General features: G+C 47.6%; 2 protein-coding genes and 1 long non-coding RNA gene across 4 annotated transcripts; 1 reads left to right on the forward strand and 2 right to left on the reverse strand.

Moving 5' to 3' along the window:
* Window positions 1-4,070: 4,070 nt before the first annotated feature.
* Window positions 4,071-10,306, reverse strand: LOC123105882 (uncharacterized). 2 transcript variants are annotated; one of them, XM_044528049.1, is made up of 3 exons: window positions 6,026-10,306; window positions 5,380-5,445; window positions 4,071-5,015 (listed from the first exon to the last, which is right to left on the reverse strand). In XM_044528049.1, exons 1-2 carry the CDS (start codon window positions 7,545-7,547, stop codon window positions 5,396-5,398), a joined length of 1,572 nt encoding a protein of 523 aa, XP_044383984.1. In that variant the 5' UTR covers window positions 7,548-10,306; the 3' UTR covers window positions 4,071-5,015; window positions 5,380-5,395. The 2 variants fall into 2 exon arrangements, 1 of the variants encoding a protein (XP_044383984.1); XR_006451058.1 differs by having other exon boundaries at window positions 5,380-10,306.
* Window positions 10,307-10,894: 588 nt separating this feature from the next.
* LOC123101780 (lysM domain-containing GPI-anchored protein LYP4-like) lies at window positions 10,895-11,773 on the forward strand. Its single transcript, XM_044523072.1, has one exon. It carries the CDS (start codon window positions 10,895-10,897, stop codon window positions 11,771-11,773), a length of 879 nt encoding a protein of 292 aa, XP_044379007.1.
* A 3,967-nt stretch (window positions 11,774-15,740) lies between these two features.
* On the reverse strand, window positions 15,741-18,128 carry LOC123108342 (uncharacterized). Its single transcript, XR_006451871.1, has 3 exons — window positions 17,587-18,128; window positions 16,990-17,055; window positions 15,741-16,507 (listed from the first exon to the last, which is right to left on the reverse strand). It is a non-coding gene; the product is annotated as an uncharacterized lncRNA (long non-coding RNA).
* Between the last annotated feature and the right edge of the window lie 33,959 nt (window positions 18,129-52,087).

Below are 52,087 nucleotides of genomic sequence, written 5' to 3' on the forward strand. Positions count from 1 at the left end.
GACTATGAGGATGATGATCGTATGACTTATTATTAATAACGATTAGAAGTTGTATGATGATGCTTGATTAATTAGTAGGACTTGTTATTATATATGATGATGTATGATGCGAGCATGCATGAGTTATTATATATATATATATATATATATATATATATATATATATATATATATATATATATATATATCTGCGGGTGAAATGAACATAGCAGTAGCGTAGGTAAACCAAGGATGAAGATATAAGAGAGGACACTTCTCTCTATTAGCTAGCTAATAACAACCTAAAAATAACCCCCTAAACCCCTAAAACAGCCACTTTTTTTAAAAAAAAAGAAAAACCTCAGCTCCAGCCAGATGCTGACGCGTGGAAGCCTATTGGTCCCGGTTTATGTCATCAACCGGGACCAAAGGCCCCCCTGCCTGGGCTGCCGACACTGCCCACGTGGAGGCCCATCAGTCCCGGTTCTGGGTTGAACCGGGACTAAAGGGTCGGGGCATTAGTACCGACACTTTAGTCCCGGTTCAGGAACCGGGACTAAAGGCCCTTACGAACCGGGACTATAGGCCCTTTTTCTACCAGTGCACACGTCATCAATGATCTAGTTAGGTCAAGATAGCCGATGATGAACTTGTTCTCAAGAAGAATGACAAAGCACAAGGACAAGAGAATGGACAATGTGTTGGCAAGAACTCACACCACAACATAAGTTCCCTTATAGGTTCAGTTGGACATTAAGCAACATACATATGTTCTTCAATCATATGGCAAACATGATTTGAGATGATCACATATGATATGTTGACCCCAACATTGCTCGATTCTTTGCTCACAGAGCTCAAGATACATTTGCTATGGGAGTTGACCTAAACATCCTGTGGGTTGTTACTTTTTCGAATGGCAATGAGAAAGTTGATCAGGAAAGAGGAACACACTAGTCCTTATTGGTGTTCGATGCCACTTGCCAGCATCCTCCGCGACTTGTCCACCACAATATCTCTCGCCACACAAACTCCCAAGCCACCCGCCATCTGAGCACCTCTCTTCATTAATTGGATGCTACTGGTTGTGGAAGAAGGTGACATCGAATAGGATATACATCAACTCAAGCATGGGTGGGATTGTGCAATATTCATCATGTCAATAGATAGGTCTATCGGCCATTGATGGACAGAATGTGATGAAGATTCGCCACACGGGGACTGGCTTGAGAGGGTGCCTTGGGAGGTATGTACCCTGGAAGGGTCAGCAAGCTGAGGTTTAAGTTGGTGTAACTCCTTTTGGGCAACATTAAATTTGGCGATCTAGATAAGGAGCTTTAGGACTTGATAATATTCTATGAAGTAATGAAGGCCACCAAATATTAGTACCTTTTCATACTCCTCTATATAATGCACATCTTATGTTATTTATGTGAGGCGTGAAAGTACAATAATTTTTTTGCTTTTTTCCGTTCCGGTATCTCATATCTTTTTCGCGGAAAGGCTCAAGGCCATGTATTAGATAAAAACCAACACTTAGAAGAACATCCTTAAAAGAATATGAAATCATAAGAAAGTCCTTGATAAAATCATAATTGTCTCCCTTTCGCATCCACTGGCAGCACGCTGTTAGCAAAGCTTGTGGCCTCCTCTAAGCCTTCATATTACTAGAGCAACCTTGTTGAAACCTAGGAACTTGAAGAAGCAGCGGTGGATAAGTTGCGGATGTAGACTATACGACGCCGACGACCACAGTGTGACCAGATTGTCATCATGGAGAAACTAGCACAAAGGAGGCCCAGGAGATAATCCCAACTCTAGCCAGACAGAGGAGGAGGGCACAAACCTTGCAAGCTCCCCAACAAAGTTGCATTGGCTCAGCTTCATTGGATGGAAAAGGAACCAGGGAACAAAATCACGTCATGACTCCACCCCTTAGTAGGATGTCGCTAGTCACCTAGACAATCAAAAACTTCTTCGTTTAGTTGGTAGAACCCACGCCAAAAAGATGAGTCCCATGATCTGGCCCAAATTGAAGCTCCACACGCCCTTCATCAATGCCAAACAACATCACTGAAGAAAGGACATGACAGGGAGGTCTTATTCCTCATTGCCCATCGCGACATTGCTTCACCACCGCAGGCCACACACCTAGACTTAACCCTAACTGTTGCTAGGGCGACTAGAGATTACATACCATCCCAGACCAAGGTGAGCCCCCCACCGGAAGGCACTCGGAGGCAAGGGAAACTAGTGGCGGCGAAAGCCCTTAGGAGGAAAGTCGCCCCTTCTTTCTTGGAAGTCGGGAGGTGTGCCGTTCCGTAGCTGCCTTTATCATTCTGTTTGCTTAAGTTGTATCTCATCCAGGGACAAATACTTCTCACTATAGTCCGAATGTTATTTTAAATTGGCGTATATTTCAAATTGTGATTATCTAACTCATGTCAACAGAATCCTCACTGTAGTCCGAATGCTATTTTGAATTGCAAATGAGTATCTCAATGATGTTTTCTGAGAGTATGAATACTGCATTGGGCTAACTTATTGTCGAGCCAAGTTCAAAAGAGCTAACTACAGCCAGTTTGTGTGGTTCCACATGTATCTCTCTTTTTGCATTTTGCCCGGACAATCACAGAAAGGACACACCGCGAAAAAAAAAGGTGTAACAGTAACAGTTCTAGTATTTCATACTACTCGGAAACTGGTCTTATGTGGTCAAAACAATAAATCAGAACTTGTGAAGAACATTCAGGGGTCGCAGTTTTTCTTTTATGTTAAAGCCACCTGGCGCACATTATTGATTTGGAATATAATACTACCTCTGTATCTATATATAAGTTGCATTGTTCATACTCCCTCCGTACCATAATATAAGACGTTTTTTTTTTCGGGAAAAACTTCCAATCTATTCATGTTCAATCATGGTAGTACAACGAATACTAGAAATAATAAAAACTACATCCAGATCCGTAGACCACCTAGCGACGACTACAAGCACTGAAGCGAGCCGAAGGCGCGCCGCTGCCATCGCCCCTCCTTCATCGGAGCCGGGCAAACCTTATTGTAGTAGACAGTCGGGAAGTCGTCGTGCTAAGGCCCCATAGAACCAACGCACCAGAACAGCAACCGCCGCAGATGAAGAGTGTAGATTAAAAGGATCCAACCTGAAGACACACGAACGAAGACGAACGACGAACAGATCCGAGCAAATCCACTAAGGACAGATCAGCCGGAGACACAACTCCACACGCCCACCGATGATGCTGGACGCATCACCGAAACGGGGACTAGGCGTGAGACCTCTATTCCATCTTTAGGGAGTCGCCGCCGTCTCGCCTTCCTGAACAGGACACAAACCATAACAAAGATCGAAAAAAGATCTAAAAACAGAGCCCTCCCACCGGCCAGGGACGAGATCCACTCCGCCTCCATGACCCTAAAGCCACCGGAGACGGGACGGACCAGCGCCAGCGCTGGTGGGAGGCAGAGTACCCTAGCTTTTTGGAGGGGCGGCTGGCTAGGTCAAAGGAGCGCGTGTGTTGTAAGGTGGAAGCCTGCCCATCCGCAGCAGTCTGCTAGTAGCTGGTGACGACCCAGCCACGTAGTAGTACGTCGCAGGGTTCAGATACGGCATGCAGACGCAGATAGTGTCAAAAAACGTCTTACATTATGGGACGGAGGAAGAACTCAGAAACTTCCGGTGCTATTCACCACATGCCCTGCTCTGTACCTCTACGGCAACATTCCAACCCCGATTGAAATGCATTCATGAATGGCGAAGGTTGAACAAGTGCATTACTCTGCTTATCAGTCACAGGAACGAGGAATCGATGCACACAGTTTTGCAAACAAGAAAAAGATATACGCATCAAGGCACGGATGATGGCGGTTCTTTTCAAGACAAAGAAGAGAAACATTTCTCTGGTCCACATAAAAAATAGTGATTCAGCGAAAAGCAAGGGGCTGAAAGTAACTAGTATTTCAGTAGGACAAACCATGTACAAGAAGGCAAATGTATGGATGCTGCCTGCAAATTAAAGTAACTATTTCTGTAGGACAAACTTGCTGAAAAATCATCGCCGTCTTAGCCAATACCCTTTTCTGCTGCTGAATCGGTATATTCTTTCAACCGAGCCAGCCCCACAATTCATCCCTCCACCTGTTAGCTCTCAGCCATTGCTCACATTACATGGGTGTTGTGTTACATCCAAATCATTACTTGAGACCTCCACATCTTCCAAGCATGTGCCCAAGAATTGAAACTAAGTTAATGGGGGGACGAACATTTTTACATCCACAAATCACAATAGCTGGCTCTAATTATAACCAAAAAATGTTCATAGGTTGTATGAAATTTAATAAAATGGAACTATGTTGGTCAGCACTTATATTAGCTGACATCTACAACATAGAAGCAGTCACTAGTATGATGATTGGTACATACCTGGAGAAACTCTTCATATAGGAAATTTAGTATGTACTATGTACACAGTAAACTTTTCATCAAAATTTCTTTCTTAAGAGAACTCCTTGTCAGTTCCTTAATAGCATAACTATGGATATATAATGTATTCTCTAGTATTCATGCTGCATCATGGTTGCGGTTACAGCAACATCAATTCTAATCATTTTCAAAGCCAAATTAACAAACAAGTAACAAAAAGAGTTCAAATCTGAAAGAGATAGGCAGTTCCACTCATTACTCAATTGAAACAGTACACACTTGCTAGGACATGACATAACAATTGAAAGTTTGAAACCATCTGACATGTAGTCATCCGAGTTCCTACTAGTTAAATAACTAACCCGTGGGCACCTAAGCATATTTCAGTCTACGTTGTCGACACTACGAAGCAAACAATAGACCAGTACGGTACTAATGCAGCTTAGATACAACGAAACTGCCAGGTCTGTAATAACCATCATCGAGATGTCACTAATTCGAACATGTGGCATGCCACCAAGTCAAAAAAATAAACAATAAGATGCCTCCATAAATCAGCTTGCATGGCATCTGAAATCTCCAAAGCACAAGCCTGGAATAAGGATGACCTGTTAGTTGCAAGGAAAATATGACAAACGCTTCACTGCAAGAAACAAATGAATATCATTGAGCTTGGAATCATATTGCATAGCCATTTGGGATTTTAGACACACATTCATCTACGCTGTACAGATCGGATACCAAAATAAAATAAAATCAGAAGCATCATTCACTTGCCCAAAATAAAATAAAATCAGAAGCATCATCGTGAACTGATCTCTGCTAATGATTACAGCCAGTTCAGCTCTAATACTATATAAAGCATTTGGATTGTCTATATTTATTTATGTTGTTGATGTAGAAAAACAATAAAACCACATCACTTGTTCAACAAACATACTAGCACATTAGCATACCTAATGGGACAATCATCTAATGCATTGACATTTCAGCTCCACCATCTCGACCACCAACTCTGCTGCCTACAAGCAAAAGAAACCCAATAAACCGAAGAAAATTCATGGAAGAGGTAAACCGATGAGAAGGCAAAACTACCCTTTATGACAAAGGTAGGAATGGGGAAATGAAACCATATCTACTGCTAGGTGCGCAAGGTAGAGAGACAATCATCATTTACCTAGTAATGAATTATACATGTTAGGACTGTTTAGCTGTTCAGAGGAAATGTATTCAGATAGAATTACTATTCTGAAGAGGATTCGTTCCAGCAATGTCAAATGGGTAAAGAAACTAAAATAAGCTCGTTATTTTTATTTGAGAAACTTAAGTGACTGATGACAATACTAACCACTATTCAGGTTCAATGAACAAGCAATGTTTTCCCATGTATGATATTAAAGATGCCAATAACTATTATGAATATATGATTAATATCAAGATCAATCAAGATACATAGCACTCCACCTGTGAAATCAAATAACACATTACATATAAAATGGTTTGCCAATATAGTTTTAGCACAGTTCCTGCCCATTCGCCAGTTGCCAATAATTAGAAAGAACATGCTAAATACACCAAGAGCAGACAGCGACAAGGGATTACCTGTACCATAGAAATTTCTGTACGGATAGTAGGTCCTGGTTCTAATGTAATTGCTTTGGTGTTCAATAAGATATATAAACTGCGTGGACTCAAGCTGGAGCATGTATTCACCGTAAAACGTTGATAGCAAAATCGCATTGCTGTCCTCATCATACCCCTGCATCATAACCGCCTTTGACTTCCCGGTCAGTTCAAATGAAAAGAGCCCATCTAGCTGAATGGTTTTCGGCAGTTCCCATCCAACAACATCATCACGGTTAGATTTTCTCTCCCATAATTGGATGATACCGCTCTGACAATCTCCGCTCTGACAATCTGGCTCGGGAAAAACAGCAAGGCCCAGACCGCTGTGCTGTGTCCGTACAACGAGAAAGGACCAGTGGTAGCCTACTACATTAACGTCTGCCGGCTTCTGGATCACCACAAGGCTCTGGCTTTCAAAATCAAACTCGAGGATGCCACCTTCAGAAACCAGCCAGCAAAATGAAATTCTAACCAGGACGCTGGGTTTTGCAACACATACACATGTCGAACGTGTGGTCTCTAGTGAGACAACATCCCCCCACACACCGGACTCCGATTGATACAGGCAAGCAAAGTTGTGTGTGCCGTCAGAATCACTGCCTACCAAGGCCAATCTAAATGGGGTGAAGCGGCAGTCACCGTGCACATGCCCGTCTTCGACGGCGGCGGTGCACATCACCGCCGCGTTCTGGACGAGCCTCCCCTTTTTCCTGCAGAACCCTGGTGGAAACGCAAGGCGGCGCTGGTGACCGGTGAGGGGGTCCCACACGACGGCCTCGCGGCGCTTCTGGCAGATGAGAAGGGCCAGGCCATGTCGGCAGCCGAGAAACGCCCAGCCCTCGCCGCGAATCCATGGCGCCGAGAAGCGCGCGGGTGGGATGCGGTCCCACCGGCCCATCGTCGTGGGCTTGAAGATGGGCCGCTTGTCTCTGCAGAATGCCTCGTCGAAGAAGCCGAGTAGCGGCGGTGGCTTGCTCCGGCCGTGGTGCTCGCGGACGCGGCGGAGGAAGCCGGGGCTGCAGAGGATGCGGCGCCAGCGCGTGCACACGAGGGATGCGCGCGGAAGGGAGGAGGGCTGCGGAGGGAGGCGGAGGAGGATCTCCTCGAGCATCTCTTCGAGGATGACGCCGCCGTCCAGCGCGGGGGCCGGCGACGATGCGGCGGCGGAGGGGCTGCTCATTCCGGCAAGGCTAGGGTTCGGGAGTGTGGCCGCAGTCGGCGTCGAGTGGAGACTCGAGTGAAGGGGTAGGGGGTGGGTATAAAATGGGGACTGATGGGCGCCGGCGCACCGGCCCATCGCGCCCCAGCCGCCCGATATAGCGGCCGCCAGATCATCTGCAGCGGCATTTTTTCCGCCGCTTGTGGGACTGCCGGACGTCAATATCTCCCGAACGTTCGGGGTGGGTGGTGAGCGATCCGAACGAATCGTTCGTGCAGCAGGGAAGTACCACCGAACGTTTTCGTTCGTTGCGATCTTCCCCCAGCCCGAACCATCCATCGAATCCCACGTCAGCTGGCCTTTTGCTAGGCCTGCTGGCCCAAACGATTCCCTTTGCAAAAAATATTTTAAAAAGTAAAAAAAACACAAAGACAACCCAACTGGAAAACTGACAAAAAAACTGTACAATAAAAATGCCACAAAAATCTAGACATCAATTGCTATAATTGTTGAGGCTACCACAGTACCTATAGAAAAAGAAAAATGCCATGATAGATGGCAACTAGCAAAAATTTCATGACGTACAAAAAAAGTTGCCGTGCTACAGGAAATAAATTGCCATGGTTGTATGAAAAATTGAAATTTGTTCAAATATAAATTGCCGTGGGCGTAAAGAAACAGCCATGGCCAGCACAACAAAAAATGCCATGTTGCATAGAAAAAGATTGCCGTGACCATAAAACTAAATTTGCCATGGTCGCATAAAAAGGTAATTTTGACAAGAAGCAAAAAGAAAGAAAATTTTCAATGGTCAGAAAAAAAAAGCATTGATGGCAAATCCAAATCTATAAGTTTGCCAAATGGTGGCCAAAAAGTGGTGTAAATTTGCCGTTGATTTAAATTTACCGTGATGCACATTACCCCATGCATTAACATGTTTAAAAAATGTGAATATTATCATGAGTGCACCATTTTGGCACTGCCATGAGACATGGACATTAAATTTGCCATGATTTATAAGTTCAAAATTGACATGGCAAAACACTAGATTTCCAATGATCAATGTTTTTTTTGCCATTGGTAACTAATGAAATTTGCCATGAATCGTAAACTTAATTTGCCATGGTCATTTACTAAAAATTGCCATCTCCTTGGGAATTAAAAAAATAAAATTTTCCATGGAGATACATCAAACTAAAAATTGCCATGATCAATAAAATAAATTTGCCATGGGTAATGAATGAGAAACTAAAACTTCGTGTATAATGATCTATGAATTGAATTTGCCATGGTCAAATAATAAAATTTACCCTGATCAATGAAATAAACTTGCCATGGTTCCTTAACTAAATTTGCCATGATTGGTTAACTAAATTTGCCATGATTCGTTAATTAAATTTGCCATGATTCATTAACTAAATTTGTGACGGTTGTTTGCTAAATAATTGCCATCGTCTTGGCAATAAAAGTAAATTTGCCATGTCAATAGAAATGAAATTTCTGTAGTAAGTACAAAGTAAAAATTGCCATGTTCATAGAAGAAACATGTTATGAAGATAAAAAGATCATACAATTATTGTATGAATATCCAAAAAAAAATTTCGAAATTTGCAACGATGTATGAGGCACACTTCTCATAAAAAAATAAGTTGTCGTGCTACGGAAAAAATTGCCATGGTTTGTACGAAAAACTGAAATTTGTCCAAATATAAGTTGCCGTGGTCGCAGGAATTTGCGATGATCTACGCACACACAAAAAAATGGAACAAAAAATTTGCCATGATATATAAACTAAATTTTCCATGGTTAATTACTAAACTTACCATGAACCAATGAAAAATATAGTTGCCATGGTTAATGAGAAACTACTTGCCAGCATCTATGAACTAAATTTGCCATGGTAAATTACTAAAATTTAACATGAGCAACGGAAAAAATAAAATTGTCATGGTTAAATAATGATATTTGCCGTGGTTCGTAATCTAAATGTGAATGGTTATTTGCTAAAAATTGCCATCGTCTTGGCAATAAAAAGTGAATTTGCCATGGCAAATAAAAAGTTAAAATTGCCATGCTACAAAAGATATATCTGCCATGTTCTTAAAAGGGGCATATATACTGACCCAATCAGCCAAACATGCAGAGGTGGACTCGATGTATCACTCCGACAGTTAACTGAAACATGCTATTACTGAAACAAACAAAGATGGACTCAAATTGATCGAGCAAATTTGCTTGACTCAACAAGCAACACTACATGAGGTGTATTAGCAGTAAGTATGGATATCCAAAAATTCCTTGGCACTCTCTACTAAACTTCTATTGAAAGGCAGTGCAAAACAAATGAAACAAGCATGGTAATACTGACTCAAACAGAGGTGGAATCATCGATCAATCAGACTTGTGGCTTCAACAAAAATATCATAGCGATGAGATGGATGGATGCATCTTGTACCTAGAATGCCCTAGATGGAGGGGTCAAAGGCTCACGACGTCGTTGATCTACTCGGAGCAGAAGCGGGAGAGGCTGCCATCGGAACAGAAGCGGGAGTGCCTGCCACCGCCGCTCGATGTCCTCCATAGTCGTCGGCTTCCCTCAGCGACCGCGCCCAGCCGTCGCCCCAACCATTCGCAGCTGTCGCGGACCCTGGCGCTCCTGTTCGCACTGGTGCTCCCGATCGCGGCCGATGCGGGCCAACGGAGCACCTCCATGCGCGGCGCGACGGGGACAGCCGCGACGGCGAGGTGTCCGTTATGTGTGCGGCTGGGGCGGCGCTTAGTGCTCCTGCTCGCGCGACGACACGGCGGGGGCAGCCACGACGGCGAGCTGCCCATCGATGCACGGTCGGGGCGGCCCCTGGTGCTCCTGCTTGCGCGGCCAACGCGGGGCGACGGAGCACCTCCACAAGGGCAGCCGTGACGGACAGGTGCCCGTCGAAGTGCGGCCAGGGCGGCTCCTGGTGCTCCTGCTCGGTCGGCCGACGCGGGCGGAGCAAGTCCACGCGCGGCGCGACGCAGGGCAGCTGCTGCAGGGTGCGCCGCCCTTGTTCCCGTATCCACGGTCGCCTGGCCTCGTCGCCGGCAATGACGTCGTGAGTGGGGGTGGGGGGAGGGGGGGAGTGGACGAGACAGAGTGGCGAAGGGGTGGATGTGTTAGACTGTACTGCTCTTGTATATCGCATGTGTATACGTATAGCCGATGGCATACAGTGTAGAGCGTGCGTGTGATCGTGACGCCCTCCTGCAGTGTTAGTGGCGCACGATCTCTAGTAGTGGAGCACCCATGATCTCCCTGGGCTGCCGTCCTAAGTGTATATATGGCACTGCCTAGAGCATAATCGATAGTGGTGATCAGTTCTCCCTAATCTTCTCAGTTTACATGATATACAAGAGCAGTACAGTCTAACAGGATGGATAAGAGATGTGTGGCAGGAGGCGTTCGCGACAATGCCCTGTTTCTCCGAACGGAAAAAGACGCTGACGTGGATAATGTCCTTGCTCTAAGATTCGTGCTAAGGATCTAATGATAGAAAACACGTTCGGACTGAAATTCTTAAATCCTGACGTTCGGGATTTATAGATACCGAAAATTAAACCTGGTGGTGGATATTTATCCACTCGTTGCCCTTACCCAGCCACCACCACCAGGCGAACCGCCTGGCTAGCGGATCGCCTACTCAGTGGCGATGAAGCGCGGCCACGGCTCCGGCAGGCTGGCCGGCGACAGCGACGGCGCGTTCCCCAACCTGCCACCATCTGGAAGCCGTGAGCATCCAAGTCAACAGTCCCACACTCCCACCTCATTCCATCGCCGCCTCCTTCTCCTGCTCCTCCTCGCCGCGGTCGCCTGCACAGGGCCGCCCGGCGCCGCGTCCAAGCCCGCGCTGCTCGAGCCCTGCGCCTCTGCCACGGCCTGCCCCACACTGTTCTCCTCCGCCCTCCACGCCGACCTCAAACTCGCCGAGCTGGCCGTGCTCTTCGCCGTCGACCCGCTCGCCATCCTGGCCGCCAACGCCATCGACTTTGCTGCCCCGGGGCTAGCCGGCCGCATCCTCCCGGTCGGCCTCGCGTTGCGCGTGCCGGTCCCCTGCGCTTGCTCCGGCCGCGTCCGCAGGGCCACCTCCGTCCGCTACCGCCTGGGGGACACGCTCTCGCGCGTCTACGATGGCCTCACCGCCCCAGACTGGATCAGGGACTCCAACGGCGGCGTCCTTGACGCTGAAGGCGCCGTCGACGCCGGGACCGCGCTGCTCGTGTTGCTGCACTGCGCGTGCTTCGGCAGGGTGGGCAACGGGGATACCGTGCCGGCAATCGCGAAGAGGTACCAGACCACGACCACCGACGTGATGAGCGGGTGCGGCTCCGACGGGCTAGCCGGCGACGGCGACGGCGCGTTCTTGGACAAGCTCAGGTGGCGAGGCAGAGGCCGGCGCGCGGCGAGGCCGCGACCAGCGGCGGTGAGGAGGCAGAGGCCGGTTGCCGCATCGAGCAGCACCAAGGTGAGCCGGCCGCGCCTGCGGGATCCGGCCGGAGAGGCGAGCTCGGGTGGCGCGGTGGAGCCCTGACCGCGCCCGCTCGCCGGCCGCACTCGCCCGTCCGGAGCCGGCGCAGGCCGCGACGGCGGATGGGGCTGGTGGAGCATGGAGGAGATTCTTGCATGCGGGCGGCGGACACTGCACGTGGTGGGCCTAGTAGTTAGAAAAAGGAAGGAGAGAGAGAATATAGGCTGGCAGTGGGCCTTTTTCGGCCAAAAACTAATGCCGGCGCCCCCAACTGCCCCCCGATTTTTCTGGGATTGCCTTGCGAGCGCCGGCCCTAGTTTTTGTTAAATCCGGCGCAAAACGAGCCTGTGGAAGTGCGACTGGGACATTTTTTTAACGCCGGTGCTAAAAAAAGCTCCTAGGGGCGCGCCTGGAGATGCTCTCAGATCTAAACCCCGCTTCGTCCTCCTCGCAGTCATTCCCCACACCCACCCTCCCCTGCCCTCTGGGATAAAAATTGCAACGGCCTCGAGCTCCGCCGACACCTCACTGTACCTCCGTGAGAAAAACGGAGCTTGAAGCTCCACCGCGGCATCCTCGTCGCCGGTTGCCATATGCATCTCCTCGTGCCCGGCTCCACACATGTAGCAGCTGCCTCCTCTGGTTGCAGCTCCGCGTAGCGATGGCTGGAGCTCGGTGGCGATGCAGCATCGTCATGCCATCAACGGCCATGCCGGCTTGAAGCTGTTTTTCCATGGCCATTGAAGCTTTTTTTTTTCAAGGTTGAAGCTTTTCACAGACTGGTTGAAGCTTTTCCTGCGCCGCTCGAAGGTGTTTTTCGCGGTTAAGCTTTTGTCCATAAATTTTGCTGCGAACGGCACGAGAAAAGCAACAAACACTTGTCGTTTTTGCTACAACCAGGAAGACGATGAAGTGTGGCCGGCGAAAACGGGTTGCCAATTTGTTGCAACCGACAGCGGGAAAGCTACCATCGGCGAGCGAATTTGCTGCAACCGGTGTGAGGTGGTGCGACGAACGGCGACACGGGTGACCACGGTGACTAGGATTTTGCTACCACCGGTGCGCACTTTTGCTACCACCCTGGTGACCGTGTGCTAACAGTGCGGCGACGAGAAACTGCGACCTCGATGACAGATGATGGAACAGCGTGATCCATCGCATAGATGCTACAACCGTCGGTTAAAAAAAGCTTCAACCTTGGTGGAAAAAGCTTCAACCATCAGGGACGTGAGATGCTTCCAGCAGGAAACGAATGGAAGCCGCGAATGGGGTGAGGGGGCGCGCGCATGGGGGAGGGTGCCGCGGTCGCGGCCGGAGGCGTGTGTGCTGGTGGCGCGGGCGGGGGCTGGTTCCTGGTGCTGCAGGTGCCATGGTGTCTGTGTTCGTGGGGAAGAAAGAGATGAGGTGTTCGTGGGGAAGCAGGAGATGAGGAAAAAAACGATTGGGAAAAGAGTGGTCCCGTAACTTTTTTCTGGGGGTGCTCCCGTCGTATGATTGAGCGATCGCCAGACCCGCCTGCGTCCGGTGCAACGCTTTGGCCGGCGTCCCGGCAGTAAACGTTTCCCAACTAAAATAGATGTATTCGATTTGATTTTTACACAAACTCAACTAAAATAGATATAATTGGAACTAAAAATATGTGTATTTCTACGACAAGTAATTTGGGACAGAGGGAGTATGAGTTTATAAGCTGTATTGCTTTCCGTGCAAGTCAACCACTCAAATGTTTGGCCAAAATTATAGAATAAGCTGACAACATCTGCCATACTTAATAGATAAAATATGAAACTAATTTTCATGATGTGTCAAGTGACATAAATTTCGTATAGTGGATATTGATATATTTTGCTAAAAACACGGTCAACACATGCACTTGCTTGACTTTTGGAAAAACAAATGCACCTTATATAAAAGAACGGAGGGAGTAATAGATAACACAAAATCACGGTGTCAAGCAAAACACGGCATTATAAAGAAAAATACATCATCTTTCCCACGTGTCAAATCAAATAACAAAAAAGAAAATCTCAAAAACACAACACAGCTAAGCACGATCAACCCCTTTTTGGTTTATCTCATTTGTCAAAGAGGCCTCTTTGTCAAAAACAAAACCTGTTTGCATACCGATGACGAACTACCAGATTAAATTGTTTATTTACTAGGATAATTTCAAGAGGCTAATTTACAAAATGGATGATTATTGAGAGCAAATTACATGGCCTCAACCTATTCATATTTATCGAGAATAGTTTAGCCTTGCCATGCTTGATGAAGAAAACCGCTTTAACTCTTGTGCTTGACTTCTTTTTGTTAGGCATTGTTCCATAGAAATTTATCCTGAGCGGGGCCAGCAACATGAGCCTTTGAGCATGATACCCCGTTAAAAACACCAGGGAACATAAAATGTAAAATATCTCTTTTATAGTATTCCCTCCGTCCGGAATTAGTTGTCGCTCAAATAGATGTATCTAGCACTATTTCAGTGTTAGATATATCCGTTTGAGTGACAATTAATTTCGATGGGAAAATATTTATTAAGAACATAAATCAGCATTATTTTCAAATCAGATTGTTGGTCTTATCTGTCAATGAACTAGACAAGATGAAAGACATCGGAAGTTGTTTTTTAGGACACATGCCTCGTTCTTACCAAGGAAGGTATCTAACTTGACAAGATGAAGGTCTCGGAAATAATAATCATTTATCAATGGTGTAATTGTAGTTTTTTTACAGTAATTTTGGGTATTTATTATTTGCACTATGAGAGGCTACTACTATAATTTAGTTTGAGTCTCCAAAATGCACAAACAAGGGGTTAGAGTGGCACAATAAGATAATTAAGGCACAATCACCCGGCCACAACATTAAGATCAAAGGGTTCATGTGTTTCTCCTATGTACAATAGCATCAAAAATCAGGGATATATTTATGTCACTGAAACATCCCAACATCAATTAATGCAACCATGGTGTATCCTTCTAAGTCCATAAAGGCAAAAAGGAATATGTTGCCGGTCTTCACGCAAACTCATGAAAGAATTTAAACAAGATATAGAAACAACAACCATTTGAATTCAATACTTCAACAAGGTGTTTACCCATTTCCTCATAAACTAATGGAACTACACACAACACACGATATGATGATAGATACAATCCATACGGATCAAGAATTCACCAAGAAATCCCAAAGAATCAAGCACAAATAGCAAGATTTAAAGGGGGTTGAGTTTAGAGAATCTCATTCTACTTGAAAGTGTAGGCCATGCACATGGAACTCATGGAGATGGTGAAGATGGCGTCTATGATTCTTCAACTCGCTGCTATAACTTTACCTTTGAAGCCATCCCTCTCCTTCATGACATTGCTACTTCTTAAATTTGGTAGTCTAAGCTACTGCCAAAACAAAAGGTGTTCACTTTGTTGCTTTTGCTTGATCGTCTGAAGTCTGAACATCGGGAATATGATAGGTGTAACAGTTCTTGCATTTCGTGAAACTGATCTTATGTGGTCGAAACAATACTAATCCCCCCGTCCCATAATATAAGATATTATTGCAACAAACAATACTGCTCCTTCCGTTCCATAATATAAGATGCTTATATTATGGGACGGAGGGGGTACATCAGAACTTATGAAGAACATTCGGGGTCGCAGTTTGTTTTTTACGTTAAAGCCATCTGGTGCACTTCATTGATTTGGAATATACTCCCTTCGTCTCATATTAATTGCCGCTCAAACGGCAATATCTAACACTAAAATATGTCTAGATACATCTGTTTCAATAACAATTAATATGGCACGGAGGGAGTAGTAGTTACATTGGTCATAAGCAAAGGCAGGAGAGAACTCGGAAACTTTCGGTGCTATTCACCGCATGCCCTGCTTTGTAGCTCTACAGCAACATTCCAACACCAATTGAAATGCATTCCTGAATTGCTGAGGTTGAACAAGTGCGCAAACCTTGTTCCTTGCTCTGCTTATCAGTCACAAGAATGAGGAATCGATGCACACGGTTTCGCAAAGAAGATAAAGATCTACTCATCATGGCACGGATGATGGCTGATTCTTTTCAAGGCAAATAAGTTAAACATTTCTCTGATCAACATGAAAAATAGTGAGTCAGTGAAAAGCAAGGAGCTGAAAGAAACTAGTATTTCAGTAGGACAAACAAAGACAGAAGGCCAATGTATGGGTGCCGCCTGCAAGTTAAAATATAGAGGTGGGCAAACAAATCTGAGAAGATACACCCCATTCACACTAAACTTTTCATTAAAAAAAAATCTTTCTTAAGAGAACTCTATACCAGTTCCTTGAGACCATAACTATGGATATATTCTTTAGTGTTCATGCTGCATCATGCTTGCTGTTACAGCAACATTAGTTCTAATCATTTCATAACTAAAACTATAAAAACTAGTAAAGGAAGGAGTTCAAATCTGAAAGATATTGGCAGTTCCACTCATTACTCCATTGAAACAGTACACACTTGCTAGGACATGACATAAGAACTGAAGCGGTCTGACATGCAGCCACTGAGTTCCTACTAGTTAAATAGCTAATCTGCAGGGCTTGCAGCATATTTCAGTCTACCAGCTCGACAATTCAGAGCAAACAATAAAACATGAAACAACAGTCAGTACTAATGCAGCTTAGATACAATGAAATTGTCAGGTCTGTGGTGACCATCTCTGAGATGTCACTAATTTGAGCATGTGGCCCGCCACCCAGTCAAAAGAACAATAAGGTGGCTCCACGAAGCAGCTTGCATTGCATCTGAATTCCCCAAAGCACAAGCCTGGAATAAGGATATCATGTTAGTTGCAGGGAAATATGAAAAACACTTCACTCGAGAAACAATCAATAGCATTTGTCATGTACTAACAAGTGAACAAGACCCTGAATGGAAAATGAGGAAACAAACAGCTAGGGCGATCAATTTATACCACCCAACAATATGTATGTAAGAGTGTTCGAGTGATGAAATTATTAACAGAATATGCAAGCAGTAGCAACATAGCGCTCTAACAAAATAAGGAAACGAACAGCTACAGCAATTAATATATACTGTATAGATTGGATAAACAAAAGCAAAGTAGAAGCAGAAGCATCATTCACTTGTCCAAAGACAGCATCATCAACTGATCTCTGATAATGATTACTACTATTTCAGGTCCAATACTATATAAAACATTTGAATCGTCCATATTTACGAATGTTGATATATTAAAACAGCAAAATCGACATAACCTGTTCAACAAACATAGCACATTAGCATACCTAATGGGACAATCATCTAATTAATTGACATTTCAGCTCCACCATCTTGACCACCAACTCTGCTACCTGCAGGTAAAAGGATTCCAATAAACCGAAGAAAATTCGTGGAAGAGCTAAAATGATGAGAAGGCAAAAACTACCATTTATGACAAAGGTAGGAATAGGGAAATGGAACAGCATCTACTGCTAGGCACAAGGTAGAGCGACAATTATCATTTACCTAGTAATGAATTACATGTTAGGACTGTTTAGCTGTCCAGAGGTTTCAAACAGAATTACTATTCTGGAGAGGTTTCCTTCCAGTAATACCAAATGGGTAAAAAACAAAAGCTCAATACTATTCGGGTTCAATGAAACTAGTAATGTTTTTCCAATGTAGGATAATATAGATGCCAATAGCTATTATGAATTTATGATTGATACGAAGATATATAGTACTCCACATGTGGAAATCAAATAATACTTATGATATAAAATGTTTTCGCAATAGAGTTTTAGCGCAGTTGTTGCCCACTTGCTGCTTACCGGTTCATCAGGAAGCTCATGCTGAATGTACCAATACAAGCGGAGTTATGACAGACAGAGACAAGGAATTACCTGTAATGTAGAAATTTCTGTAGGGATAAAAGGTCCTGCTAGACATGCAATTTCTTCGTGCTTTAAAAAGATTTGTGAACTGTGTGGTCTCAAGCTGGAGCATGTAGTTGCCGAAAAAGGTAGATAAGAAAATCGCATTGGTGTCCTCATCGTACCCTTGCATCATCACCGCATTTTGCCCCATGGTCGGTCCTGGTGAAAAGAGCCCGTCTAGTTGAATGGTTTTCTGCAGCTCCCATCCAACTACACCATCGCAGTTAGATTTCCTCTCCCATAATTGGATGATGTTGCTTACAAAATCTGTCTATGACAAAACAGCAAGGCCCAGGCTACTATGCTCTGTCTGTACCACGTAAAAGGACCAGTAGTAGTCGGCAGCATGAGCGTCCGCCGGCTTCTGGATAACCGCAAGGCTCTGGTTTTGAAAATCAAACTCCAGGATGGCACCTCCAGACAGAAGCCAGCAAAAAGAATTCCTAATCAGGACGCTGGGCTTCGCAATACAAGTCGAAGTCGAATGTGTGGTCTCTACTGAAGCAATATCCCCCCCCCCCCCCCCCCCCCCCCCACACACACACACCTGATTCTGACTCATAGAGGCATGCAAAATGGCGTGTGCCGGTAGAATCACCGCGCACCAAGGCCAATCTAAATGGGGTGAACCGGCAGTCACCGTGCACATGCCCATCTTGGCCGCCGCCGGCGGCGCACATCACCGCAGCGTTCTGGACGGACTTCCACCCCGGTGGAAACCCGACGCGGCGCTGGTGGCCCGTGAGGGGATCCCACACGACGACCTCGCGGCGCGCCCGGCAGATGAGGAGGGCGAGGCCGTGGCGGCAGCCGAGAAACTCCCAGCCCTCGCCCAGGCTCCATGGCGCGGAGAAGCGCGCGGGTGGGATGCGGTCCCGCTCGCCCGTCGCCGTGGGGTTGAAGATGGGCGGCTTGTCTACGCGGAATTCCTTTTCGAAGAAGCCGAGCAGTGGCGGTGGGTTGTTCCGGCCGTGGTGCTCGCGGAAGCGGCGGCGGAAGCCGGGGTCGGCTAGGATGCGGCGCCAGCGCGTGCACACGAGGGATGCGCGTGGGAGGGAGGAGGGCTGCGGAGGGAGGCGGAGGAGGATCCCCTCGAGGATCTCTTTGAGGAGGACCCCGCCGTCCAGCGCGGGCGCCGGCGAGGGGCGGCTCATTCCGGCGAGGCTAGGGTTTGGGATTCTCTGGCTGCAGGCTGCGTCGAGTCGAGTGGAATGGAGGCGGGGGAGAATTTCTCTTATTTTTTTCTTTAGAAAGAAGAGGCGGAGCAGAATTTAATTTCAAAAGAGAAAGTAAAAAAATCTTTGTACTCCCAAGTTGTACTAAAGCTGCCTTAGAGTAATATACATTATCTTTTTTCATTAATACACAAAAATGCGTATCATTTCATTGATCGAAGGAAATAGAATTTAGTAGAGGGGTACAACACATGGCACGAACGAGGAAGGCGTGGATGCATCCGAAGCAGAGAAAGGGATCCTCGGTGCGAACAAAGGATACGACACAGCAAAATCCACCAATCCTGAAACTAGAGGGGCATAACGAACTAGCATGACGTCAACTACAAACCCAACACGGGAGACACCGCAAAGCAAGCAAGATAGCGCCCACAAGAAGGTGAACGACGTCGTGACGTCGCCGCCATCAGATCTGAAGAACCGGATCTAGGGTTTTCCTCGTGCTCGAAGAGGGGAACAAATAAAGGACATGGCAGAGCATTCAAGAAGGGAAACGACACCCACGAGTGTCTTCGCTGCCGGCAATGGCAAGCCGGTCAGAGCTTTCACCTGGGTCTGAGTCTGAGCAATTCCATGGCCGCAAGAACAGGGTCCGGAGATGAGGAATCCAGGTCACTGGTTGAGACCACCACCTTGGAAGGAAGGGGTGGGGATGTGCTTGCCGACGGAGGGTGGCATCGGGCGCGGACGGGAACGTGAGCTTTGTATCTGGCCCAAGGACGAAGCGTGGAGGTGGATGGGGTCGAGGAGGTCATGCACTCAAATGCTCAGTGGTGCGATGCAGGATACCATACAATCTACAAAAGTTGGCCCAGACCCTGTATACCTTCAAACAGGCTTTACTGAGCCACATACGGAAGTGCCCGAAAACCATGCGATAGACCAAGTGCATTCTAAATATATACAGAAGAGTTTCTCTGTTGTTGACAACCAAGTTCTCAAGGCTGGCGCTTATAGTTGGCAACGTACTGGAGCTGAACTGGTACTCTCTACTATGATGTACTGAACTTACTTTGATCAAATTGTCGGAACTTGGTTCGCTGATATCATTTTAAATATTGGAATTGAAGACAAGATTGTATAAATAGATTTGTCCCGGGAAATATTTATTGAGTACTACAAAATTTCTTAGGTTTTAAACATATACTACAGAGTACAGCAGATATTAAAGGTTAAAGACTAAACCAATGTAAAACACGTCACTTATTTGTAAATTACGTAGTACAAGTCATGGATTTCGTTTTCTTGCCTGGTGAACTTTGTGTTTATTTATTGTTGTTCTGCTCAGATTACAAAGATTACAAGGGAATGCTCAACTTCTTTCCCCTCAATGCAAAGGTACAGGTGTCAGTCAAATTCAGAACAAAATGCAGTGTTCACTGGTTTCCATTTTCCTTAGCCAAAAGTGCTTTTACTATTGGTCCCCTGAATTACCTCCCAACTAACATACACCATCCTATTTGAAAGCAACTTGAACCAACAACTGACATTCATATCAAAAAGTTGAAATGCCTATGTGTTTCTGTTACAGCCACAAGCATCAGGTGTCATCAAAACATCAGGATTTCGTCGCGGAGGAAATCGCCTTTGGTACCTCTGCAATTTAGAGATAATGGGGGCATATCCAGCAGATACGGTCCTTTCGCCGAAACTCCGTCCATGTAAACCAGAGCATCGCCTCGGGTGTCAGCCACGGATAATTTTTCTGCGCCACTTTCACTTGTGTCCTTAGCAATTTCTTGGTGGGTCTCAGTTTCAGATATCTGCACCACATCTCCAGGTGTAGTAGGAAATACAGATCTCCAAAGTTGTTGGGCCTGCATGTCCTTCTCCTGCTGAACTATCTTAACCCACTGCAGCAGCAAGCCGATCAGCTTGTGTTCAATATGGAGCCTTCGTCTGTTGATCTAATATGGGGCCAACAGGCAACAACACAGCATGTATGTGATCCAGGTCACTCTACTGATCTTCCGTTGCGGGGCCGAGGAAGTGGATTATCTTACTCCACAGAATTTAATGTAAAAAAGCATGGCGATTGCCATAATATGACTTTCGTTGCGCTAGTGTGAGACATGTTTGGAACTCTAATGGCATAGAACAGAATCCTTCAGATAAAACCCTCTTTCTGCCACTTCAGAATATTAGTGAATTTACGGCTTACATTTTCGCTCAATGTCTGCATGCTGTATGGTGGTGAGCTAACTTTTTTTGTTGGTTGTTTTGGTTATGGTTGTCACAGGGCTTTGCATATTCATATATCTATGCAAAATGGCAAGCAAAACTCGATAATGATTGCTCTTCTCTAAAATAACTTGATGTTGTAATACTATTATCAAACAATTTTAGCATCAAGCTGTGCTGCAAAATTCTCAACTTTTGCCTCAGACGGAACTACCTTGGTGGGATGGATCAGGCCAAGGCCACGTAGATGGCAAGCAGTCATTGCACTAGGCGGAGCTGCCTTGCGTACTGGTTCTAGTTATAACCAAAAGAATGTTGCTAGGTTGCAGAAATTTTAAATAAAATGAGACCATGTTGGTCAGCACTTATATTCCTGACACCTACAAAGCAGAAGCTATTACTAATAAGATGGTTGGTGTTAGAGTATATGTGGATTGCACTAGCTCTTTCCATCAGTTCGGACTTTTGGTTGCGTTGGCTAGTGCATGAAGCTTAACATGGTATCGGAGCTAAGGTCTTGTGTTCAAGTCCTGGTTTGCGCAATTTATCTAAAAATTGCCGTTGCCCCCCTTTGTGTCCATGTATTGGCCTCTTGAGTCATACGTGAGTTTCGCGCGCCGTCGCTCTCTTCCGGTTGCACGTGTTGACTTGTCTTTCCCGTCACACGTGAGAGGGGGTGTTACAGTATATGTGGATTTCACTAGCTCTTTCCACCAGTTCGGATTTTTGGTTGCGTTGGCTAGTGCATGAAGCTTAATAGTTGGTACATACCTTTAAGAAAAACTTCAGATGGAAAATTAGTACAGTATGTTATAGGAGTACATCTAAACTTTACATCAAAATTTCGTTTTTGAGAGAACTCCATATCAGTTCCTTAAGAGCATAACTATGGATATGTTCTCTAGTACTCATGCTGCATCATACTTATTGTTATAGCAACATCGGTTCTAATCATTTTACAAAGCCAAAAGAACCAAACTAGTAACCAAAAGTGTCCAAATCTGAAAGAGATAGGCAATTCAGCTTATCCACTCATTACTTCACTGAAACTAAGACATGACATAACTCGTAAAAATTGAAGCAGTCTGACATGCAGCCATCGAGTTCCTACTAGTTAAACAAGTTCGACATTTCAAAGAAAACAATACAACATTAACACATAGTACTCTGAGAAGTCGCTAATTCGAGCATGTGGCGCACCACCAAGTCAAAAGATCAATAAGGTGGAGGTGGCTCCATAAAGCAGCTTGTGTTGCATCTGAATTCCCCAAATCATGAGTAACTTTTTGAAAGATATATATGGAGGAGTGGTGGACATGGCATGGGAAACAAGCCCGTTTCATCTCTATGTTTGTCGTATTGTGTAAGAATTTTGTTGTATTTGTGTTGCATTTCATGTTGTGCATTTGATGAATTATGTAATAATTTGATATTGTGGATTGATAAAATTCTTTTAAGTTTGTTTACGAATTAATTTGGGATGATTTTGATTCAAACATATGCGGTTGTTAGCTGCTGTTGGCTGATGTTGTGCTGCTATCGCGCAGCTGGTGGCCTATTTTTACATCATGTGTTGGAGCAGCTATAATGCGGCTGCCCTATTTTACATCCTCTGTTCAAGTTGGACGTTTTTGATGATGTAAAAAGCATTTTTGGTTATGTATATTTTATTCTAACCACTTTTTGATGATGTAAAATAGATCATCAATTGGAGATACTCTTAAGATGTGGAAATGCAATTCACATGGGGAAAAACATTATATTACTATGCAATTAAGTTTTATTTTTTTAATATCAGTTTTATAGAAGCATGAGGTCAGGGATCCCAGTTACATTTTCAAGTAATTATTCATTGCCTATTTGACAAGAGAATATGAAGATGACAGTATAGAGGATGGACCATTTCAAGTGCTCCTATGGTAACTCCGCTCAACACATTGCAATACTAAAGGCCTTGGTAAGTATCCGGCAGATCAACAAAATCTAGATGTGGGTTCTCCAATACAAAGCTACAAGTTGTACCCTCAGCATCCCAATTAGTTACAGTTGCAGTCACGCTGTTTTATAAAGTATATTGAATCGAAGCTGTTTTCAAAACGAAAAAGGGAAAACGGTCAGACCATAAAAGCCATAAGAAGGACAAATAGAGGGGGAACCAGATAGCCGATGAGTTTGATTGTTCCAGTTAGAAAATGAAAGTCTAGGACAACTTTGCAATATGGTATTGGTTCCTGGACCCTCAGTTAGAACCTAAGCGACACGGGGGGCGATCTGTAGCCGCCGGCCCAAAGGCCTCCTCCCTCGTCCTTCTTCCTTGCCGCCACCGAAGGCCACGCCCATAGCCTGGCCAGTGATGTCGGCGGCGGGGCTTTCCCCCTCGCATGGTGGCTGCGTCTTCCCCTGGCGGCGGCGGCGCACGGAACTGCGGGGCACTGGCGGGTTCCCGGCGGCGAGTGTGACAGCAGCGTCAGCGCAGACGCGATAACGCGACAGAGGAGCCCCTGTGGCGGCGGCCCAGGTCGCGGATCTCGCCGTACCCAGATGGGCTTCGGCGGGCCGGGAGATCTGGTGAGCGCCTACAGGCGGGCATGGTGGGCCTGACGACGCCGGCCTAGGCACCATGGTGGTGCCTGGCCGGTCAAGCGGCGGCGGCCTGGATTCTCCACCCAGTCCTCGGCAGCGATGGCGGCGGTTCATGTACAAGTTGCTTGATGGAGGTCCTCTATTCAGATCCGGGTGAAAACCTGGCCAAGGCCGGCGGTGACGGCGCTGTTATGCGGCGTTTCCTTCTTGAAGGCATCGCCAAGGAGAAGTTCAAGACAGCTATCTGCTACCTCCGGGGGAAACCCTAGATCAGTAGATCGGATGATGGCGGCGCATTGGTGTCGTTTCCTCCTTGGGGGCGTCATTCTTGGAGGCGTACACCGGATCGAGGGACCAGTGGGCGGCTTTCTTGGTGGAGCGATGCTTCATCCTACACATTGATGACGGCGGATCTCGGCGGCGTGGCGCAGGGGACTCGGCGCCCGATGTACGAGGATGGACTCGCGCGGGAGGACGACGCTGTCTGGCGTCGTGGTGGCGTCGATGATAGAGAGACCTGGCACGGTAGATGCAACAATACAGCTCTGAAGAGGGATTGGTGGCAGGTGGCTGCGGCGGCCTCATACCCGGCAGGCGTCCTGGTTGAGGAGTGCGCCGGACTGATGGGTGTCCCATACCCGGCAGGCGTCCTGGTTGAGGAGTGCGCCGGACTGATGGGTGTCCCATACCCGGCAGGCGTCCTGGTTGGGATCTCAGGTCTTAGATGTTCGGTTCGGCTGCGAGGTCTGTTTGTAGGCCCAGACTATCAGCATCCCTACATCAACTGGATAGGAGTAGCGACACATATTGCCTAGACGGAGGCTTTAGTCTTACTGTTGTATGACTTTGTAAGGTCTTATGTGAATAATTAATAAAGTGGCTGCATGCATCGTCCACATGCAGAGGCCGGGGGTCCTCCTCCATTTCTAAAAAAAAGTTAGATCAGTTAGTGAACAATTTGAGGTGTATAAAGACATACTATGAGATTACTGCACTACATACAGAAGCTGCAAAAGAAAGAGAAGGCTTGGAATATCTTCTGAATGGTGTACAACTGTTGTAGCAGGAAAGAGTGTGATAATCGATGGACAAAAACACAACTGGTCGTCCATTGCCTTCTGTAATTCTGTTGGAGAAAGGACTTCAAATACCTTATTTATGATTGCTGATGTAAACCATGGCCGAACTAAAAAATATAGGGTATCCTTGATCCCTAGTGTCGGGAGTAAACACTCCGACAATAATCCCATGCAGATACTTGGCATGTTCCCCCCAAAGCCAGGCCCATCGCAAGGAAAGTGATACTTGTTCATGATTTTGTGATGTTGCAGAGGCTGAATATAATTGTTAACATACTAAACTTTATCCGGAAAAAAAAGTGATCTTCCTCCTCCGTACGATATTCCACATAAAGGTCAGCAACTTCCCCATCTTGGTGTGTGATCGTAATGTGGATAGATCCATTCTTGCCATGCACAAATATCAACCAAAAAAAAACCATTTTAGAAGGCTCTACCGAAAATAAAATTAAGAAGATAATAATTCGGTGATACTTTGCATCCATATGATCAATTCGATGTCCTCTAGTCTCCGGGAAAAGCACTTCAACGCCTCCGACGTAATCTAATTGAGACCCAACACACAGAATTCCCAACCAAAATAGAACAATCGGACGGTTATCATCCAGATATTATTATCGATGTTTTTTATTATTGAGTTGCAGCTTTATATTGTACTACTATATTATCAGTTGGAACTAAACGACGATAGCACCTTATGAGGAGGGCTAATAAAACTGGAACTGGAGGTGGCGTTGGACGTGGACGCAGACGTTGATGGTGCCGCTGGGTCGTCATCGATCAGTCACTGGATGGAGCAAGCGTTAGGGTTCTCATCGTTGAATGTGGTGGGCGCGTAGTTGGGCACGTAGTAAGGCCCGCCGCGCGACTGGTCGTAGTTGTAGTAGTCGTCCAGCGGCGGGTAGCCGTACCCGCCGTCCGGCTGCCGGGGTGGCGGCGCGTAGTAGGAGTAGTAGCCGCCCGGCGGGTAGTCGCTGGAGCTGCTAGTCGGCGGAGGGGAGTACGTCGGCGTGTAGTAGCTGGAGCTGGAGCGGCTGGTCGGCGGGGATGGCGGAGGATAGTTTGGAGGAGACGGCGGCGTGTATCTTCTGGTCGGCGGTGGTGGCGGCGGGTAGTTGGGAGGAGATGTCCGCGCGCGCGCTGCTGGAGCAGGGCTGGAAGGCGCCCGATCCTCGTCTGAGCCGCCGTAGGACACGATGGTGACGGGCTTGTTCCTCATCTTGCGACTGAGCCGCAACTGGAGCACCACCGCCATCTCGTAGGACGCCGGCACGCCCTCCACCTCCACATTCACCAGCCCCGTCTCGTACGACGCCGACACGCTCTCCACCCCTGCAACCAACCAAAAGCACGCACATGTATATTATATACAGATCGAACGCACCCGTAGGTAAGGTACTGTATATAGATACGTACAACCAAATTTCTTGAGGGCCTTTCGGATGTCCTTGGCGCAGCCATTGCAGTGCACGTCCATGGACAGGACTATTGGCGCCATTGTGTGCACGTCCTAGCCGCTGTATTTCCTGGTATTTGTATGCCTTCTTTAGGAAAGGATCAGGCGGACAATGGAAATAAACTTGGTCAATTCTGATTTACTGGCCATTAAGATTTATACATGCTTCCTTTTTCTCGCTCTTTGAAATGCTAATGACCATATATTAAGATTCTTACCTTTTACATAAATTTTAAAAATATAACATTCAATTAAACCTTTAAAGGTGTCGAATAATTTTTTGGGGGTGTTTACCAGTTTTGCCCTTGCTCGACTCCCGTTTCTCCTATAAACCTTGCGCCTACCCGCTATTCTAGAGGCATCCCGCAAGCACTGCATTTTTGACCGCCAGATCAATTTTACCATAGTGATTTTTTTGGCTGCTGGCGGCTGGTCAACCGTCCACAGTTTCCAACATTCATAGCCAGAGGCGGAGGATGGAAAAAAAATTAAGGTGTGGCGAAGTCTTAAGGAAGTACTAATTCTTTTGATTCAAATCGAAAGAGTCATACACATTACAACGGAAAACCAAATACAATGAAAATGTAGGCATGTTTCAATAGAAAAATAACCTAAAATATACAGATAATGAAGTTTTCAGTGGCATCTAGAAAACCCAGGCAATGGCAATGCCCTACCCTCATTATGAAAATTGAAAATCTTACTTAATTTTATCAAGATCAATACTTTTAAAGATATCTTGCTCGATATATCAAACAATCAAGTCATTAAGCCAACCATCGGTCATCTTGCTGCGCAACTCAGTCTTGATGCTTTTCATTGATAAGAAGGCCCTTTCAACTGTTGTCGTCGCTACCGGTAGTAGCAATGCCAACTCAACGAGGCAATAAACAGTAGGAAACATGACATGCCTTTTAAGTTCAACCAACATTTAGCTAGGCTTGCAATATCATGACAAGCTGTAAAGTTCACGTTCATAATCATAGAAATTATCATGATAAATCTCTGTGAGCTTAGCAAGCTTATTCAGGTTGAACCGAAAAGTCCCCATTTGATGAACCAAACCTCCTGCCCTCTAGGCCCCCAGTCTGTCGCCGCCATTGACTTCCCTGTTGCAGTCGCCTGCCGCCGCCATTGGCTTCCCCGTCGCGGTCGCCTGCCTCGTCCTGGCGACCTGGCCAGCCGCCGTTGGCTGCCCCGTCGCGGTCGCCCGCCACGTCCTGGTGACCTGGCCAGCTGTCGCCGCCGCTCTAGTTAGCGTTTATCGCGTCGGTCGTCGCGTGGAGTAAGAAGTGGGTGGAGACGTGCATGTGCGTCTTGATTGGGTCGTGTGTTCTCGACCTGGCTCGACGTCTTGATCGGTTGCTTTTTTTGGATTTGCCAACACTTTATTGATCCATAAAAGTGTTCAAAGAAATATAGGATGGGTCATGAGGATGGATAAGCCACATGTTTTTTTAGGGGTGGATAAGCCACAAGTGACGACCCTGATCAAGCATAGCATAGTGTTTGGCTCGACGCCTCGATTGTTTGCTTTTTTAGGGGAACCTCCATCGTTTGCTTTTTTTAGGGAACCTCGATCGTTTGCTGCTTCGTGCGTGGGCGCTCGATCAATTCCTGGCCCAACTAGCTGGATGCATCGGCGCATCTCTCCTTTTAGCGTAAAATGCGAGCGGTCAAAACCAACTAATGAGGCTGTAACATACTCCCTCCGTTCCTAAATATTTGTCTTTCTAAAGATTTCAACAAGTAACTATATATGGAGCAAAATTAGTGAATCTACACTCTAAAATATGTCTATATACATCCGTATATGGTAGTCCATTCGAAATATATAAAAAGACAAATATTTAAAAACGAAGGGAGTACATATGTATACATTTTTTTTCTCCTCAGAATCAAGGTGGCGGCTGCCATACCCTGCCCACCGGAGGCCTCCGCCAGTGTTCATAGCCGCTTTCGGAGAGGATGACTAGTGGGGTCGTGAGGCTGTGGGCAGTGGCGGAGCTACGTCACTAGTAGAAAACAGGGCTTTGGTCCAGGCCGGCTCAGCCCATTAGTCCCGGTTCAGTCCAGAACCGGGACCAATGTGGGCATTGGTCCCGGTTCATGAGCCCAGGGGGCCGGCCGGGCCACGTGGGCCATTGGTCCCGGTTCATCTGGACCTTTTGGTCCCGGTTGGTGGGATGAACCGGGACCAATGGGCCTCGCTCCTGGCCCACCACCATTGGTCCCGGTTGGTGGCTTGAACCGGGACCAAAGGCTCCCCTTTAGTCCCGGCTCATGCCACCAACCGGAACCAATGAGGTGCCTATATATACCCCTCGCTCGCGAGCAGAGCACCCCAGTGCTCTGTTTTTCTCTGGCCGAGGGGGAGAGGGCTTGGTGGTGCTCTAGCTCACCTCCTATGCACACAAGGTGTTCAGTGGAATGCCCGAGCCACACTACTTAAGCTTTCTCCTCTCCAAGCTCGACCTCCAAGCTCCATTTTTCATAATATTTGTCTAGGTTTAGCGGTCCGTCACGCCCCGTCCCCGTCTTCACCATCGTCGATCACCCGCGCCGAGCTCATCGCCGGCACCACCGTGGTGAGCCTCTTGTTTTATCTTCTTTCTGAAAGGAAAAATATTCTTACTTGCATGTTTACATAGATACTTGTATTATTTTCTTACTTTTATTATTGCATCTTATATAGTGCGATGGTTTTGGTATCCGCCCCCGTCGGCCCTCGTCCTGTCTATGATTCGGATGTGGTATATATATTATCTTTATAACTATTGGTTCATTTATTGTTTATGAAAATTATGCCGACCAACGTGACATAGATATTATTTATGTAGGATGTATGTGAATCGGAAATGCCAACCGACCCTATTGTCGAGAGGTTAAATTTAGTTGAAGAAGAAAACAATTTGTTGAAGGAAAAAAAATTGAGGAGGAGAAGATGATATTGGAGTTGCATGTTGCGGATGTCGTCGATGATCACAAGATCAAGATGGATGCAATGCGCTTGAAGATTAGAAAGATTAGAAAATATGCCATTGATACCGAGGCTTGGTATCATTATGCCGTTGGATCAATTGTTACCTTGGTTGCGATTATGATCGCATTTGTTTTCGCATTGAAATGTTTTACATAGTTTCAATGTATGGTTTAATTAATTAGATGCTCTGGAGAGCTATATGTTGTTAGATGAGAACTATGTATGCACTTTGGTTTTAATGTGATGATGAACTTCTATTAATTTGGACACTTAATTATATATAATGCACGCAGATGAACCGGCAATGGATGTACGGTGACAGACACACCCGCGAGTACATTAAGGGCGTGCATGAGTTTCTCGAAGAGGCTGAGGCAAACAAGCAGAATGGTTTTATATGTTGTCCATGCATTGAATGTGGGAATACGAGGTCTTACTCTAACCGGAAAGTCCTTCACTCCCACCTGCTTTACAAGGGTTTCATGCCATACTATAATGTTTGGACGAGGCACGAAGAAATAGGGGTTATGATGGAAGACGGCGAAGAAGAAGAGTACGATGACAACTATGTGCCCCCTGAATACGGTGATGCTGCAACGGGGGGAGCTGGCGGAAGGAGCTCATCAACCTTCCGAACTGGACGCCTCCGCCTCCTCCTCCTCCGGCGAGTCAGGGCACTCCGCCTCCTCCACCGCCTCCTCCTCCGGCGAGTGACGATCAGGGCCCTCGGCCGGCTCCTTCTCCGGCGCGTGGCGGCACTCCGCCTCCTTCTCCGCCTGCGCCGGCGCGCCCGAGCAGCCAGCCTCCTCCTTCTCCGCCTCGTCAGCAAGGGCGGAAGAGACCCGCCGCCGCTCCGGCAGCTGCTCCGGCGCGTCATAGTCCTTCTCCTCCGCCTCGTAAGAAAGTAAAGAAGACAACCGCTCCGTCTGCTCGGCCGACGTCTATCAGTACAACCAGAGGCGGGAGGACATACAGATTCGGTCCTTCTCTGAAGAGTCCACAGAAGTTACCATACGAGAGGACCCCGGAGGAGAACGCGAAGATCGCGCGAACCGAAGTGGATGACTGGTTTAAAGGGTTGAAAGCAAAGAGACATCCACCTCCAGAGGAGAAGGTAGATCCGGTGAAAGTGAAGCGCACTCTGGCTGCCCTGGCAAAACCACTCAAGTCTCCGCCGAAAGGCAACTATGAGCGCATTATTGCAAAGACATGGGCCGAAGCGGAGCGGTCGGGAAGTACAGTCAGTGATCAAAGGCTGAAAGAACGACGAGCAGCTGGGAAACAAATTGCCCAGCTCGGCGAACAAGCGAAGCAATCGTGCCCCCTGCTCAAGGTGCCTAGCGACATCGTCGATCCGAGGATGGTGCCCGGTTATTGCAATGTTGACGATTACCTGCCCGACGATGTACATTATGATCCCATGGAGGTGCAGATACACAGATACGAGTACGGGAAGCCTCTCGTCAAAGATGAAAAATCTTTAACAACGATGATGCGAAGATTACATGATTGGTACTTGAAAATCTGCAGAGAGTCTGGGGGGAGGAGTACTTTGTATGCGAGAGTTAAACCGGAGCATGACCTCATTGGAATTGAACGGTTGCCTATTCCATTTGAGGAGTTCTATCAGTTTTTCAATCAATTGGCCCTCGATAAAACAACGGTCACCTGCTACTGTCTGTAAGTACTACTACTTCTGTCATTAAGTCTCTCTATATAGCTCATCTCTTTCATTGCATGTATTTATAATTATCCTCACTATATTATGCAGATTGAAGATCGCCGAATTGAAGAAAAGACAAATCACTGATATTGGGTTCGTTAACACATATCTCATAGATGCAACTGAGGTTGAACATCATCCTGAAGATACCGAGGCCATCTTGCTACGATCATTCAAAAAAATGAAAACAAAGATATAATACTCTTTCCTTACAACTTCAAGTGAGTGTTACTGTCTTGTGCATATTCGGTTTCCCTTATATATTAGTCCAGATTATACTAATGTAATTGATGAGTTATGTGTCGTGGTTCTAAATCTGACAATGATGTAGGGGGTATGTATGGAGAGGCTAGATCTCAGCTATGGAGAAGTTGTAAACACACCAGGATGTACGAGTTCAGGCCCTTCGCGGAGGAAGTAACAACACTACGTCTCGGTGCCCGGAGGCGGTCGATTGGATTATGTGTGTATGAATTCCAAGGGTGCGAACCCTTGCTACTGAGGAGGGGGTGGCTTATATAGAGTTCGCCAGACCCCTCCGACCCTCAGTAATGCAGGGTTAAAATACATTAAGACTGGGCGTTACTGGTAACGTCCCTAATAAAGTGCTATAATGACCATAAAGACTACTTAATGGCCGACCGTTTGCTTACGGAGTGACTTTAGATCTCCTATCAGTCGAGTGGTTGGCTTTGCGGTCGAGTGGTAGCTTCCTGGTCGAGTGTTTTGAATTCGTCGAGTGGGATACCTTCAAGTCGATTGAAGGGTGACTTCTTCTAGGGATGTCCTTGGGTAGGGCTCTTAGGACAGGTCCATGCCCCTACCCTAGGCACATAGCTTCATCATTAGCCCCCGAATGGATCGAGGTTCAAGTGGGGAAGGAGTTGGGGGTCCTTCCGTCCGGTCCTTAGCGTTATATGAATGTCTTGTACTGGATCAATCGTCACGGATGACGTTGTCGACTTCTTTCGGTCACCTTGATCCATTCTTGGTCTCTCGTCGAGTGAATTTCCTTACTTGTGAAATACCGAGCGCCGGCACGAGCGGGATCTTCTGCTTGATGGGTTGTTCCGCAGCCCGCGGATTTCGCGGGATTTGAATTTCGGGAAGCGAGCGGGACGGGGGCGGCCGTAATAATCGGATGGGATAGGATGGAAGCTCCTCAATCCCCGCGCCACCTTTTTCGCCACATACCGCACGCGCGCCTGTTGCGGGATTTGACAGGATCGCCTGGGCCTACCGGTCAGCCACTCGAAAGTGGCTCCTTATAAGTTGCCGGCTCGGGGCTCCCCAACGGTGTGCTCTCGCCTTTCCTCCTCCCCCCCACAAGGTCTTCTTCCACCTCCGCTCTCACCCTATCGCCGTAGGTCCGTTCGAGCCTCGCCGGCGATGATGGTGAAAGACAAGATGTCGGCTTTGGAGCGCGTGAAGAAGGCGGCGGTGCAGGGGAAGGGGAAGAAGTCTGCTCGGGGCGGATCTTCCTCGAGGACTGCTCTGCCCAGGGATTGGATCCAGGGCGACTGGATGCCATCGGTGATTCGGCAGGAAGATCTTGACGACATGGTCGAGGGGGGAGTCATTCCCCATGAAGCTGCGCGTCTCCCGGGGAGAGAAGTCGAACCCCAACCTCGTGACGGTGAGTGCGTCCTCCTCGCCACCCATATCGATCGCGGATTTTCTCTACCTCCTCATCCTTTTTTCCGGAGCTTTTTGAACTTCTTCGGAGCGCAGCTCCACCATTTCACTCCCAATTCCATCGTGTATCTTGCGGCTTTCGTTTCCTTGTGCGAAAGTTTCTTGGGTTGCCGCCCTCATTGGCCACTCTTTAAACACATCTTCACTTGTCGTTCTCAATCGGTAAAGAAAGCCAAGTCGAGTGACAAACGGACGCAAGTGATCCAGCTGTGCGGGGGCCTGGCGATCCAGATGAGGGGAAAAAGTCCTTTTCCGTCTATCACTTTTCCCGAGTCGGTCCGTGGTTGGCAGTCGACCTGGTTTTATTGCCAAAACCAGGTGACCCCAGGGGAGTCGACTGGTCTTGCCCCTTTCTCTCTGGACCGAGCTCAAAAACCCACTTCTCTAAAAGTGCTGCCGGAGGAAAAGGCGCAAGTCAAGGTGCTGGTTGGTCGAGTGGTTCAGCTTGTTCGAGAGGGCGTGACGGGCATGGACTTTCTGGAGGTCTTCCTTCGGAGGCGCATCCAACCGCTTCAGGCTCGTGACCACCCTATGTGGCTGTACTCGGGTCTCGACGACACCACTCGGATTCACCCAGAGGAGGTCACTGATGAGATGCTGGAAGGGTGGCTGTCGAGCATCACAGGGAACAAAGACAACCCCCGAGGAGCCAGGAGGGTTCCCCCGCTTGACAGTACATACGATGTGGACCGGGTCTGTCCTTGTGTTCCCGACTGAGATCTTGCTTTCTTCATTTGCTCTCTTTGAATCGGTCGACTGACTTTCGACTTGTCTGCTATTCTCCAGGCAACTACAGAGATGTACTCGTTACCCAATGGAGCACAGGAGCAGGCCGAAGAAGGGGAGGCGAGCGGAGGCGAAAGCGGAGACGAACAGGGGGAGTGGGAATCTGACGGCGAAGGAGAGGGAGACGACGACGTCGACTCCAGCAAAGAGGAGGAGGAGGAGGAAGCTGAACCTCCCCGCTCGGAAAGGCGATACAAGCTTACACACGACCCTGCGCGGGAACGTGGTAAGGCGACTGCTCCCGTTGGGCAGTCGTCGAAGCGCCCTCGGACCTCTTCTCCAGCGCCGACTGAAAAAGCTCCCAAGCACCCCCGCGCAGCACCGTCTAAGCCACCCAAGGCTCTGCCCAAGATGAGGATGACTGTCCCCACCATTTTTGGGTAATGATAGAACTTGTTCTCCTTTGTCGACCGTGGACGGATCCTTGGTCGATCCACTGATCCGACTGACTGTCTTTCAAAATTTGCAGTGCTGCTACTTCTGAGATCTCCGCCAAGGACGATGATCAAGAAATGGAAGATGCTGTTACTTCCAATCCTGGTATGATTACTAATGTTCTGCCTTGAATCGACTGACGATTTCTTATAACTCTGGTCGATTGAATTTTTCTCGTAGCTCCTCCTCATGTTATTAACCTTCCTGACGACGAAGACGAAGCGCCGCTGAGAGTGAGGCGGAACAGGAAAGCGTCGGCTGGCGAGACCCCACAATCAACTCCGGCGCCTGAGGCCGTAGCTCGAGACGATGGCGATACTACCCGGGCTTCTGTGACTTTCGTCGATCCTCTGACGAGTGTGCGGCCCTCGACGTCGACCGTAAATCCTCCTTCGCTCTTCGCCACACACCACATCCCTGAGGACCAAGTGGGTGCAGCTAAGGAAGCTATATGCCAGGCAGGCATCATGATGGAGCAGGTCAAGGTGGTTTGAGAAGCCAGCCAAGCGGCTTATGATGCGAGTTCAGCTCTTCAGAGTAACGTCCAGGTTAGTCGATTCACTGCTTGTTCTGTTAGGGTATGCTGTCTGAAGAATCTCTTTTCCGAAGATCTTTAAATCTGTACACCCACTGGGTGTTTCTGTTAAGTTTTTTGGTCGAGTGGGGGCACGCTGAGTGCACCCACTGGGTGTAGTCCCCGAGACTACGGTGGACTGCTGGCAGTCGACTGTAGTCTTTATATTGTGTTGCTGTAATTTTACTTCTTCACTCGGTCTGGCCAGGCCATGTCGAATGAAACTGTATCCGGTCGACTGCGGGCAGTCAATTTTTTTTTTCAAAACCAGTGGGGCACGCTGAGTGCACCCACTGGGTGTAGTCCCCGAGACTACTGTTGAATGTTTTTGATTCAGTTGTAGTCTTAGAAATGCCATCATTGTCTCTTGGTTACTCGGAAGCAACTTATCTTGGACCTCTGTCGACTGATTTTTGCAGAAATCCTGTGAACTTGTGGCTCTCTACACTGAGTTGGAGAACAAACAGATCCAGCTCAACCTTGACTTGAAGCTCACTCAATAGAACCTGCAGAAGGCGCGAGACGAAGCAAAAGGTATGGCTGGTGAGGTTTCTCATTCTTGACGAGTGACTTTCCTTTCTTGCCCGTTCTTAATGTTGAGTTCACTCGACATTCTGTAGATAAACTGGAGGAAGCTCTGAAGAAGAAGGATCAAGATCTTGCCGAAGCACAGAAGGAGGCCTTGAGCAAAACGAAGCTTGCAAAAGAGAAACTGGCTTCGGTCGGAACTCTTGAACAGGAGAACTCCAGACTGAAAACTGCCCTCGAGACAGCTAATCAAGAGGTCAGCCGACTGAAGAACGACAAGATGGCTCTGCACGACCAGGCGGGTGAGCTGGCGGGGAAGGTAAACGATCTGGAGGCTTATCTCGGTGGACTCGCCAAGAAGCTGTTCGTCATGCTCGAAGGTAATTACTCCGACCCGGCTGTCTTGTAGTTACCAAGCCTGTGTAAGGCCACTGTCTTATTCTTGAATCGTGTTTGCAGAATTCTGCCAGAGCTTCGAAGAGGAAACCAGTCGAGTGGAGCCAGGCTTGGATCCCGCCAATTCTCTCGTGAAGGACGAGGCTGCTATGAACGTGCTCCGACTGGAGTCTCGTGTTACCAGCGTTGTTGACCATCTTGCTCGGCTGAAGGTTGTGATGTCACGGATCGACACATCACTATGGCCTGGAACGACGCTTCAGAACGACCTCGAGTCCCTGATGGTTCGACTGAATGAAGTCCCGGGTCGAGTGGTGGAATGGAAGAAATCTTCTGCTAGATGTGGTGCTGATGTCGCTCTGTCTCTGGTCCGTGTCCATTGCAAGGAGGCGCGAGAAGAAAAGCTGGCCGCCATCCAAGTTGCCAATACCAGGAAGCACAACTTTCAAGACTTCATGGAGACTTTCATCGCTGCTGCTACTCGTATTGCAGACGGGATCGACTTGGACGAGTTCGTCGCCCCTTCCAGTCCTCTGCTTGAGGAATGAAAAACTTTTATGCTTCGCTTTAAATTTGCCTCGGAATGCCGAGTGGATTTTGTAACCGTTAAACTCTGTCGAGCCGAGGGCTCGAGTACTTTGATCTGAGGTCTGGGACCTTTAGGCCTTATCTGAACTTGATTTCTCGTTGAATATCTTCATGGATTGATCCGTCGAGTGGAACTTGATCTTCACTCGGAATAACCTTGTATTTGTGGTGTAACTCCGAAGGAGAAGGTAGCAGTCGATTTGCGCCTCGTCGTCCTTGCGGATTGGGTTGTGTTCCGAACTTAGGCGAGCGTTGGGCCGCAGCTAAGCCTCCGAGTGGGAGGTTTTCTCTCCACTCGGTAGGATTTTTTCAAACTTAGGCGAGCACTGGGCCGCAGCTAAGCCCCCGAGTGGGAGGTTTGCTCTCCACTCTGTAGGATTTTTAAACACTTAGGCGAGCACTGGGCTGTAGCTAAGCCTCGGGGTGGGAGGTTTGCTCTCCACTCGGTAGGATTTTTAAACACTTAGGCGAGCACTGGGCTGCAGCTAAGCCCCCGAGTGGGAGGTTTGCTCTCCACTCGGTAGGATTTTTTAAGCACTTAGGCGAGCACTGGGCTGCAGCTAAGCCCCCGAGTGGGAGGTTTGCTCTCCACTCGATAGGGTTTTTAAACACTTAGGTGAGCACTGGGCTGCAGCTAAGCCCCCGAGTGGGAGGTTTGCTCTCCACTCGGTAGGAATTTTAAACACTTAGGCGAGCACTGGGCTGCAGCTAAGCCCCCGAGTGGGAGTCCGGCTCACCACTCGGTAGGGTTTTTAAACACTTAGGCGAGCACTGGGCTGCAGCTAAGCCCCCGAGTGGGAGGTTTGCTCTCCACTCGGTAGGAATTTTAAACACTTAGGCGAGCACTGGGTTGCAGCTAAGCCCCCGAGTGGGAGTCCGGCTCACCACTCAGTAGGATTTTTTTTCACAAACTTAGGCGAAACGGATTCGCAGCTAAGTCACCCACTGGGGGATTTCGTAGCAAACAAAAGTGACAGCAATTATTGGAACACTCTTGTCTTTGATAAAAATGAACTGCAGAAGTTTTTCTTATTACATCTTATCCGAGAGAGAACTCAAGTGTAAAAGGGGCGGAGCAGTTCCGCATTCCAAGCTCGCGGCTCGTCAATCTGGCGATCAACATTGTAGAGGTGATACGCTCCATTGTGGAGGACTCTGGTGACGATGAAGGGGCCTTCCCAAGTAGGAGCAAGCTTGTGTGGTTTCTGTTGATCCACTCGGAGGACCAAATCTCCTTCTTGGAAGGCTCGACTCTTCACATTCCTGGCGTGGAATTGACGTAAGTCTTGTTGATAAATGGTCGATCTGATCATGGCCATTTCCCTCTCTTCTTCTAAGAGGTCGACTGCGTCTTGCCGGGCTTGTTCTGCTTCATCTTCGGTATAAAGTTCGACTCGGGGTGCGTTGTGAAGAAGATCACTCGGCAGAACTACTTCGGCTCCATAAACCAGAAAGAATGGAGTTCTTCCAGTCGACCGGTTCGGGGTGGTCCTCAATCCCCACAGAACTGACGGGAGCTCGTCGACCCAAGCACCTGCCGCGTGCTTGAGATCACGCATCAGTCGAGGCTTTAGTCCTTTGAGAATCAGGCCATTTGCCCTTTCAGCTTGTCCATTCGACTGGGGATGGGCGACCGATGCGTAGTCGACTCGTGTGCCTTGTGAGGCACAAAAAGCTCTGAATTTGTCCGAATCAAAGTTTGATCCATTGTCAGTGATGATGCTATGCGGGACTCCATATCTGAATGTTAACTCCCTGATGAAGCTGATAGCAGTGCAGGTGTCAAGATTCTTGATAGGTCTAGCTTCGATCCATTTGGTAAACTTGTCGACCGCCACAAGCACATGAGTGAAGCCGCTCCTGCCTGTTCTCAATGGGACAACCATGTCCAGTCCCCAAACAGCGAAGGGCCAGACGAGTGGAATGGTCTTCAGGGCTGATGCAGGCTTGTGTGACATGTTGGAGTAGAACTGGCACCCTCCACACTTGTCGACTATCTCCTTCGCCATTTCATTTGCTCTTGGCCAGTAAAATCCCGCTCGGTATGCTTTAGCCACAATGGTCCGAGAAGATGCATGGTGACCACAGGTCCCCGAGTGGATATCATCAAGGATTATCTGACCTTCTTCTGGTGTTATGCACTTCTGACCGATTCCAGTCGCGCTTTCTCTATACAACTGTCCCTTTATGACTGTGAAGGCCTTGGATCGACGGACGATCTGTCGAGCCTCTTCCTCGTCCTCCGGGAGTTCTTTCCTCAGGATATACGCGATGTACGGTATCGTCCAGTCGGGAGTGATTGCCAAGACTTCCATGATTAGGTCGACCACAGCAGGAACTTCGACTTCAGTCGGATCTGTGGCACTTTTCGGCTGCGGGGCTTCTTCTGTAAAAGGATCTTCTTGGACTGACGGTGAGTGGATGTGCTCCAGGAACACGTTGCTGGGAATGGCTTCTCTCTTGGAGCCTATCTTTGCCAAATCGTCAGCCGCTTGATTTTTCAGTCGGGGGATGTGATGAAGCTCTAACCCCTCGAATTTCTTTTCTAACTTTCTCACTGCATTGCAATAACCAGTCATTGCCGGACTTCTGACGTCCCACTCCTTCATCACCTGATTTACCACCAAATCTGAGTCGCCATAGACCATGAGGCGACGGATGCCGAGTGAAATGACCATGCGCAACCCATACAAAAGTGCTTCATATTCTGCTTTATTATTGGAGGAATCAAAGTGAATCTGGAGAACGTATTTGAGCTTATCTCCTCGGGGGGAGACTAATACTACCCCAGCACCGGAACCATTTAGCATCTTAGATCCATTGAAGAACATGGTCCAGTGCTCCGAGTGAGCTTGAGTCGGAAGTTGCTGTTCAATCCACTCGGCGACGAAATCTGCGATTGCTTGGGACTTGATAGCCTTCTTTGCTTCAAATTTGATATCCAGGGGAAGGAGTTCAATCGCCCACTTTGCCACTCGACCAGTCGCATCTCTATTGTGTAGAATCTCTGACAGTGGGGCATCGCTGACGACTGTAGTGGAGTGGTCAGAGAAGTAATGAGCAACCTTCTTCGTGGTCATATAAATCCCATATACAGGCTTCTGGTAATGAGGATATCTTTGTTTTGAAGGGGTCAAAACTTCAGACACATAATATACTGGGCGCTGAACTCTGAAGGCGTTTCCTTCTTCTTCCCGCTCGACCGTAAGTACTGTACTGACAACTTGTCCCGTGGCCGCAATGTAAAGCAGCAGAGGCTCTTTACTGATTGGGGCAGCAAGCACCGGTTGGGTGGAGGGCAGAGCTTTGAGCTCTGCAAATGCTGCACCAGCTTCTGGAGTCCACTCGAACTTGTCAGACTTCTTCATCAGTCGGTAAAGGGGCAACGCCTTTTCACCGAGACGAGAAATGAATCGAGTTAGAGCGGCCAAGCAACCTGTGAGCTTCTGGACATCGTGCACACGCACAGGGCGCTTCATCCGGAGTATGGCACCGACTTTTTTAGGATTGGCGTCGATTCCCCGTTCGGAAACGAGAAAACCGAGTAACTTTCCACCTGGAACTCCGAATGTGCACTTTGATGGATTGAGCTTGATATCATACCTCCTGAGGTTTGCAAAGGTTTCAGCAAGGTCAGTCCGCAGGTCGGAACCTTTTTGTGACTTAACCACAATATCATCCATGTATGCCTCCGCATTCCGACTGATTTGGGTGAGTAAACACTTCTGAATCATCCTCATGAACGTGGCTCCGGCATTCTTGAGGCCGAATGGCATGGTGACATAACAAAAGCATCCGAATGGAGTGATGAAAGCTGTTTTGATCTCGTCGGGTCCATACAGACGGATCTGATGGTACCCGGAATAGGCGTCCATAAAAGACAATCGCTCGCACCCCGCGGTCGAGTCGACTATTTGGTCGATGCGAGGGAGAGGAAAATGATCTTTCGGGCAGGCCCGATTGATATGTTTAAAATCAATGCACATGCGAAGTGACTTGTCCTTCTTGGGGACCATGACAACATTGGCGAGCCACTCGGAGTGGTAAATCTCTCGGATGAACTCCGCTGCTAAGAGCTGAGCCACCTCCTCGCCAATAGCTTTCCTCTTCTGGACGGCGGACCGTCGAAGATGTTCTTTCACAGGCTTAAATTTTGGGTCGACTCGTAGACGGTGCTCAGCCAGCTCCCTGGGAACTCCAGGCATGTCAGAGGGCTTCCATGCGAAGATGTCCTAGTTCTCACAGAGGAACTGGATGAGCGCTTCTTCCTATTTGGAGTCGAGCGTCGTTGAGATGTGAGTCGGGGCAGCATTGGGGTCGGTCGGGTGAATGTGGGCTGGCTTTGTTTCTTCAGACGACTGAAAAGCTGATTCTGAAGCAGGCTTCTTGGCTCGTAGCAATTCACTCGGATCGGCAATCTTCTGGTACTCTTGCAGCTCGACCACTGCCATCTGAGCATCAGCGATCTTTGAGCCTTTCTGAAAACACTCTTCTTCTTTCTTTCGATTGCCTATAACAGTGATCACACCTCTGGGGCCAGGCATCTTCAGTTTGAGATACACATAACACGGTCGAGCCATGAAGCGTGCATAAGCTGGCCTACCCAAAATGGCATGATAAGCACTTTGAAAGTCCACAACCTCGAATGTCAACTTTTCCTTGCGGTAATTCTTTAAATCATCGAAAACCACATCAAGAGCAATCTGGCCGAGTGATTCGGCTTTCTTCCCAGGGATGACTCCGTGGAAGCTCATGTTACTAGTACTGAGCCTGGACATTGGAATGCCCATCCCTTTCAATGTTTCTGCATACAGTATGTTCAGGCCACTGCCACCATCCATCAGGACTTTGGTCAGTCGAGTGCCTTCGACAACTGGGTCGACCACCAAAGCTTGCCTCCCAGGGGTGGCAATGTGCGTAGGGTGATCAGACTGGTCGAATGTGATGGCAGTCTGAGACCATTTCAGGTAACTGGGTGTTGCCGGAGCAACCATATTCACCTCACGGTTAATGACTTTCAGTCGACTTTTGCTTTCGACATCAGCAAAAATCATCAGGGTGGAATTGACTTGAGGGTATCCATCGTCACTATCTTCTTTGTCCTCAACTCTGTCTGACTCTTTTCCCTTGTCTTTGGACTGCTTGCCCTGAAACTGCTGGATCAGGAGCCGGCACTGTCGAGTGGTATGTTTTGGGTAAATAAGATTACCCTCTTCATCTTTCTTGGTGTGGATGTGACATGGCAGATCCAAAACATCATTTCCATCTTGATCCTTAACTTTCTTGGGATTCCAGGGCCCCTTGGATTTTCTCTTGAATTTTCCCTGGGTTACGGCCAGGGCCTCCCCAGGGGCGGCTGGCTCGGCCTTCCGCTTCTGTTTCCGACTGGAATTTCCTCCGGCTTCTTGGGCGACTGCCTTGTGCTTGCCACTCCGGAGGCGATCTTCGTCTTCACCATTAGCGTATTTGGTGGCAATCTCCATCATCCGATTCAGAGACATCTCTCCAGTTCGACCGAACTTCAGATTCAATTCTCTGTACTTAACGCCTTCTTTAAAGGCACAAACTGCTTGATGATCTGGTACATTCTCAACTGTGTGATGCAATGTGATCCACCTCTGGATGTAATCCCTCAGAGTTTCATTCGGTTTCTGCACGCAAGACCGCAATTCTGTAAAACCTGCAGGTCGCTTGCATGTTCCTTCAAAGGTTGTGACAAACACTCGGGAGAGGTCCTCCCAAGTGTAGATGCTGCTGGGTGCTAACTGATTCAGCCACGCTCTGGCTGAGCCCTCCAACATGAGAGGCAAATGCTTCATAGCTACCTCATCATTGCCACCGCCAATCTGGACAGCCACTCGGTAATTCGAGCCAAGTGTCAGGCTTAGACTCACCGGTGAACTTGCTGACTCCAGTCGCCAACCTAAAGTTGGGAGGAATCACTGCGGCTCTGATGGCTCGACTGAAACACTCTGGCCCTGAAACATGTACTCTGCTGCTGGTAGGCGCATCTCTGTCGTGGCCTTCTCGGTGAGCTCTGTTCCTGTCAACCAGACCCTGAACGAGGATGGATCTCGCATCAAAGCCCGGGTCCCTGGGGTCGACTGGAACCCTCCGCCCAACACTATGAGGGCGTCTGTCATCCCGCTGCCGAGGCGCATATGACCCACTCCTCAGGGGAGGGGTTGGCACTCAACGCCGATCATCACGATCGAATCGGTGATCATACTGCTCATTTCTTCTGTACTGATCGTGCCGGTCTCCGCGCCCCTCACGCCTCGGGGGCGATCTTGGGCTGTGAGCCGACTGGACTGTATCCGTTGCAACGGATCGACTGTGGATCCTATTCCGCGACTGAGAAACAGCGGAATTCTGGTTTCCCGCTGCCCGGAGCAATGCTCTGATTTGCAACAAGCCCCTGCCAGCCTCCGACTGGGAGGGCTGAATCGGTTCTGCTATACGGGCTGCGGCTGCCAAATTCTGAACTGGGGTTCGATATACCTGCGTAGGCAGGAAGAGCTGACGTCGACTGGACTTGGGAGCTCGCTGACGCGCTTGCTCGTCGAGTATCCGCTGGAGATTCTCCAGTCGAGTGCGCTCGGCCAAGTTAGCCAAGCGTGCGTCCTCCAAGGCCCGGGCCTCGGGGGTTTCTCCGATGATAGGAGTGTGGAGTGCATCCATGTTCCGGCGGCGAAGCTCTTCTCGCTGCAATGACGCGAGAGGTTCGGGGAGATACTCATCGTGGGGATGCGACGGGTCGCCTCCACCCGCGCCTCCATCGGCGCGAGGGAAACCGGGAGGACTGTGTGTTCCATCGACCGCCAGAACCTCAGCTGCTGGGTTGCTGCTGTCGCACTCGGATGCGGTCTCCGCGGAGCCAGTCAACAGGTCGAACAGGCCGTAGAGGGATTCGTCGGGCTCGATTGCCGCGACTTGTGGGGCTGCCGACCGGCGAGCCACGGCATGCCTCACCCACCTTTGAAGTCTCGACCGACCGGAGCGCTTGCGCCGGGGGGAGACAGGGCGGGAAGATGACACGGGAGCCGACCGATACTGGGTCGACGGCTGCCGCAGGAGGACGCCACGAACACATGCGCGGAAGTGCGTCGCACCGCGGACGGGGAGCGCGTCGATGTCGAGTGGAGCCTTCTGAAGCCAAGCGGAGTCGTCGGTGATGAACGTGAGCGCGCCGAGACGGATCTCGCGGCCCTCCACCAAATCTCCACACGAAAACATGATCAAAGGGATCGGAAAAATCGCAACTTCTCCAACTAGGCGCTAAGACTCCTGCCCCACGGTGGGCGCTAACTGTCGTGGTTCTAACTCTGACAGTGATGTAGGGGGGTATGTATGGAGAGGCTAGATCTCAGCTATGGAGAAGTTGTAAATACACCAGGATGTACGAGTTCAGGCCCTTCGCGGAGGAAGTAACATCCCTACGTCTCGGTGCCCGGAGGCGGTCGATTGGATTATGTGTGTATGAATTTCAGGGGTGCGAACCCTTGCTACTGAGGAGGGGGTGGCTTATATAGAGTTCGCCAGACCCCTCCGTCCCTCAGTAATGCAGGATTAAAATACATTAAGACTGGGCGTTACTGGTAGCGTCCCTAATAAAGTGCTATAATGACCATAAAAACTACTTAATGGCCGACCGTTTGCTTACGGAGTGACTTTAGATCTCCTGTCAGTCGAGTGGTTGGCTTTGCGGTCGAGTGGTAGCTTCCTGGTCGAGTGTTTTGAATCCGTCGAGTGGGATACCTTCAAGTCGATTGAAGGGTGACTTCTTCTAAGGATGTCCTTGGGTAGGGCTCTTAGGACAGGTCCATGCCCCTACCCTAGGCACATAGCTTCATCATTATGCATGCGTGCGCAGGTACCACTATATTCTCCTAGAGATTAGGCTTGAGCGGGGAGTAGTAACTGTCTTGGACTCTAAACGAAAAGATCCCCAGGAGTATGCGGACATGACTGAAATCCTCAAGAAGTAAGTTAAATCGATCATTATCCACCATATCAGCAACTTTGTTCATTTCCTGATATCAAGTAATTGTTTTCTTTGTCCAGCAGGGTTTGGAGAAAATTCACCAGAAAAGTTTCGGGACTGCCGAAGGAGCTGGAATTTAGACACCCGAAAGTAAGTACTATAGTAGCATGTTCCGCGCATCTCCTAGCTAGTGATTCAAGCGCTAGTTTCATCAATACCATTTAGCATTCTTGCTTATAAGTTTGATTGACCTCTATTTCTTGTAAAGTGGTTGTGGCAGGAACAAGGGAATGATTTCTGTGGATACTACGTCTGCGAGTCCATCCGCCACACGACCTGTGAGCGGGGCGGGTACTCTGACGAACAATATGAAGTACGTAAATAACAACATTCACAATTTTATTTTATTACCATCATCTGTGTTGAGTTTCATTCATTCATATATATATTGACCCCCTTCTTCAAATTAAATGTTTCGGAAGCGGGATGAACTCCTAGCACCAGCTCACATGCGAGCAATTCAAGAGGAATTGGCGGCATTCTTTCTTGACCACGTGATCGCTGAAGACGGAGAATACTATGTGGACCATGAGTCCGTATGATTATATTTGTAAGAGATAATTATTGTATATATGTAGCCGGTAGTGTCGGATAGATATACGAGAACTTGTTGTTCGACGAATCTCTCGGAGAAGGAGAGGTGGTGGATATCACTTCTCTCTGTATGCATATATGTTCATGACGATCTTCTGTTTCCTTCATTTGCTTACTAGCTAACTAGCATGTCTAGTCCTCTCTATACGTATGTATAGTACGTAGCGTCGGCCAAGCACGGACATAAGAGAGGACACTTCTCTCTATTAATTATAGCTACCTAACACCAATATATGAAACACCTAAATTAACCCCCCAAAACCCCCCAACCCCTCCCTTCAAAAAAAAAAAAACAAAACCCCAGCCACGAAAATGCTGACGCGTGGATGTCTATTGGTCCCGGTTGGTGACACCAACCGGGACCAAAGGGTCTCCTGGCTGGGCTCCGCGCACAGGCCACGTGGAGGCCCATCTGTCCCGGTTCTGGATTGAACCGGGACTAAAGGGACAGGGCATTAGTACCGACCCTTTAGTCCCGTTCCAGAACCGGGACAAAAGGCCCTTACGAACCGGGACTACAAGCCCTTTTTCTACCAGTGCGTTGAAACAAAACAAAGCTATGGCCCGCTCAAGTTTGTACCAAAACAGTGAGCCTAGTGCTAAAAGTGGGCCCATGCGGATAGAAACTTAGGCTTGACCTTCAGCTTGGCCCGCCCAATTTATTCCCTGTAGCTCCGCCACTGGCTATGGGGACCAGGGAGCAGAGCGTGGGTTTCTCTGGAAGCAACGTGAACGATTGGCTGAGGTGGGCTGTTCTCGATTAGCTGAGAGCGACGTGAGGAAGTAGATTCCCGCAGGTGTACTGGGCAATCTTTACCATGCTGCGTTGGTGATCCCAATTGCAGTTTGAGCCCATATTTTAGTGTATTGGGTTCACTGGCTGGACCAGAGGAGTGGCAACGAGAGCCAGGACCAATCCTCGACGAGAGCCAAATTTCAGCACAAATTGACGTTCCTGGAAGCCATTAAACAAAAATCAGTACTCCAAAAATGCTAGTTTTGAAAAGATTTTGGAGTATGAATTTGTTTTTTTTTCACAATTTCCACGAATGTTATTTCATGCTCAAATTTGGCAGGCATACAAAACATTTGTCAAAGTTTATCAAAAAATCCGGAGTTTTTTTACTGTGTTTACTTTTTTTCGATTTTACTATTCACAAGAGTGCATTTGAGCTCGCGATCAGAATAGGACTTTCATTCCTAAGCTTCCATGGTTGCTAGTGTATAAGATGAACAAAAATCATACACAACATATATGGTAATAAATTATCCTATTTATTTTTCATATATATTGGGCTTAATTAATATAATTATATTATACCAAACTATCAAATTAAAATCAAGTGACTTAGTGTTGCCTCAAGATCAGTTTGTTTCTCGACCGAGCTACATAAAGTGATCATACTCGGTTTATTTATTTTCGAGCTGAGCGAAAAGACAACCCGGTCTCAAACGGCTCACAGCCTTAAGCCTTTCTTGAAGCCCCAGTCAGCTCAACTTATACTAAAATTCAAGAGCGAGCTCAAACTGAGTGAAGCTCAAGGGGAAGCCGTGGAAACTGGCTTCTGCTCAGTTTGTATCTACCTCGAGCTAGTTTCAAGCTAAAGAAGTAGAAAAATGGCTTACTTCAATCGAAGGTACAACAGTCACATCATGTCCTCGAGCGTTCATCTTGGACAAATTAGAAAGATATCATGGATGAACTATAAATAGAAGAAAATGAAAGTGCGTTTCCTCTCAAAGTTTGGCTAAAAATAGCAGGATATTTAATCCACGTGACTACGAACCATTTAAGGGCCTAAATATTGTTCCTAAGCTTCAATGGTTACTAGTGTATAAAATGAACAAAAATCATACACAACATGTATGGTAATAAATTATCCTATTTCTTTTTAACATATATATTGGGCTTAATTAATATAATTATGTTAACCAAGCTATGGAAGTAGAATCAAGTGATTTAATGTTACCTCAAGACCAGTTTGTTTCATGACTGAGCTACATAAAGTGATCATACTCAGTTTATTTATTTTTGAGTCGAGCCAAAAGACAAGTCGATCTCGAGCGGCTCAAGGCCTCGAGCCTTTCTTGAAGTGGATCGGCGCCGGTGAGGGGGAGAAGAAGGCTTTTCTTGAAGGGAAAGAATGTGCAATCAGTTTTGGCACAAAAGTCATGAAAGAATTTAAACAACACAAAGAAACAATATTAACACGACAACTGAAGAAAGTTTAATTCAATACTTAAATTAGGTGTTTACCCTTGTCCTCAAGAACTGGTGAAACTGCTCACAAGAAACAATCGAAGTCGTGAACAAGGGCTGTATCATGATAGATACAATATCAAAGATTTTTCCAATAAATCTCAAAGAATTGATCACCTATATCAATATCTGAAGGGGGTTGAATATCAGAATCTCAATCTACCGGAGGGAATGAACATGCAGGTGGTGATGGGGAAGATGGCGGTGCAGATGATCCTTGTGACCAGGGATGCAAAGCAGATGATCTGTAGTTGACCATTTCTTTCGCAAACACATCACCCACTGATTCCGGTGGCAATCCTGGAGTTTCAAAAATTGAACTGCCAGTACACTTGGCATACACCCGGTTGCAATGTTTCCATACCACTAGCAGGTCACGAGCGGGTTGGTTCACAAGGAAATGTTTTTGTTTTTAACACCGCAAATAAATGTTAGGCATGCCTTCTGTAACAATATATCAGGCAGTTCACGTATATACACATCACGGATTCATCTCACAAAAATCCGTTACACACCACTTTAAACAAACTGTCATGACATCCAGGTAAAATGAACACATATGAAGTTGACAATGCAAGCCATACACAGTTCGCAAATTCAGTACAAGCAGCAAATACGAAGTTTTGCTTTGTTCATACCAACTACTGGCTGCATCATGCCGATAACATCGTTCAACAAAATGGATGTGGAGTGAGAGTACGTGCATCTATCTGTTCAACAACGATTACAAAGAGGTGTTCAGGTTCTTTCTCCTCGTTGCAGAAATACGGGTACTACCATATTCAGAACAAGGTTCTCAACAGTCACTGGTTATCCCATCGTCTGCAGCCAAAAGTGCTCCTCCTATGGGTCTCCTAGATTACCACCCAACTAACGGTGCATCATCTCGATCCAAAGCTACTTGACTGAAGCATCCAAAAGCTCACAACTACAGGACCTGCCCTATGAGTTTCTGTTACATCCACAAGCATCAGGTGTCATCAGGGAACATCAGGATCTTGCCGCAGATCATGCTTTTGTAGAATCCTTCTGATAGGCCTCCGTGTGTTGACCCAATATGGGGCCAGCAGCATAGCATGGATGGGTAAAATTTCGTGTTTTGACCCTTTTGTGAAACAAAATCGAGATCTGACCCCAGTTTGAAAACATTTCGAGATCTGACCCTTTTGCTACCGCCAGACCCTCAGGCGGTAGGGTTGCATAGTCTACCGCCGCAGGTTCCGGCGGTAGGTGTGCCTGACGGCCGTCAATCCGTTAACGGCTGCTTACGGACCTACTGCCAAAGACTTAGGCGGTAGCCCACACAAACCTACCGCCGAGGTCCTTGGCGGTAAGTTAACATAAACTTAACTACTTTGATTTTGTCTTCAATTTTTTTTGCCATAGGACATAACATAAGAAACAATAAGCACAATTTTATAGACATAACATAGTTTGATCACATCCAAAAAGTTTTGCCATTACGGACTAAGAAACAAGTACCAAATAACATAGTTTGATCATATAACATAGTTTAACCAAATAACATAACATAGTACGAAGGCAACATAAGAAGATTAACAAGTTCAACGGTCATCGACCACATAAAAGGTTTCATCCATAGGTAGCAATCAAACATGACGATCATCAGCAGCCACACGCATATATAGTTTAGATGATATCGATGACGATCATCATCTTCAAGCCTTGACGGTTGGTCTTCCTGATAGTAATAAGGATGGCCTGTCCAACATGAAGATTCTTGTCAACGAGGAAGCTCTTCCACCCATCTGTGCTTAAATTTGTGCGGCCGTCCGTGTCCACGCCGTACGCACAAGTAGTGACGGGGCCCCTTGCGGTAAGGCGTATTCCAGCATAGCCTTCTTCATCAGCCTCGATGCCACAACTCTCAGATAGGCTCTTTGGCAATTTCTGAATAAGAAAAACATATCAATTAATAAGTATGGATTATCTAAACTATTAACAATTCCTTGGAATCTACACTAATAACATACCATCTCATGTCGATCGATCATGGTAGTTGTCAGACGGGTCACGAATGGCGCCCCGATCAACTTAGCACGTGGCAGAAAGTTGTCCCATAGGTTGCACACCTCCTGTTCGCTCAGCCTCACTCTTTGAGCACAGATGGTTTCCTCAAGTGGGTCTTCATCTTCATAGTCCTCATCAAGTGGTGGTGGTGGTGGCGCCATGTTCCTTATATAAGCATTGATTGGATAAAGTTAATTAAACATGAATATTTGTTCTAATGCAAGCAAAACAAATATCTACAATATTCACACAATAAATCATCACATATTGGTGGTGGTGGTGGCTATAAGAAAGACTAAACCTAGGGTTCATCTAGGTTCTAGGGTTCATTTAGGTTCTAGGATTCATCTAGGTTCTAGGGTTCATCTAGGTTCTAGGGTTGATCATATCAACTAGATAGGGTTCCTCGTATTGCTATAAGAAAGACTAAACCTAGGGTTCCTCATATGGCTATAAGAAAGCGGAATGATTGACTCAAAGTAATTGGGGGATTGGAGGAGCTTACCTTTCTCTTTCTGTAGCTATCTCGATACGCAAAATCCGTGAATCAACGAAGAAGATTGGAGTGGGGAATTGGAGGAGATGAGAAAATGGGCGAGAGGAAGAAGAAGGCGGCTGGGTGGGTGGGGATTAGGGGTTGTGGTGGGGTGGGCGGCCGGCTGGCTTTATAAATGCTCAAACCTTACCGCCATAGGGCGCGGCGATAGCAGACCACAACCTACCGCCATCCGGCCCGGCGGTAGGATGCCTCCCCACCACGCCGATCTTCTGTGGCCAAAAAATCAAGCAGCGAAGCGGTAGGGTTGCGCAGCCTACCGCCGAGGCCCTGGGCGGTAGGGTGCTACCGCCAAGCGCCCTGACGGTAGGGTGCGCACACCTACCGCTGCGCTGCTCGATTTTTTGGTCACAGAAGATCGGCGTGGTGGGGAGGCATCCTACTGCCGGGCCGAATGGCGGTAGGTTGTGGTCTGCTACCGCCGCGCCCTATGGCGGTAGGGTGCCTTTGTGTGCATTTTTTTGCACCTTCTAACTTCTTTTGTCTTCAATTTTTGACATACAACATTTAAACAACATATGTATGACATATAAAGCACACAATGTATGATATATGATGCACACACCACAAATCTATAAATAAGGTAGGTTCGATACACCACAAATATATAAATAAGGTAGGTTAGGTACATAGCAAATTAACGAAACAGTTTCACGAGCAAATTCATATGGTTCACGAAGCAAATATGCAAGTTTTTAGTTCAACGACACGGCAGCAACTTCAGTCCTTCCTTCCCCTCTTCGACGTTCGGTCCTCGTTATCCTTGGATCGCTTCTCAGCCGCTGTCTTTTTGCGGGCCGCAGGACGTGCTTTCTGAAACGGGGATGGACTCTTCCAGTCCTTCTTTGGCACATTCCTCTTCTCACGCTGGGTTGGCTGAGTTGGTGGGGGTCCATCCTCATCATCGTACTCCTCCTCATCATCATCATCCTCATCGTGCTCTTCCTCTTCGTCATCATGTTCTTCTTCTGCGCCCTCTTCTTTTGCGCCCTCTTCTTCCTCTTCCTCTGCATCATCATCATCGTCGTCGTTCTCCTCCTCGTCATCTTGACCCGCCCTAGACGACGAGGGTGCATGGCTCGATGAAGCGAGGCTACGCATCGGTGCAGGAGGAAAAACATACTCGGTGTTTGTAGCGCACCCAAGCAGGCCCACAAGCCGACGTGCTTTGTTGACGTATTTCTGCAATGATAACGGAAGAATATGTTAACTTCTCGAATGTCCAATGATAACGAAAATGAATGTCCAATGATAACGAAAATGAACTCCGTATTACCTTCACCGTTTCCCTCAACTTGTTCTCGCTAGCTCGAGTCCCAGGGACAGCACTAAGCGCATCAGAGGCATGAAAAATGCTTTTGTTCAGCTCCGAAGACTGCAAAGTAATAAAATGAGTCAATAGCACGAAAAGCTGATTTCATCCAACCGTCGGTTCAAAAGAGGTAAAAACAACATACCACTCTGTTCATGAGGGGTCCGTACTCCCTAAACCCGCCTTGAAGCTGTCTGATGCTCTCGTTGTAGGTTTCATTCTTCGAGGCGTCATCGAACAGGTCTTCGGCATCTGCTGTCGTCCACTGGGGCCTCAGACGCAGACGATGCTTGATGCCATCATCGTACCACAACATGTGATCCTCGTACGCGTCCCAGTCAATCACTCTCCTCTCCGTGTCTTTGCGTCCTTTCCACTCGTTCCATTCATTCACGTATCTCGCATGTTCGGCTTCCCAATCCGTGATTGATTGATTGTTCTTCCTACTCATCCTACAATGCGTAAGAAAGAATGTAAAACACCCTTCTTTTATTAATGTAAAGCATGAAAACAATAACTTAGAATCGATGAGGACGGCTTGTGGTACTCACTGGTGTAGGTCGTAGCCACCGGTATCGTGGCCGGCTGGTGGCGTGTGTTGCGCCTTACCAAATTGTGCGGCAACGCGCTGTGGCAAGTGGTACTCCACGGGATAGACGCAAATCATGGGCACGATGCACCGGAAGAGCAGCCGGTCCTGCTTGCACATTGTGTTCAGCTCGAACCCCCACTCTCTATCATCACTATACGGCCGCCAAGTAACCTATAACCAAGCAATGGTAAGCTCAAGTGAAAGTTTTATCGAAACAATGGTAAGCTCAAGTGAAAATGTAGTTCTTATACCTGGAAAGGCGTGAGAGCATCAAGCTCGTTGCTGAAGACCTTGTACAAGGCCTTCGATTCGCCCGTGTAGACACGCACCACGTCCCAAGCGTATGCGACGGTCGGGTACCGATCATCTTCGTCATCTCCGCCATAGTCCGTCCATGCACGCGAGCGCATCTTCTCCGGACGGCCCACCGGGATTCGCTCCCACATCCAAATGGAGAGGCCCCATACACATCCACACATACCGGACGAGACTTCCGCTCTCTGGGTCGCGTCGTCAAGCTACCAACCAAGTATAGATGATAAGATGTCAAAATATAAAGCAACACACGTCTGATATTTGAAAGAAAGTGATATTCACTTACCGAACGATATAGATAGGCAAGTCCGGCGGCCCCCCAGCTGTACCCCGCATCCCAGTCTTTCAGGAAGTCGAGATACATCCATAGGGCAGAGTTCCCGGAGCAGTCCGGAAACACTACCTCCGTGAGAATGTACCACAGGTAGGCCCTGGCGTACTGCTCCACCACCCGGGGCTCGGCACCTTCCGGGCACTTCCTCCGATGCTCGAGGAGCCATGACAGCGGTATGCCGGAAGTCC

This window comes from Triticum aestivum, chromosome 5A (genome assembly GCF_018294505.1).
Source record: "Triticum aestivum cultivar Chinese Spring chromosome 5A, IWGSC CS RefSeq v2.1, whole genome shotgun sequence".
In the NCBI taxonomy this organism is placed as follows: Eukaryota; Viridiplantae; Streptophyta; class Magnoliopsida; order Poales; family Poaceae; genus Triticum; species Triticum aestivum.

Bases quoted from the DNA above. Each gene is read 5' to 3' on its own strand.
- LOC123101780 (XM_044523072.1), top strand. From the start codon at position 10,895: ATGAAGCGCGGCCACGGCTCCGGCAGGCTGGCCGGCGACAGCGACGGC.
- LOC123105882 (XM_044528049.1), bottom strand. From the start codon at position 7,547: ATGGATGGTTCGGGCTGGGGGAAGATCGCAACGAACGAAAACGTTCGG. The intron at 5,446-6,025 runs GTAATCCCTTGT...TTTTGCTTGTAG, and splicing joins CAGAAATTTCTATGGTACAG to GCAGCAGAGTTGGTGGTCGA.